The sequence below is a fragment of the Lissotriton helveticus genome, chromosome 3_1 (assembly GCF_964261635.1).
Source record: "Lissotriton helveticus chromosome 3_1, aLisHel1.1, whole genome shotgun sequence".
Lineage (NCBI taxonomy): Eukaryota > Metazoa > Chordata > Amphibia > Caudata > Salamandridae > Lissotriton > Lissotriton helveticus.
The window spans coordinates 422,778,247-422,850,335 of record NC_136061.1 but is presented as its reverse complement, the minus strand read 5'-3'; the positions used below and the strand labels follow the sequence as shown (position 1 = coordinate 422,850,335).

Sequence of the window (72,089 nt, the reverse complement as noted above, 5' to 3'; positions counted from 1 at the left end):
CGCGATGTAGCGTCGTGCGTCGTGAATGCAGGAGTCATAACGTCGCGTGCGCTGTGACATCATGCGACGTATACGCCTGCGATGCTACGCATGCGATGGGTGTTCACCATGAGAGGTAATGGATAGCAGTCCTTGAGGGTTACTATGTTTAAACCCCTATAATCGATACAGCACCGGTGTTTTGCTTCTTGGGCACAAAACATAAAGAGGCTTGAGCAAAAGAATTAGAAGGTGTACTCAGACCATTCTCTAGATTAGTGTTAAGGTATACTCTCGGGCTTACCACTCCAAGGGAGATAAGGAAACGATGTGCCCAAAGGAAGATATTGCCTCAGGAAAGATTTGGATAATGCGAATGAAAGGCCGATGAGGAAGCAACTTCTTAGTAGTTGACTCTTAAAAACATACAGGTAATTGTGACAGGTTTCTGGGAGTTCAGATAACTGTGCCACCAAGAAAGACTTTAGAACTTTCAGTAAATGATGATTGTCTAAGTACGGGAGACACAAAACCCTGTGCCCAAGAACAAAGTTTTTGCAAGCCAGTTCATGTATGTATTATGCTGGGCTAATCAGCTGATGCCCGAAATAAGAGGATATCGAGGAGAGGAAATAAAATGAAAGGGGTGTTTCTCATAATGAGCAGTGATCCAAAATCTAAGTTTCTTCAATGACTAGGCTAGAGGCTACTAGAGTTCGACCAACAGCTTCTACAGCAACTGAAACGTCTTTCTCTCGAACACGAATATGATAATTAGAGACCCACCGAATATCCATATAGACATCGGAGGCTCTGCAATCCACAAGAAAAGGGCAGGGTCTGAAGTTCCCCTTGCGGTAGGACAAATCCAGGTGATTTCAGAAGAGGACCCAGCGGTGTCTGATTAACATTTACGCCTAGTCCCTGCACTTGAAGCAAGCTTTCCAGTTTCTGAACTCCTTATACTGATGAGCAGGACATATGGGACAGGAGTTCAGAAGATTCAATTTCTGGCCATAGTGCAAACAGAGCCCTTGCATTTGTGTAAGGATTTTCTCTTTACCTTTGCGTCCAATGCAGGTTCTGCCATGGCGGCTTCCCTCTCTCCCTGCTCACTGCACATGGGTTATTACACAGTTGCTTCCATCTCAGGTGCTGGGCCGGTGAACCTTATTCACAGTGAGGACATGGCTGTATCCTCGCTGAGAAAACCCTGTTTGACTTATGCACTAGTAGGGTTCCCAACCACTCTATGAATTATGTAGGCACGTTTTTTCTCTATGTCAGCTTAGAAGAATTATTTAAAAATAATTGTGCCTAATTTAGACTTTGGAGTACAGATTATACTCCGTAAGGGTGAAGGAGCAAAATACTTTTCCTACCTGTCCTTTGATTTTAGAGTTGTCCACCGGCTCAGCTGACAACTCTAGTCATTGACAGGAACCAAGATTCCTGTGAATGAGTCAAATAAAAAAGAATTTGTAAAGCACTGCTTATCACCCGTGAGGGTATACAGATGCTCGGGGAGGGACGTCAGTCAAATAGCCTGGTTTTTAGATCTCTCCTGAATCCCTGCAGGGAGGGGGCATATTAGGAGGTGATGGGGAAGGCTGTTCCAGGAGTTAGCGGCCAGGTAGGAGAAGGCAAGGCCGCCGCTCCTGCCTCTGTGGATGCGGGGCGAGTGGGCTAGGGAGAGGAATGGGGAGTGCAGTTGTCTAAAAGTATGACGGCAGCCTGCCAAACTTTTAACACGTTTTTGTTCCTTTTAAAACAAATCCCATAGTGGGGATCCCAAAACTAATGACTCCGACAACATAGGAATTTTCTTTCATGGTGTGAAGGACATTTGAACAATTTTATTGTCCATTACTGCAACATTTTTCATTGCAGTAAGGGAGCATAAAAACTGGCCTTCCGACTGCCCACTCTAAATTGGGCCGGCCGTCAAATGGCCAAACCTCTTACACCCCTTCCTTCGTTGGGCCTTCGTTGGGCCATCAGAGAAGTAAGTCTGCAACAGAGACAGAGGATTCTCCATCACTGACATACTTAAGGCCAGCCCAACTGTAAATAAGGCAGACGGACCTTCAGTTTGTTGGCGAGGCTGACATTAAATCACAGCAAGCATTCTGCCAAGGAAAGTAACCATCATGCCATTGATTTCCACAATATGCCAGGAATTATCATTATACAAAAACAAGTAGCATGCTATGGATGGGACCATCATGCCAGGAATGTTAACATTATGCAATAATTACCACCTTTGTGGCAAAGAGAACTTTATTCAAGGAGTGGATGCCATATATGTCCACAAAATGCCATGGAATAAAACCATTATGCCAGTGCCCGCATTATGGTAGGGAGGGGCAAAACCATCATCATTAAAAACCACAGTATTAAAAGAATTGCCACTGTTAAGTCAGGTTAAGAATTACACCACAGTTGGGTATCATCATGGCATGGATGCCCACAATATGCCAGAATTTGCTGCCATCATGCCAGGACAACTTTAAGTTACGTGTGGGCATCCATTATTACATTAATGTCCAGGTCAGTGTCTGACTCAATATGCTAGGCATTGAGGGGCACCTTCACATGTAGATATCCACACACTCTCACACACAAAAACACATGCACACATTTATACTGATGAACACCAACACATGTGCAAGCAAGGTAGGACTGTCTGTACCAGGCATCTGGCGTTTCCCCAGGATGCTGGAAGGATGCGGGGTGATTTTGTTAGTGGGGTCCGGTTTTGTAGCAGTGCAGCAGTTTTAAAAGCACTGCAAAGCTCCTTGTATATTCAGCAGTTTTTGGGCAACAATAAAAGTGTCACACTAATTCTGGTGATTAATCGTAATCTTGCACAGTGAGCTATTGATTGCCATCAAAGAGCTTCATGAAAGCTGCATGGGTATAAATAAATTCTTATTATTAAAGTCAATGCTAACCACTGTGTTATGTTCTGAATCCTAAATGTGTGCCTCTCCATGTCAATCACTCTTAAAAAGGGCCTACCAGTATGAATGGCATGTGAATACTACACCATGAGGTCCCCTATACCATCTGTAACATTTTCCATACCCTGATGTAAACATGTGTGATTAATTGTCTCTGTGTGTATGTATCTGTGTGTGATGTAAAGTTCTCTGACACCCTACACTGGTATAAGAGGTGCTATTAAACAAATATAATACATGTGAGAGAAGAGCTATGGAGAGATTAGAGACACTGTTGGAGGGTGATAGTGAGGGAATCATTGAGGAGCCCCAACAAAGATTGTGGTATCCTGGTGCTCTGCAAGGTCATCATTTACAATGCTTTAAAAGCTAATAAAATTCAATATATATGTTATAGAATGCACCATTTTCCCCAAATTTGCTTGGGGGAGAACCCCCTCCCCAAAAACCCTCCTTGGTAGTGGTCAGGCTTGCTCGCTGCACTCGCTATGCACTCACAGTATGGTGTCTGGTCGGACAAAATTTGCCAGGACAGCTTTGGGCTCCAAGTCCAACCCTGCGTGTCTGTTTGTAAACCCAGGCCAACTCACACCGATCAATAGTGTCTTTTTTTAGTTACTTGTATACCATATAGGCTCTGAGTCTGACTCTGAGAGATGGGCCATATCGGGTTTCTCTAGCTCGTTCTCTGTTTTTGCTGTATAGCTAACCTGTCACTGCACTCACACGCAAAGTGTGATTGATGGCATCAGGCCTGCGTCATGGCCAATCTCCAGGCATACCTTATGTGGCGATAACCAATGATGTATGCTCCCCTTAAGCTGTCAGTCATACTGCAAGTGTGAGTTTGGGGCCGAGGCCTCTAAAACAAGCATTAGCAAAGGCAATAGGTCTTACCTTTAGAACAAGATGCTGTACAGCATGGCGAGAAAAAAAGGTGCAATGTCTCAGTCGCAGCAGTCACATGATTTGGATTTGGTACGCATGCACATGCTCTATCACACATGCATACCTACAAAATGTCACAGGTGCAATTTTTTTAATTTCAAAGATTCAATATCGATCTGTAAATAAAACAAAATATTTGAAGTAGCAAAAAAGCGCTCTTAAGGCGCACAGGCTGTCAGCAATCTCCTGCAACAAAACTCATACATTATTTATGTTGGGGAAAAAAGATTGCGGTGGGGGTAAGCAATAGGGGCGGCTGGGTGATGCAACCCAACTGGCAGGCGGAAGGTGGAAGGAGAAAAGCTGCACTCAAGGGCAAAGGACACAAGTGAGAAAGCAACACTGGGGTTGGTACAGAAGTACACTGGTGAGATAGAGCAAAAAGGGTCTTGGCCTGATGGGGGTAGAGCGAAGGAGACAACTGGGAAACACATAGGGCCTCATTTATGAGAAGTGACGCATCGATGCATAAAAGCAGCGATGCGTCACTTCTCAGTGCGCCCTCCTTGCGACATGAGTGATGCGTCATATTGATTGAATGATGCAACATGTCGCAAGGAGTTACAGATACGTCAGTATTTCTGACGTATCTGTATGGCGCAAAAGTGACGCATTGCTGGAGTGTGTCACAAAAGTGACGCAACTCCAGCAATGTGTCCTTTCACATGGGGCAAGCCCCATGTGAAAGGGTCTGTGTCAGTCTTACGCCTGTTGTGAGGCAGGCGTAAGATATTGACGCATTTGCATCCTAGAAGTGGCGCAGTGAAATCTCATAGATTTCACTCCGTCACTTCTATGACCCTTTCTTGCATCAGAACGCCCCCCCACATACATTATACCTGGCACAGGTATAATGTGGCGCAGGGGGTTACAAAGTGGTGCATCTACCTAGATGCGTCACTTTGTAAATATGGTGCAACAAGGCACATTTTTTACGCCATTGGTGCGTCACAAAAAGTGACGCACCAGCGGCACAAAAGTGACGTACGGTCTCATAAATAAGGCCAAAACACTCTTGTGGAGTTCTTAAGTAAAAAGAAAAAAGTAGTGCGCTCAAGGTAAGCAATGAAAGGACACAAGAGAGCATGCTCAATGGATGGGACAAACACAAGAAAAGTAAGAAAAGCCCACCCAAGCTAATGAATAAAAAGCAACCAAATGAGAGTGACAATAACGGCAACCAATGTAAAGCAATAGGCAGGCTCTAAGCCCACTTTAAGCAGACAATAAGACGTTCACAAATAGACAGCTTGCACTGATTGGTGAGAGCTAAAACGATCTTCGTGGAGAGCAGGCAGTAGATCAGGGGTACAACAATGCTGCAGCTGCATTCTAAAACACAGACCAAAGATGTCAGCTGTCATATTACATCCTTGAGCTCTGCCACTGCCACCCAGAGGCAGAGAGAGTTAAATTAAGAAGTAGAGTTTGTTTTCCCAGTACACCGGTCTCTGCTCCTTCTCCTACAGGGATAGCACACTCCGGTAGCGTTTGTGTAGAATGGCGAGTTGTGTGCAGTTCGATTCAGAAGCTGGTATCTGCAGCTGTCATTTTCATGACTTCTTAAATCTTGTTCGCTTTACGTCCATGTTGCTTACTTCTGTCAGTAGAGCCAGTAATACTTTTTCGCAGTCAGCTGGAATTTTCATCACTGAACCTCTTTGTTATCATGTCTCTATGTTAAATGTGAGTATGAGCTGTAGTACAAGATCGATATGCTATTAAATTATCCTTCAACAGAATGTTATTGCAGAACCGTCGCAGTCGTAGGTTATTACGGAGTGTAAGAAGGTAATTGATGTATGTAGGTGCTATTTGAAATCTTCCTTGTGAGTGTTGGAAGAAGTGAAAAGTGGTTTGTAGCGTTATTCCAGCAGGGAATGACGTCCTCAAAAGCACTCAAAGAAGCAATTTCCTGTTAAGGTTTAATCTTTCAAATAAAGTTTTATTCAAAGTTTTGACTTATTCATTTCATTCGCAATCGCTGATAATTTTTCATCATTTATGACTTGTAATACATAGCCCAATGCATTTTGGGCAATTTGCCCTTCTTCAGGGGCATTGTTATTCTCTCTCTATCCAGCGTCGCCGTTGGATCCTGCTTCCTCCTTCCTGCTTTATTTGAAAGATTAAACCTTAACAGGAAATTGCTTCTTTGAGTGCTTTTGAGGACGTCATTCCCTGCTGGAATAACGCTACAAACCATTAAATTATCCTTAACAGGACCATACACTAACTTGTAATCAAAATCTTGCATGCACATTGAAAGGCTAGCCACCCTAGCAGATGTATTTATCGAACCTTTGGTGGTCAAAATTTTGACTAATGGTTTATGATCACATCAACGAGTAAAGGGTTTTCCCCAAATAAAATATCTGAAATCTTTTAACACCCAAGTACAGAAAAGTGTCTCTTGACAGTGCAGGAGCTTTTTGTATGGTTTCTATGAAACTTAGTTTAACACTTTCTTCGAAAATAATATGTCCCAGAAAACGGCACTTGGAAAATTCAGATATGAGACACTTCTGCTCCAAAACATTCAAAACCTTTCTCAACCTCTGATTGTGCTCCTCCTTATTTTTTCAAAAATTAAAATATCTTGTAAACATTTTCTCACTCACTTCTTTCCAAAAATGTGAAACATCATCCTTTGAAATAAAGCCGCAGTTGAGGCTAATCTAAAAGGCATTCACTTAAGTTGAAAGAGCCCCTTTGTAAGGTATGAAATCCATGTACTCTTTGCATTCAGAATCCAGGGGAAATCTGATTATATCTGAACAGTAAAAGTGCACAGTTGAAAACCACATAGTATCCTTTACCATTCTTAGCATTTCATTGATATGTGGTGATGTAAACCTATCCACTACAATGTTATTACTCAGGGCGAAAAATGCCAGTCTAATTTTGGTGTTGATACATTGTGCAATTACTAAAAGAGATACCCAATCTGATGACTCCATCGGATGTCTGAATTTACCAATATTTCTAGTTCACTAGGAGTGTCGCCCCGCAATAGCATGGGAAGAGAAAGGTGGGGGCCGTCATCGGCCCCGCCGCAGGTATGGCGGGGCACCGACCCCCCCTCCGCCACGCCTGCTATCCATGGTCGGGCACTCCCCCCGCGTCATCATGACGCGGTGGGCGCGCCTCTCCATCGATTGGGCCATGGGGCTGCCCAGTGACCCGGAAGCGATTGGATCGCTTCCGGGTCAAAGGGGAGCAGGGGACCTGCCTGACCAAACAGGGTGTTTAAAAGGCCGGGGAGCGCGGGAGGTGTTCTGTTGGTCCCGCACTCCCAGGCCTGCCCTCACAGCCTTCTAGGAGGCTGCAATTTATTTATTTCTTGTTTCCTTTTTAGCAGGCCTGTGCTCGTGACAGGGACGCGGAGACCCGACGATTCGTTTCGGGAGCCTCAGAGGAGGAAGACTCGGAGGAAGACGGCCGGCTTCGATCTTTTTTGTATTCCCCATGCAGGTTCCGTTGTGCGGTGCGGGATTAAACAGGAGGAGCCAGCTCAACAATTCAGAGATCATAGCCAGCGTGCTTTTCCTCGTCCATTGGTCGGGCCTCAGGTACTGTCGGGGAATCGGGTGTGCTGCTGGAGGAAGACAGATTGCCGCGGTGATAGTTGCTGGTATTTTGAATTTGTAAGGTACGGCCGGTTAGCTCAACTAGTTAGAGCGTGATACTTAAGATCGCCACGGTCGTGGGTTCGATCCCCGGAATGACAAGTAGCTTTATTATTTGATGAGGGCATCTGCGGCCAGCACATTAATTGATTTGCAATATACTCCCTTGTACTTCATTTGTTGTAGTTAGTATAAACTGTGCCGCTGGAGTGCCGCTTCTAGGCTGCCCAGAACAAATGAGTTTGGAAGCGCTCTATGCCAAGCCTGGGCTCTGTTCTAGTAGTAGGCAAGTACATTGTGCCTAAATTTGGTGTGAAAGGAGGGCCCATTTGTAGTACAGCACCATGGTTGCTACTTAGGTGAAGTAGCTGGTGCAATTGGTTCCCCCTCTTTTTCCATACTGAGTATTTCAAAGTTGGCAAGAACACTGACATCCTGTGATTCTGGGAAAATCAAGTTTATGATTTTAGACAAACCCTTTACATCGTCCTCAGTTACAGGGGGCATATAAGCAGGGGTTTAAAGTGACATCATATAGAAAGATACCTGTGTGTGGCACCTAAGAATTAATTCTATGAATATCGCAACTGTTTGAGTTGAACCCAAGTTCTATTGTGTGTGTGACCTTAACATACGCTTACCTTATTTTTCATCATAGGAGTACTTAAAGGGTGCTCTTCATACTAGACCAGCAAGAGGCAAGGCAAAGGACATCACTCCAAGGGGACACAGACAGGCCTGCACTTCACTGCTTCTGAGGGCCGCTGGGCTGGAGTGCGCTCGCCCAACACCCAGGCTAGCTGGTGTGGCGCGGTCCCAGTTGCGTGGTGCTTACAGCCAGTTTGTGTACACCCAACGTGCGCATGTAAGGACCTGGATAGGTCCCATTTAGGTAACAAAATAACATTGTGCTCTCGGTGTTATTGCTGATTCAGGTGTAAGTTACCTTGCAATTGTTGGCTCAGGAAATATGGCTAGTAAACGGGGTGCAAAGCATTTCTGCATGGAACATATGTTGGAATCAATGATGCGTAGGATGGCGACATGGGATAGGAGATGTGGAAAAGTAGAGCAAATGGAGCATAGCCTGGCGGAGCTCAGACAGAAGGTAGATGGCCAGAGTGGCCCAGCAGGCAGACCCAAGTGAACAATAGTGCCCCCAAAACCCAGAGGGGAATTGGACCCACTCCCCAGGCGGGCTAGAGCGAGGAAGGGGAAGATCACCAAGGCAGCCTTTAGGGGATATTCTTTCAGGGGAGGGCCCCTCAGGAGTTCTGGTGACACCAGCAAGTGCCATACCTATACCTGTGTTACCGGCAAGTGTCCCAGTGATCCCTGCTCCCTCCCCGCCTGTGCCTGCACCAAGTTCGGGGCCTCCAGCATCAACCCCGGAGGTACCAATGATAATTCCTGTGGTGCCCACACCTAGCCCCACACCATCCCTGTCCTGAACCCAGTGGTCCCTACTCCGGTGGTCCCTTACCGTCTTCAGTGGGCGCAAAGGAGGTAGGGGAGGACACATTAGCAGAGGCGCAGAGAATGGTGGCAAAGATTATGGCTGCCCCAAGCGGGGTGCCAGGCCCAGGGCCAAGAACTTCCAGTTTACCTCAATCTGCGCAACAGGAGAGCGGAGCTGTAAAAGACAAGATGGCAGAGCCAGCGGGAGCTGGGAAAATAGGTAAGGAGGTGGCACTGCCATTGCTAGAAGCAGGTGTACTACCCTCTAGGAGGGAGCATTTAGCAAGGCATGTAATACAGGAGTTGAAGGAACTGATATGGTCTGGTGTTTATGTCAATATGTTTTCTTTGCTTGTAGATAATAGGGAAATGGAGTATGCCAGGAAGCAGAAGGATTGGATGCTTTCTAGTGAATGGCGGGTTAAAATGTCCAGATTCAGGGTGGAGGAGACCCTGAACAATCGGATTAAGGCTTTCTCAGTATTTATGGCCATAATAGCTGAATGTTCACCTAATCTGCAAGCTGAAATGGCATGTTACCAGAGCAAGGTTACTATGACTCATGATAAATATTGGGGTGAAGGTTGGAAAGACTATGATATGAATTTCAGGAAGGCTAAGCAATTTGACCCATCACTTACCTGGGACCGGGTTGACTCAATTTCGTGGTTTGATCAGTTTGGCCCAGGACAGCCGGGCAATGCAGTCCAAAACTGGAACAAGGGTCACACTTCTCAAGCACCTCAGCCCTTTCAGCCACCACAAAGTGGGGGCAAAGCCCCGGATTCAGGGAACGGGGGGGGACGAAAAGGAGTATGCTGGGATTTTAATAGACAGACATGCACCAGAACCCAAGGCACTTGTAAATTCAGACACACATGCTCCATATGTAATCACCCCTCTCACCCAGAAATAAAATGCCTCAAGAAAGGGAACTCATTCTCAGGAAATAGAGGGAGGAAGAAACAGGAATAAAGAGAAGGATCGAATGGTAACACATTCACCCATTGACGTTCTGGCTATGACTCCTTGGTTAAACAGATACCCAGACCATGCCACGGCTAGGATGTTACAGGAAGGTTTTTTGTATGGCTTCAGGAATCCGCAAGTTGACTACACGGGGACTCCAGAATGTAAAAATCAGCTGTCAGGAAGGTCGGGGGTAGCAGCAGTTAAAATTGCAAAAGAACTGCGCGTGGGTAGAATAGCGGGTCCTTTTGATCACATCCCTGTGCCCTACTTTGTTTGCTCAGCCCTGGGAGTGGTCCCAAAGAAGGAGGAAGGGGAGTTCAGGTTGATTCATAATCTTTCAGCCCCTAGAGGCAATCATTAAATGACGCCATCAATGAAGAAATCTGTAGCATGAAATATGCCTCTTTCGACCAGGCAGTGGATATGCTATGGGTCCTGGGACCAGGGGGTTTGCTAGCCAAATCAGATGTTGAATCCGCCTTCTTGCTTCTGCCTGTCCATCCTTTAGATCACCACCTTTTAGGCTTTTAATTTCAGGGCAAATTCTACATGGATATGTGCATTCCCATGGGTTGTTCTGTTTCCTGCGCTTACTTTGAAAAATTCAGTTAATTTTTGGAATGGGTTTTGAGACAGGCAACGGGGCACCAATATGTCATGCTTTATCTGGATGACTTTCTCTTTCTGGGGTCGGCGGGCTCCCGGGAATGCGCTTGGGCATTGCAGGAATTTTGCATGCTCTTGCGTGCTTTTGGGGTCCCCTGGCGCCAGGGAAGACGTGGGTCCAGCAACCACAATAGAATTTTTAGGCATTGAGTTGGACTCTGTACAGGGATGTTTTAGATTACCGAAAGAAAAAATATTGAAATTTAGGGCAGCACTCCAGCAATGCTTGGCAAGAGATAATGTAACCTTACATCAGTTGCAACAATCAGTTGGCCAGTTGAACTTTGCACTAAGGGTAATTCCTATGGCACGTCCATTCTCCCGTTCTATCTCGCAGGCCATGACTGGCCTGAAGGAGAAACACCGTCACACAAGACTGTCGTCTGAGGTTCGCCAGGACATGCGGATTTGGATCGCATTTCTGGAGGCGTTCAAAGGCAGGGTAGTGTGGCCCGCTCCCCCCACTACATCTGCGGAGTTAGGTTTATGGACTGACGCCGCAAGCAGTGTGGGATTTGGGGCCATACTCGGGGACGAATGGGTGGCTCAGCATTGGCCGGCTTGGTGGGCTAAGAGTAGTCTGACAGCCAATATAGGTTTCCTGGAACTCTTTCCCATCTGGGCTGCACTGACTGGCCTCATCAACACCACCACCCTGCTGGACAACCTCGCCAACCTCGGACTCAAGCAACTGGTGAACACCCCCACCCACTACGCCGGCCACACGCTGGGCCCCGTCTTCTCCTCCAGCAAGCACATCTCCTTCAGCCACTCCACCGGACTCCATTGGACAGATCACAGCTGCGTCCACTTCAGTTTCAGAAGAACCACGACCCACCACCACCCGCAACAGGTTCCTCGCAGGAGCTGGAGCAAGATCACCGCCGACCAGCTCACCACCTCCCTCAGCCTGAACCCTCCCGCCAGCGCAACGGACCGCAACGAAGCAGCCCGCAACTTCACACAGTGGCTCACCAACTGCGCTGACGACCTCGCACCACCGAGGAACCCTCCCAGCAGACCCGGCAGCAGGAAAGCCTCCTGGTTCACCGACGAACTCAAAACATCCAAGGAAAACTGCCGCACCCTTGAAAAAGCCTGGCACCACGACCAGACCACAGAAAACATGACTGCCCTCAAGAACGCCACCCGCAAACACCACCAGCTGATCCGCACCACCAAAAGGACAACATTCAAAGAACGACTGGACAACAACACCCACAACAGCAAGGAACTCTTCAGCATCGTCAAAGAGTTCTCCAACCCCAACGCCGGCAACAACGACATCACACCCTCGCAAGACCTCTGCGACTCACTGGCCACCTTCTTCCACCGCAAGATCGCCGACATACACAACAGCTTCGGCGCACAGACCACGCACCCAACCACCGAACCAACGCTCCCCACCACCACCCTCTGCAACCGGACCCCGGTCAGCACCGAAGACATCACCTGCACGATGAACACCATCCACTCTGGATCACCAACCGACCCCTGCCCCCACCACGTCTTCAACAAGGCCGACTTCATCATCGCACCCCAACTCCGGGACATCATCAACATCTCCTTCAACACCGCCACCTTCCCGGAGAGCTGGAAGCACGCCGAGCTCAGCGCCCTCCTGAAGAAACCAACAGCGGACCCCACCGACCTCAAGAACTTCCGCCCCATCTCGCTCCTCCCTTTTCCTGCCAAAGTCATCGAGAAGATCGTCAACAGACAGCTCGCCGCCTTCCTCGAGACAAACGGATCCCTCGACCGTTCGCAGTCCGGCTTCCGAGCCAACCACAGCACCGAGACCACCCTCATCGCAGCCACCGACGACATCAGATCCCTGCTCGACAACGGGGAAACAGCGGCCCTCATCCTCCTGGACCTATCTGTGGCGATCGACACTGTCTGCCACCGCACCCTAGTACAGCGCCTCAGCAACATCGGGATCCAAGGGAAGGCTCTGGAGGGGATCATCTCGTTCCTCGCCGGAAGAACCCAGAGAGTCCGCCTCCCCCCATACAGGTCCGAGGCCACCGAGGTCATCTGCGGCGTACCACAAGGATCCTCACGCAGCCCCACCCTCTTCAACGTCTACATGAGCCCCCTCGCAGCCATCGCACGCCAGCACAACCTCAACATCATCTCCTACGCCGACGACGCCCAGCTGATCCTCTCCCTCACCAATGACCCCGCAACCGCCAGAGCCAGCCTTCACGAAGGGATGAAAGACGTCGCCAAGTGGATGAAGAACAGCCACCTGAAACTGAACTCAGACAAGATGGAAGTCCTCATCCTGGGATCATCGCCCTCCGCCTGGGACGACTCCTGGTGGCCACCTGCCCTGGGCGCCACCCCCAAGCCAACGGACCACGCACGAAACCTGGGCTTCATCCTGGACTCCTCCCTCTCGATGACCAGACAAGTCAACGCCGTATCGTCATCGTACTTCAACACCCTGCGCATGCTCCGTAAGATCTTCCGCTAGATCCCCCTGAAACCAGGAAGACAGTCACCCAGGCACTCGTCACCAGCCGACTGGACTACGGGAACACCCTCTACGTGGGAACCACGGCCAAACTACAGAAAAGACTTCAGCGCATACAGAACGCCTCCGCACAACTCATCCTGGACATCCCTCGCCACATCTCGACCCACCTGAGAGACCTGCACTGGCTCCCCGTCAACAAGAGGATCACGTTCAGACTCCTCACCCACGCACACAAGGCTCTCCACGACATGGGCCCGAAGTACTCAACAGCCGCCTCACCTTCTACACACCCACCCGCCAGCTACGATCGGCCAGCCTCGCCCTCGCCGTCGTACCACGCATTTGCAGAGCCACCGCTGGAGGAAGATCCTTCTCCTACCTGGCGGCCAAGACATGGAACTCCCTCCCCATCCACCTACGGCTGACCCAGGACCACCTCTCCTTCAGGAAGCAACTCAAGACCTGGCTTTTCAAGCAGTAACGGACCCCCCCCCCAGCGCCTTGAGACCCTACTGGGTGAGTAGCGCGCTTTACAAATTGATGATTGATTGATTGATCATTTGCGTAACCAATCGGTGATTTTCTGGTCAAACAACATGACAGTGGTGGAATGCATCAATCAACAGGCTGCCCGGTGTAAAATGATCCTCCGCCTGTTGAAAGAGATAGTGCTGTTGTGTATGAAGCTAAACATACAGTTTAAGGCTAAACATGTCCCGGGGGTGTTAAATAATGCAGCTGATGCACTCTCTCACTTCAAGATGCAGGTTTTCAGGGAACACCTACCATCTGCAGAAGCGACGCCAACACACTTCCCGGAAGCATTCTGGCAGATTGGTGCCCCCAGCTATAGAACCTCGTAACAGCTAGCCTAGCGCCCAGGACCAGGAAGGCTTACGAAGGGGCGTTTTGGTCTTACTGCTCTTTTTTGGGGCAGGATTGGGTGGATAGCTAACATAAGTCAGGGGCATTCCTCCAGTATTTAGACACTTTGAATAAAGAAGGGCGTTTGGCGGCGACAGCCAGGCGGCATGTGGCAGCAGTTTCTTTCTTTGCACAGATCAGGGACACCAGGGACCCCACGAATAGTTTCATGGTGAGGAAGGCTCTAAAGGGATGGCAGCGCCTATAGGGGGCCACCCTAGGCACGAGGCAACCAATAGGTTTAGAGCAGCTGGCATTACTGTAAACTGCCCTGGGTGGCATTTGCAGTTCAACAGGAGAGACATTACTGTTTAGAGCTGCCTTTGCACTAGCTTTCTATGGGGCATTTAGAGTAGGGGAACTGGTGGCACGCAACAAAGAAGATCTGCTAGGTGGCCCCCAGCTGGAGCATGCAAGGATACAGGGAGGCACACTGCTAATAACCATTAAAAAATCTAAAACTGATCAAGTAGCCCGTGGTGAAGGGTTGGTACTTCATCGGGCGCAAGGCAACCCATACTGCCCAGTGATGCACTTAAAAGCCTTCCTCTAGCAGAGTAATAGTGCAGTGGGGGGACACTATTAATGCATGCGGACGGTACCCCGCTCACCACGTTCCAATTTAAAAGGGTATTGGCCATGGCAATTGACAGGACTGGTTTGGATCCAAAAGACTTTGGGACACATTTATTCCGAATAGGGGCTGCCACAGAGGCAACAGCGAGAGGGTTGCACAGCGACAGTGTGAAAAGAATTGGAAGATGGTCTTCTAATTGTTACAAGTGCTATGTTCGGCTGCACATGTTGTGAGGGTGGCAAGACAATTGTAGACTGATGCCTGTCCAGTTTGTTTGCTTATATTTCAGTTTCTCGAACCTCTCACGCAGGGCGGGAACTGCCGCTAGCGCATCACCAGCAAGATTCTTCACAACGGCGGCCACACCAACAGGACAAGGGAACACATGTTGTATGGGTCATTGGTCATTCTTATGTGCGGCGTATGAAATCTGTTTTTCTTGCAGATAATTACAGACTGAGAGCTGAGCAGGATGGTTTCAAGGTATCTTTCCACGGTAAAGGGGGTCTCTACCTCAGTCAGTTTAGGGGTTTTATTACAGAACTGTTGAATAAACACAGTCCGCCACCCACAATAGTTATCTTGCATTTGGGCAGGAACGATTTGGTAAACCTGGGGAGAAGGGTCTTGATAGAGGATATAATCTCTGAAGTAAGCTGGTTAGCTAAGGCATGTCAGGGCTGCACCATAGTTTGGTCCCAGATGATACCCAGATTCAAATGGAGGGGGGGAGACTCTGTGAAAGCGTTGAATCACTCGGTAAAGAGGTTCAACAATAAAATAGAAAAATTGTTCAGGCCCCTCAGTTGCAAAACATAGCGCATGGGTGTGTCATGGGGGAATTGTGCTTCTTAAAAGACGGAGTCCATCTGACTAGATAAGGTAATGAAAGCCTATTGGAAAATAAAATTGGCTTGGCTAGGGAGTGTAGGGGCTGGGCATGACCTATCAGTGTAGGAGGATAGGGGGGCCAGATATTTGTGCAATTACGCTGGCCTGTGGCGGTAAGGTCATGATTGGTGAGCAGTCAATTTAAGGTCCTTAGGGGCGGCGCCATTCTTGAATGGCGTCGCCCAGGGGGAGGGACAAGTGGTCTCTCCTAGAACTCCAGGGGCGGCACATCCAGTTGGCTGGATGGGTGCGGGGGAGGGGGGAGTCATGCTTTCTTTAGGCTGGCTGGCCACCCCGCACGGGCACAATGATATCACTAAACAGCCCAGAGTGCAAGGGCCCCCCCTTTTTCATGGAATTCATGGAGCTTACGGGGGGGGGGGGGAAGTACCCTCTCGGTAAACGAGCCCTCTGTGCATGCGCACTCCTACGCGAGGGCGTGGCTAATTGATAAGGATCTGACACCAGTTAGCGACCTTGATGTAGGCCTAAATAGGATACGCAGAAAAGTCATTAATTTATGATTATGATTCAGATATTAGACTCAAATAGGAAATACTTTGTATTAGAAATATGTTAAGGTTAGCCATCTGATATCTGTACATATGATTTGTAATCAAATGTCAAGTATGTTTTCTGCGTAAAGAATTGTGTAAATATTGTTTATTTTGATTTTATGTTTTAATAAATACGGCCTGGGGGTTGTATGACCCCCCGCCTCCAAAGAAATCCTCTCTCATGTCCAAATTAATAAATGTTGGTTAAACACAAGGCGGGGGAGGGGAATTTTCGGTAGTCCCTGGCCATAGAGAAAGGTGGGGGGCCGTCATCGGCCCACCGCGGGTATGGCGGGGCACCGCCCCCCTCCCCCTCGCCTGCTATCCATGGTCGGGCACGCCCCGCCACGTCATCATGACACATTGGGCGCACCTCTCCATCGATTGGGCCATGGGGCTCCCCAGTGACACGGAAGCGATTGGATCGCTTCCGGGTCAAAGGGGAGCAGGGGTCAGGCCGGTTAGAACCGGCCTGACCAAACAGGGGGATTAAAAGGCCGGGGAGCACGGGAGTTGTTCTCTTGGTCCCGCACTCCCAGGCCTGCCCTCTCAGCCTTCTAGGAGGCTGTAATCTTTTTTCCCCACCCACCATCCCCTAAAAGCAGATAATGGTTACTGTATTATAAGGTTGTTAATATGTTTTTTTTCCAGTGTGACAGGTGTGTCGTACAATTCATTTTTGTTCCTTAGAACTTTTTCCCGTTTGTAGGTTATCAATCGTCATATTTATTGCTATTCCTTGGTCAGGCGGTAAGGTCATGATTGGTGAGCAGTCAATTTAAGGTCCTTAGGGGGTGGCACCATTCTTGAATGGGGTCGCCCAGGGGGAGCGACAAGTGGTCTCTCCTAGAACTCCAGGTGCGGTACATCCGGTTGGCTGGATTGGTGTGGGGGAGGAGGGAGTCACGCTTTCTTTAGGCTGGTTGGCCACCCCGCACGGGCACAATGACGTCACTAAACGGCGCAGAGGGCAAGAGCGCCCCTTTTTAATGGAATTCATGGAGCGTACGGGGGGAAGTACCCTCTCTGTAAACGGGCCCTCTGTGCATGCGCACTCCTACGGGAGGGCGTGGCTAATTGATAATGATCTGACACCAGTTGGATACGCAGAAAAGTCATTAATGTATGATTATGATTCAGATATTAGACTCGGATAGGAAATACTTTGTATTAGAAATATGTTAAGGTTAGCCATCTGATATCTGTACATATGAATTGTAATCAAATGTCAAGTATGTTTTCTGGGTAAAGAATTGTGTAAATATTGTTTATTTCAAATTTTATTTTGATTTTATGTTTTAATAGATACGGCCGGGGTGTTGTATGGCCCCCCGCCTCCAAGGAAATCCTCTTATGTCCAATTTAATAAATGTTGGTTAAACACAAGGCAGGGAGGGGGATGTTCAGTAGTCCCTGGCCATACATTCCTAACCTTGTGAGCTTTAGGCTTCACATCCATCTTTCCCACACTTTTACAAAAACTTTGGGGAGCTCTCTCAACATAGGCATACTTAGGGTCTCCCCTTTGTACACAACAAAAACGTGTTCCTTGCTGTCAGGATCTAATACAATATGCAAGTTCCTATGATCTTGCCCACCCAGTATGGATGGCCCCCTCTTCAAAACGTATAACTTACTGATGGTTCGACGATTCTTAAACATAAAAACCAAGGTCTAGAACCAACCTGAAGCGTGTGAGACTAGGATAAGCGACATGTCTACCTGCGCCACTGCAGAATGAGCAGTGTATCATTGTGAGTGTAGCATCAGCAATGTGTCTGTGTGATTGCAGGGTGAGCGATGTGCCTATGTAATTGCATGATGTGTGGACTACACGTGTAGTTGAAGGAACAGCGGGGTTCCTGTGTTATTGTGGGTTGAGTGGAGTGCTGTGTTTGTGAGTGTTACGTGAGTGGTGTGTTTACCTGTGTCAGTGCGGGTTGAGCAGTGTATGAGTGTAAACTAAATCGAATGACTGACTTTGAGATGCAAACACGTTGAAATGCAGGTATGCACACACGCACCTTCCTTCTTGTTTGCAAGCTCTAGCCCATTAAAGCCAGATTGTCAATGCTTTTTATTTGTTTGAGACTTACCAAGGGATCACTCTTTCTGGGGGCCACTACATGTTGCTTATTTGAATCAAGAGACCTACTCATATACAAACATTGCTTCGCTACTACTTTCGATAGATTAAAGAGGTAGGAAACACATATCCTCTTTCTTTTTCTTTATACAAGTATTCCCTTCCTGGTCTTTGTTTATTTTGCCCATGGCCATGTGACCCTTTTCCTTTTTCACTCCTTTCTTGAGATATATTTGATCCTGATTTCGTTACCTCGGGGTACTGAGCACTAATAAGTAGACTGTAATGTTTCTATCCTATCCTTGACATTGTCATGTACTCTCAGAATAATTTTGGCAATCTGTTCATAGCAGTCACGCAAATACGGCATTATTACTTGTCAGAGAATTTAAAGAAACAGCAGGCAAGATCATTCATTGAATTAGAGAAGAAACATTTACGCTTTAGTAGTTAAGAGTAGATAAATAAGTAAGGAGTTTGACCCGGTAAAGACCAAGCAGCATGGGTCTTGTATAGAAGTGGAAACAGGGGTGTTCTTAGCTTGGCCTACGCATTAATAATTCAATTTCATGAGTACAGGTTTCACAGGCCTTTGTACCCGACAACTGATCCAGTCATTCAGTGTATTTTATGAACCATTATGATTTACAGATAATTGAAACAGAGAAGACTGACAGTATTATAGGTCAGAATCCCTCTTTACATGAAATCTTAAAAATACACAAAGACACTAATGTTGTGATGCGATCACCACCTTGAGGACCATATGCTCAAAACATGAATTTGGTACTAGAATAGAGCAATGCATAACCTTATTGAACCCTTTACATGGCAGCAATCCCGTCACCAGGATGGGAAGAAAGAAAGATACCAAGGGCCTTATTTATGAGGAACTGATGCAGGGCAGCACTGCAAGTCTTTTTGCTGCATTGCCCTATGCCAATGTGAAAGGGCAGGAATGCACCGTATATCTGAAATACAGTGCATTCCTGTCCTTTCCCCTTGCGGTGGTCCAAAATTTACTGCCTAGCACCAACGTAGACACCCTTGCACCATGGTGCATGGGTGCTTGTGTTGCAGGCAGGATTGTTTTTGTGCCGAAGAGTTTTCATCTTTCCATGTGTGCTGCAGAATGAGGAGGCATAAGGTTTTGGCCCTGCCCCAGGTTTACCTGACTAAGTAAATCTGGGGCAGCAACAACATCCACCTACTGCAAATCCCATTGAACACCTCCTTGACGCAGGGTAAGGCAGCGCAGTGACTTGCATTGCTTTGTCTTACTCCATATCTGTGAGGCGATGCAAAGCCACGCATGGTGGCTTTGCGTTGCCTCATAGATATGATTGAGAGGCTTGCGCCGCCTGAGCATCAAAAAAAGTGACGCTTCTGTGGTGCAAACGTCTCATAAATAAGCACCATTGTTCAAAAAGTCCCATTCTCTGGGAAAGCTGTATATGAAGTACCCCTCTTGCAGCAATATACCTTCCTCCCTATGAAATGATAAAGTAGATGCGCACACAACCTCTTTTCCTTGCAAAAAATTTTGAATGGTTCCTTTGAGCCATTGGTTCAAATATTCACTTATTTAGGGGAGTAATAAATAAATGTAAATGCACAATTTTATTTTTATTCATAGTTTCTTATACTGACAACATCATGTGTAGGTATGCTGATGATGTCATCCGTTGTTATTAATTACTCCTAATGTAAAGCTCCGTAGTTGTGATTTGGGCATTATATATTGGTGTTTTACATTACCTCCATCTGTAACTGACATTCTGTCCATTAATCCTTTTGCATTGGGGTGTAACACGCACATTTAGCACATGCCTTGACAAGTGGTAAATGTGTACGGGGGGCTGGTGTAAGGCGAAGGTTGGTGGGAGGGAGGGAAATAAGGAGGGTGGACTCCATTTAGATCAAATAACTCATAATCAGGTGGGTGGGTGAATTGGTTTGTGTGTGTAAAAGTACTTTTTAACAGTACTTTTAAAATATTGATTCTAGCATTGTGAGTTGTGTTCCATGAGTACTCTGGCAGGTTTCTTGAACAGTTAATACAATTATTATTTGCAAAATAGAATGTACCTTCCTCCATTTTATCTTCCTTTCTCACGATTTACAAAGTGTTTCCCCGAGCACATTTCACAATTTGGCAGGCACGTTTGTTGGCAATGACTTTTGCAGCCCACAGTTAATTCAATTTGCTTTAAGAGGAGTCTTTGTTCTCAGAAGTCTTTTTAACCACGTTCATTTTTAAATTAAACAGAGTCTTCTATAAATCAACTATATGACATAACTTTTGAATTTTGAGTTGATGATTTACGTATGATGCAGTGAATAGCGAAATGGACATGCTCCGTATTAATTTCAACAAAGATCCATAATACGACAGCTGATGAACAACAAAACAAATTTATAAAGCACACAGCTGCCAAAAGAGGCTGGAATTTGGTTACAGGGCACATATATAGCCTAATGTTCAAGGTTGAATAACACTGTTTCAAGTTGTTGTTTAAACTGTCAGTGGAAGGTCGCTCCAGGCCTTAGAGGCAGCATACGTCAACCAGCACCCCGCTGGTAATGAGCCTGAACCTGGAAGTCTTCAACAACAGAACATCTGCGGATCTTAAAGCTCTACCTGGTTGAGAGTGAGAAAGTCTGTTACTGAGGTATTTTTGAGAAGTTTCATAAAAAGCAGGATGGGCCATTACCAGAGACTTAAACAGGAAAAGTTTCTTCACTGGCAACCAGTGTAACTCCTTAAAATACTACCTAACCATTTGTCGCGAGGGACCAGCCGCGGCTGGTGTATCTTCTTTCAGCACATCTGTTGCCTCTTTCTACACTTCCCTTGTCTGTTTCTGCAACTCTCTTGCTTCTTTCTGCAGCCTTCTTACCTCTTTCTGTACCCTTCTTCCTTCTTTCTGCACCCCTCTTCCCTCTTCCTGCACCCTTCTTCCCTCTTTGTGCACCTCTCTTGCCTCTTTCTGCACCCCTCTTGCCTTTTTCTGCATCTTTGTTGCTTCTTTCTACACTTCTCTTGCTTCTTTCGGCACCTCTACTGCTTTTTTGTGCACCTCTATTGCTTCTTTTTGCACCCCTGTTCCCTCTGTTCCCTCTTTCTGTACCTCCTTTTCCTGTTTATGCAACTTTCTTGCCTTTTGCTGCAGTTTTCTTGCTTCTTTCTGCACTTCTCTTTCCTCTTTCTGCACCCCTCTTACCTAATTCTGCACCTCCGTTGGTTCTTTCTGCACTTCTCTTACTTTTTTTCCGCACCTCTCTTGCTTCTTTCTGCATCCCTCCTTCCTCTTTCTGCACCCCTCTTTCCTCTTTCTGTACCTCTCCTGCCTCTTTTTGCACCTCTTTGTCTGTTTCTGAACTTCTCTTCCTGCACCTCACTTGCCTCTTTCTGTACTTCTCGTGCTTTTTTCTGCACCTCTCTTGTTTCTTTCCGCAACTCTTGTCTCATTCATCACTTATCCTACTTCTTTCTACACCTCTGTTGCTTCTTTCAACACTTCTCTTGCCTCTTTCTGCACCCCCTTGCCTATTTCTGCACCTCACTTGCCTCTTTCTGCACTTCTCTTTTTTCTGCACCTCTCTTGTTTCTATCTGCAACTCTCTTTTCTCTTTCAACACTTATCTTGCTTCTTTCTACACCTCTGTTGGTCTTCCAGCACTTCTCTTGCCTGTTTCTTCACCTCTCTTGCTTCTTTCTGCATCTCTGTTTGTTAGATCTGTGTACTCCTCGGGGTCCGGTTGATGCAATAAGGGGTCCACCCCTTGACATCCCCAAACTCCAACTGAAAGTTACGGAATTGTAGGGCGATCAAGTGAGGGAAAGGAAAGGAGGGGAACAGCAGGGAGGAGAAACTGTAATACAAATGCAACACAGAGTAAATACACATACACAGTGCTACTCTCATATAATCTCTCTAAATGGGCATAGTCAGTCAAATATCTTTATTCGGTTTATGTGCAAACCATAAAAGCAGTCTAAAAACAGAATATGTCAGCAACTGTAAATCCCTAATGTATAAAACCCAATCGAAGCTCATAAATACATATAAAATCAATGGATGAAAATAGTACAAACTAATTTCATTTTAACACAATGATAAAAATATACATGATTATAAAATATTAAGTTATTTTCCTCAGGGTTCTTACAGCTGCAGATAACAAATTAGCAATGTTAAAAGTTTCCCATACATCTGTCAGCATTTGCAAATAGAGAAGGGCAGGTCTCACTTGCATAAAACCTTTGTTAGTTAAAATTGGAAAAATAAAACATTTCCTAATGACAGTAAGGTGCTCACAGAAAAAAAGAGGTGTATGATATCCTGTCCCGAAAAGCTATCGCAGGTACAGGGCCCAAGATCATCTACCTTCTTCCAACCTTTCTGTTCACCAAGAAGAAAATGAAATTGATTAAGTCTGAATCTGATCAATAAGAAATGGTGATTGTTGTTTGTGACATAGCCTAAATATGGTTCCATGGATAGTGTTGTTTTGCATAGCTGGTTGGCCCTTACTGTCACCTTTACCAGCTCTCTCTCTTCTCTATCCGTGGTAGCTAAGCGCAGATATGTTTCCTTGGACCATTTTATATCTCCCTTCTCTAATGTTTCTGGGGAGTTACATAATTCTGGTCTACCCAGGTTAACTGATAGCTTCTGAACGTATTTGAGCCAGGGTATACACAACCCATGATCGAGTGACATGCAATCTTTCAAGATATCATAGTTTAGCACTAAATCAGGGTTTAGCCAAGTAGCTATCCATTTCTGTAGAGGTGCCACGGCAATTGCGTCTTCAACAAAACCAATTCCACACTCCTGATGGACAATGTAACTGGCTGTTGTACTAGGGACAGTTAAAAGGTTCTTTAAAAACCTGTTTTCGACAATCTGTATAGCCTTCGTGTTTTTAATGCCCCACAGATCGGCCCCATACATGGCTAGTGATATACACTTTGCTCTGTATATTTGAATTAGGGCCTTCATTGGCCTGGCTCCTAACTTCCTGGCGGAACCCAACACAGCAGATGTGGCTCTGATCAAAACAGTTTTTTTCGCTGTAATTTGGGTTCCCCATGATCCTTGGTTGTCGAATAATACTCCTAGATATGGGAACGACGAGACCCTGGTTAGTATATGTCCCTCGCAATAAAGGGTTTTGACCTTTAGGGATTTCTGACCAATGGCCATTATATGTGATTTTGAAAAGTTTACACTTAAGTCTAGTGACTTCATAAAGGCCGAAAAAGAATCTAACAATGACTGTAGTCCCACTGCCGTTCTCGCTAAGAGGTACAAAAGGGGGTGGTGATGGACGCAGCATCTGAACCAATCAAACACTCACACCCAGTCAAAAGATCTGGGGTGGCAGAGTGGGCTAAAGAACGGTGATGGATTAAACCCAGATCTTTTGACTGGGTGTGAGTGTTTGATTGGTTCGGATGCTCCGTCCATCACCACCCCCTTTTGTCTCGCTAAGAGGGCGTCGTCGTCCGCATATAAAAGTGCGGGAATCAAGCGATTCCCTGCACAGGGAATATCTTTACAGGAGGCAGTTAGGGTGGTATCTAAGTTGTTGATATATAATGTAAAGAGCAGGGGCGCCAAGATGCACCCCTGCCTGACTCCATTTGAAATGGGTATACCTTCCGTACAATTGCCCTGCTGGTCATACCTCACCGTTGCAGATAAATCCCTATGCAGGTCCGCTAAAAAATAGACGATGTTTTTGTCTACGCCTAGGGTTAGAAGATTGGACCACAGCTTTGACCTGTTTACTCGGACAAAAGCCGAGGACAGGTCCATGAAGGCCAAAAATAATGCTCCCTTCTTTGCCACCGTATATTTGACTATCAATAGTTGCAGGTTTAGGCATTGATCTATTGTGCCCATCCCTTTGCTAAAGCCATACTGGGCTACAGAAAGCGTTCCCGTTTCCTTGAGCCATCCAGTCAATTGGCTTAGAACCACCCTGCCAAGTACTTTTACTGAGGAGTCAATTAAGGATATCGGGCGATAGCAACGCGGGTCACCTCTATTCCCTTCCTTATATATTGGTATGATGACAGATCTTGCCCATGTAGGAGGCAGGCCCAAATGACAAGCGTTGACAAAGACATTATACAATATCTTTGTCCAGGTCTTTACATCTGCTTTAAAAAGGTCTGCCGGGACTCCGTCTGGTCCCGGAGCCTTATTACTCATCATTTGCATTATAGCTTGCGTTACCTCTAGCTCTGCAAATGACAGTGAATATTTCTCCATATTTAGGACTGGACCTACCGGCATCCCTTCCCCATCATAGACATGTTTAAAGTGACTGTACTAGCCTTGTTCCTGGATACCACATTCAAGCTCACTGTTGCTTTTGTCCTGGAAAAAGGCTTATTAACCACAGACCAAAATTTTGCGCTATTTTTAATTACATCGATCGATAAAAGCTCATTCCAGGCCTTCTCCCTAATTTCATTTTTCCGCTTTTTTTGTGCCAATGTGTATGAATTCCTAAGGACAGCTACTTCCGCTTCATCAGGAGGGTTGGATTTCAACGCTACCATCAGCTTCCGATGGGCTATTGAACAATTGTGGTCAAACCATTTCTCCCCATTCCTAGATTGCCCCTTAACTACTTTTTTGAGATCACTATCGATCTGGGTGCAAATTCTACTATGGGCCAAAAGGACTTCTTCACCGACTATACCATCTGTTAAACAGGTAGACATATCTTGCCCAACCTTTGCCAGCAAATTGTCCACAAATTCCTTAGGCACCACCCGGCACCATTTCAAGCGTCGTGCTTGATCGGTGGGTCTTAAATCTAACATTCCAGCTGTCAAATTAGTTTTATCTCTTTTCTTTAGGTCATCTATTAATGTCAGCCTTACAGGGTTATGATCACCATATGAGGACTAGGAAACATTATACTGGCAAACCCTATTTGCCACATTTGGGCTGACGAAGATATAATCAATAGTTGACCCTGAGCCTTTGCCTTTAAAAGTTGGAACATCCCCTCTAAGTTGGGTAGGGTAGATCAGATCGTTTCCAGCCACCAATTCTTCTAAATACGATCCCTGCGGGGAATGCTCAAAATGAATGGTATCTTGGTTAGCTGGTCCTAAACTGTCCCAGACATAACAATTACCGTTGCAACAGTGAACATTAAAATCTCCAAGCACTATAACCGAATAACAATTTGTGCTATCAACATTATACAATTCTAAGAAGTCATATAAACTGACTAGATGTTCATTAAAAAAGGCCTTATCAAAGGAGTTGTAGAAATTAACAATGAGCCAGTTACCAGTGGTTTTGGTTAAGAGTTCCACAGTCAAGCAGTATGGTGTACCTGTCTCCACTTTGGTGTAAGTGCCCTCAAGTTTTAGTGAGATAAGGGTTAAGAGTCCGCCCTTCGCCCTCCCCATAGGAGAAGCGACTGCTGGCGACCAAAAAGCCGCATACCCATCCAAAAGAAAGGTATTTTTTGTGTCCCAAGTTTCCTGGAGCCCGATAATATCACAGTCAGAAAGACAGTCCCTCCACTTGGCGTCATTTGCCTTACTGTTTAACCCGGCAATGTTCCAGCTAAGGAACCTGGTTCCTGGACGAGGGACCTTAGCTACCGCCATACCATCACTACAGCCACCTTGTACATCCTCCAGAATGTCTGTGATGTTGTAATTGCCACCCCCACGTACACTCACTGAGTTTCCTACTTTTCCGGCCTCCGCCCCCACAACTGGTAAACTAGCTTCTACACCAGGTGGAGGATGGACCCGGCCAAGTTCGAGTCAATCATTAGAGTCTAGACCACTCAGGGGTTGATAACGGTTGAATGTGGCAACCCCACAGCCAATAGACCCATCAGTGCTGTTACCTCTGCCCCTAAAGGAATCATGAAGGGGCTGCTGGGTTAAATGCCTGTAAAAATATCCCAGTGGTCGAAGTGTAATACCCTGGTCGTTATGGGGTAGAGAGGTGGCTCTTAACAATGCAGTATTGGCAAGATATGGATTTCAAAAATTAATAATGACACAGTCGCCACTAATATTCTTAGGAGATCTGCCTATCCAGGTGACTCTTCTAGTAGTTAAGATCTGGTGTGATAATGCCACTGGAAACCCACACTCTCGATTAAGCCACAACACAGTTTTGTTCTTCAGGGAATTGTGAGATTCTGGCTTGTTTGAGTGGCCAGTCTCTCTTACAGGTGGAACATTAGTTAGGACTGCCACAAACGGTGCAGATTCCGGTGGTAAATCTGGTTGTGAGTTAACCAGGCAACTATTCTTCACTTCTGCTCGTCCTATCTTTCTCTCTGGGCCTGTGGCTGTTGATGGGTTTTTACGCGCAGTTTCCGGGACTACAGGTACTGCTGGTTCAACTGTACGAGATCCCCCATTGGGAAACTTAAAGGTCTCATTATTATTAACCCCAGGACCCTTTTCAGCAGCTTTATCACTTTCAGTTATATCAATGTGGGGTCCCAGAAGGCCACCTAATCTCACTACTTCCGCAGAAATCAGGTCAAGTTTAGCCATTAGAGGTTTAACTAACTTGGCAATTTTTGCGTCTATAATACCAATCAAGAGATCTAATTGCTCCGTGTCTATTTTAACTGTGGCATTGTTAAATGCTGGCTCGGTAGCACTTCCAACACTAATGGGTGGTGATTCTGCTCTTTTATTGTTATGGCCCCCCCGTTTGATTTGTGTGTTCTTACGCGATCTCAGTACTCTCTGTATTCTCGGGGCCGGGGAGAGCTGAGCTGGAGAATCATGAGAAGCACCCGGTTTGTCCTGATTAAGCACTAGTTCTATGAATGGATGGGATGGATCTTCCATATTTAATAAGTCAGATTGATCAGGATCACAACTATCATCTGATGGGTATACAGACTGTAAAATAGGCGATGTAGGCGGTGAGACAGAGGAGGTCCCCCGACCTAACGATTTACGTCGTTCACTATTGATTTTGTTCACAACTTTCACAAGGTATTTGTCTAACGTGGCTGATACAGGGGGGGGTTTTAACAGCTTTAGCTTTCGACATTATTAGTACTGTCAATTATTTCTAAAAAGTTCGGTTATGGGAACAGAAACCGGCACGAAAACCAAACTACAGTAATAAAGGGATTGTTTCAACTCCTTGTCCTATGACCTTATAATTCACACATTAAAACAAGCATACACGAAGTAATTAAAAAGTCTCACTTTGTCGGGGGTGATGGAGCTCAGCTACAATGTCCACAAACCAAAGTCCATGACCCAGCCCAGCCTCGTCCTGCCCCGTGCTGCCACAGACTGTCCTGCCCTTGTCCCGGGCTTCTTCCGGCGACGCCCGCACGCGTCCCGCGACGCGGGGACTGAGCTGGGATTTTGTAGCGCCTCCAGGTGAGTGATTGGCGGCTGGTGGCTGGTCACGATGCCGCTGGGGAGTCTGGGGGAGGTACCCTCCTCCGCTTGGCGGCCGCTATGCTGGAGTGGCGGCGGCGGGAGGGAGAACCCAGAAGCGAGCAGGAAGCAGATAGCAGGTAACAAGCTGTAATGGCCCCCAAAAGTGCTTAGGCAGCCCCCGCTCCACCGGGACTGAGCTGGGATTTTGTAGCGCCTCCAGGTGCGTGATTGGCGGCTGGCGGCTGGTCACGATGCCGCTGGGGAGTCTGGGGGAGGTAGTCCTCTCCTCCGCTCGGTGGCCGCTATGCTGGAGTGGCGGCAGCGGGAGGGAGATTCCCAGAAGCGAGCAGGAAGCAGATAGCAGGTAACAAGCTGTAATGGCCCCCAAAATTGCTTAGGCAGCCCCCCTAAATGGGCATAGATACCGTATCCACCGTAGCACTATAGCAAGTCAGTATAGCCAATGAGAAAAACTAGTCTCTGGGGGTGGATAAGTCTACAAAACATAACACAATTACATGAGATCACACACATATCCAGTTCATACTCCTGCTTGGTGATTAACCCCCAAAACCGGGATACTTCATACTCACCTTAACTAGAAAAAAATGCTACAATGGAAAAGACAAAATAAAATACCAATGTCTTCTATCATGGGCGTCCAAACGAACGCTCAAGATCCTTGTGCAAGACTGGCAATTTGTGTACCCTCTGTTCAGAAACACTATGAAAGTTTTCCAGAAAAGTACTTTCATAGTGCTCCCAGCACTAGATTACCACAAGTTCTTAGTCTAGAAATAAAGTCTGCCTCCAACTACTGATATACAATACCCTTAGTCCAGCAATACCCTTATGCTTTTTGAATAGAGACTTTGCGGTTAACTCACCGTGGTCTCAAACAAAACAGGCTCCAATGGCAACAGCCGAGCTCCGTGGTAAAACTCTACGCCGCTGAACTCAAAGGCGCAATGCCTGAATGCGCTCACTGCCGTGCGCCACGGTTACTTTACCTCTACTTTTTAGACCTCCAACAGGCCTCCAAACGACCTCGTCCTAATTGCCGTTGAGACGCTTCCCAAAGCGATACTCCAGGTTTGGCCTCTGACGTCCTGTTCAGCCAAGAAAAGATCCTGAATAGTACAGTATTATGCAAGTTCGCTGAATGTGCGTTGCGTCTACTTGTAGATGCTGGCTCCGCCCCTCCTGCTACTGGGAAATGTAGTCTTCCGGCTAGGCAGGTACGGAAACACGCAATTCCTGACAGTAGGCCCCTTTGCCTACACCTCCTAGAACCAGACTTGGAGGGATGTCTGCGGTAAAAGGACCTCACTGCCGCGGGGGCATGTACGTTGGAACACGGCTCCCAAGAATCGTCTTCCGCGGTATACCCCTTCCATGAGATGAGGTACCACAGCTTGCCCTTCCGGTACTGAGAGTCCACAATTCTCTTCACCTCGTACTCCAAACCCCCGTCGCAAGAGATCGCCGACGTGCTCCCAAATCTGGCTTCAGGTGAGTGCAATGGAATACCGGGTGAATTCAGAGACTGCCCAGTAACTTCAGCTTGTAGGCCACAGGCTTGATGTCAAAGCCCAGCTCACCTGAGTTTCTGTTCAGTTCTGATGGAGGTTGAAGACAGTCCGACCCCACCCTGAAACTGCTTGTTCCAGCACACTAGTTTTAGACAGTGCACTAAGAACCAGAAGCTCAAGGGAAGGGGGGGAAGTGGATAAAATAAAAAAAGAGAGACAACACCGTTCTTGCGTTTCCACTGTTGAAGTGCTGCTAAAATCTGCGGCCCTCTCTGAATTCTGTAGAAACTGCTGCCTATTCCTGAATGTGTTCCTGACTATCCCTTTATCTATTAGAAATTCTCTTCTAAAAGTACCTCTTGGATCCTGGTCTCTAGCTTCCAGGTTTGGAATGTGTTACTGTTCTGGGATGTGCTTTCTATTACCGTAAAGCTTCTATAAAATTAAACTAATACCATTATCAGAATTACCAATATCAAACATTCACCTTAATATAACTAAAGCCTAAATTCTTAATAGCAAACTCTCTTTTCACACATTTCCAGAATTTTTATAAAACGAATACTGTACTTTTACATCAAAATACAGCAGGTAATTTGTGCAAGTCCTTGATTTACTGTTTGCCTTGCTGTCAATGGTTTCCACTGTTCGATTCTAATGTAAAACAATGTTTATTTCACAAAGTTCCACAAAGTATTCTTGTAACAAAGGGTTTGAATCACAATGTTCGTGGAAGGTATCTTGTTCCAAATTGTTCCAAATTGTCTATACACGAATCCAGAAATCGCTGTCAAAGTTCTTTCAGGTAATAAAAAGTTTTGCACTTACTTGTTGCTGGACAGGGATACTGATCAGTCTAACCTTGTCCTCTTTCTCTTTTGCAGGTCGATTGTATTGGACAGGGGAGGGGCTGAGGCAAGGAGGAGCCAGAAACCGGAAGAAGGAAGAGCCAGCAGCTGCACCCATTGAAGCCGATGAAGGTCTGTAGAGAGCAGGAGTGCCAGCGCCGAAGGATCTGTTCTCAGGTAAGCGGGAGATAGACGAGCACAAGCACTGGGTGAGGCTCGGGGGCTGCCTTTTATAGACAGGGCTGGGTGTGGTTCGAAGAGCTGGGTGTGGTTCGAAGAGCTGGGTGTGGCTCGAAGAGCTGGGTGTGGTTCTCACATGCTGCACATGTTCTTGAAAGGTGTGCAGAGCTTCAGTTATTATGCAAATAAGTTGAATTAACACATGGCCTAGGGGGGGGGTGCTCTAAAGAAGCCTTGGTAAAAGCAAGGTCCAATGTGCAAACAAGACAGCAATGTCCAAACTTGTGAGTACATTGAGCAACATACACAGAAGCCTAAGGGGGGGGCTGAGATAACAAGAAAGACTTGTAATAGTATGTTTAAAAGAGAGCTATTACAGAGACCACTAGTGCAATGAGAGTGGACATGCTCTTTGCTGTGCACAAACCCTAACACTTGACCTGTTTCACCTTTATGTAAGGACCTATGAACCTGGGGCGGAACACGCTACCTAGGTTGAACTTGACATTCCTTGTTGACAAACATATCCGGTCCCCAACCTGATACTGAGGACCGTCAGTCATTTGTACTCCTTTTGAGCTAATAACAGACGTCGTCTAGCTTCCCTATGGATGGAGCGTAGGGACTTAATGTGCGCCTTCACAGAGGGCTGGTTTTCTAAGTCTGCTGGTAAGGCGATGGGCAAGGTCTTCACACAGTACCTATAGTTCGCCAAGAACGAGGATACCCCAATAGAACAGTGAACAGCGTTGTTGTACGATAGCATCCTGAGCACAACACCAGAGATATTTTTTCAGCTTCTGGTTTACTCTTTCGGTCTGTCCATCTGTTTGTGGGTGAAAGCTGGTTGAGACAGACGACTCGATCTTCAAAGCTCTACACCATGTTCTCCAGAAACTTGCAATGAACTGTGGGCCTCTATCGGACACGATGACCCGGGGCAATTTGTGTAGTGGTATAACGTTTTCCATCAGTAGTTGTGCCGTCTGCCCTGCCGTGGGTAGATTCTTACATGGAATGAAGTGACCTATTTTCGTTAGGCTATCCACTATTACCAAAATAGCAGAAAAACCTTGATCCATTGGTAACCCAGTGATAAAATCAAGACTGATATTCTGCCATGGCTGTTGATGAGTCGGCATGGGCTTGAGCATTCCTTTTTTCCTAGTGTTTTCTCCCTTCCGACTTGCACAGTCTTCACATTGCGCAACCCATGAATGTATGTCCTTGTTTAACGAGTTCCACCAAAAATAACATTGGACCAACTGCACTGTTTTACGTATTCCCAGATGGCCGGCCAGGGGAGAAACATGACACCAGCTGCATGCCTTTTTCCGTAATTCTTCTGTAGAGAGATACAGCTTGTCATTCCGAAATGGCAGACCTTGTTTGATGTGGCGATCCACCTCCTCTGTTGCCCAGGTCTCCTGCTAACTGATTGATTTAGTCCTGATTATTTCTTTTAGGAAGGTATCAGCCCAAGAGGATGCATATGACTTGAGCCGGATCGATTATGGCCGCAGGAGCTTGAGTGAGGGGTTCTACGGCTATTTCCTGCCTGGATAATGAATCAGCTTTGCGATTTTCCTTCCCTGGCCGGAGAGTGATGATCAAATCATATTCTGCAAAGAACAATGTACACATCATCTGCCTCTGTGTGAGATGCTGCGCCGTCTTCATGTATTGCAGGTTTCAGTGATCGGAATATACGGTGATAGGAGAGCGGGCCCCCCATAAGTAATGTCGCCATTCCTGGAACACCTTTTTTGCTGGACAACAGTTCATTCTCTGCAATTTTGTAGTTCCTTTCTGCCGCATTACATTTTTTGGAGAGGTAAGCTACGGGATGTAATTGTCCGGTATCTTTGTCTCTCTTGGAGAGAATGGCCCCAATAGCCTCATCCGAAGCGTTGGCTTCCACTATGAAAGGCACCTCCAACAAGGGATATCTGAGTACTGGAGCAGTAGTGAACGCTTGTTTCAAGCAGGTAAAAGCCTCGAATGCCTCCTTAGTCCATAGGAAAGGAACCCCCTTTTGGAGCAGTCTGGTGATGGGGACTGCTATCTGGTAAAAATTCAGGATGAACCTGCGATAGTAGTTCGCAAACCCCAAAAAGCCTGAACGTCTCTCGTGCTCCTGGGAATAGGCCAATCCTGTACTGTCTTTACCTTGCATTCAGCCATGTTCAAACCTTCAGGACACAGCATAACCCCTAGCAATTCGACTTCTTTCACCCCAAATTCACATTTGCTCAATTTGCAAAACAAATGGTACGCCCTCAGTTTCTCCAACACCAAGATGACATGGTTGTTATGTACCTCCGTTGACACAGAATAAAGCAAAATACCATATATATATTCGACAACAAAACGGTCCACATAGTCTTTCAAAACTTAATTCAAGAAAATACTGAAAAACCACTGGGGCGTTGCACAGCCAGAACGGCATCACAGTATATTGTAACAACCCGTAGCGTGTCTTAAAGGCCGTTTTCCACTCATCCCCCTCTCGGATACGTATCAAATGATATGCCCCTATCAAGTCTAATCTAGTGTAAATCATGGCTTCCCGTACTTGAGCCAACAAGACTGAGATAAGCGGCAAGGGATATCGGTTCTGAACTGTATTCTTGTTTAGCATTCTGTAATCACAACCCGCTCTTAGCTGGCCACTAGCTTTAGCTATAAAGAAAAGAGGAGAGGCTCCTGGAGAACGTGAGGGCCTGATAAAATTGATTTCCAGAAAATGATCCAGATAGTCCCTGAGATGCAAAGTCTCTGGATCTGACAAGGCGTAAACTCTACAAACTGGAATGTTCGCTCCCTCAATCAAATCAATCTGGCAATCATACACACGGTGAGGCGGAAGCTGTTCTGCCTGTACCTTGCTGAATACATCCTGAAACTGAGTGTATACTTCAGGCAACACAACCTCCTTCCTGCTGCCGTAGCCACACAAAAAGGGGAAGCGAGAGCTGTAGCTTGTGAGTTATGGTCCTGCATACAGTGTTCTCCGCATTCTTTGGACAGAAACTGTACGGTCTTGGTTTTCCAGTCTATGGTGGGATTGTGGTGCCAGAACCATGGCATTCCCAGTATCACCTCATACTGCGGAGCATCTATGATATTCAAGGCTATCTCTTCCAGATGCTGTCTTTTCCCATCTTCAATTGACTGCCTGCGGTATTCCATTTGCTCAGTGATGAGACATGATTTTAAGGGTTTACCATCCACAGCCAGAACCTCCTTGGGGGTGTCTCGAGGTACACTACCGACTGCTAACTGTCTTACCAACTCACTATCAATGAAATTCCCCGTTGCTCCGGAATCCAACATGGCTAGTACTTGATGCACTTGTTGTTGGTACTTTAACCCCACAGTGTTTCTGTATCTTCTACCCTGTTGATAGACAATGAGGGGATCTTCCACTCTTTCTCTCCCATTATCGCCGAAGGAGTGAGACCTGAAATCCCAGAATCTGTACCCACCATGGACACTGCTGCCTTCTTGTTCCTGTAGGAATAACCTTGTGACTAGGACCTCGAAGGGCAGTCTTGTACTCGCTTACCACAGTACATACACAGCCCTTGTGCATGACGGCTCTCTCTCTCAACTCGCGAGAGTGGTGCCCTAATGGCCCCTACCTCCATGCGTTCACCTCCTGCTACAGTGGACACTGTCTCTTTCCTGGCATACTTGCCCGACCTATAGAAAGACCTATCACCTTTAAGCATCTCTCCACCTCTCTCCGTCATGCGACCATCTAGTCTCAACGTCAGTCTAATTAAATTAGAGCAGGTAACAGGTTGCGGATCAATCTCAGCTATCACAACCTTTAACTCATCGTGCAAACCCTGATAAAACAGAGACATCCTTTTTTCCTCGGGCCATGCCTCTTCCGCTACCAACCGATTAAATGTAGTGAGGTATGTTACTAGATCCTGTCTCCCTTGTCTTAGTTCTAGCACCTCTCTATCGGCATTAAAGGTAGTGATCCTTCTATCGAACACTGTCTTAAAAGTGGCACAAAAAGCATTCCAATCAGACAACACGGGTCATTGTTCCTAACCAATGGAACCGCCCAATTGGCTGCCTCACCTATTAGATATGAAATTGCAAAAGCCACCCGGGAGTGGTTATTCGGAAAGGACGAGGGTTTACAGGAGAAGTGAAGCATGATTTGGGTTAAAAACACCTGAATCTTTAAGAGGTCACCCGCATACATTTCTGGGCTAGCTAACGGTATAGAAGGAGGAACCGTGACCTGTATTTGAGGGATGCTGGAGGCTGATCCATCAAAAGGATTCCTTGCCAACCTGTCTACCCTTTCATGCAAAGCCGCTGTTTCAAGCCTAGAGGCCGCCAGCTGCTGTTGAACTGTGGCCAATGCTTGAACCAGATCATCCATGGACGCCATGTATTGCCACACCCGGACCGGGAGGAGCAACCTACCTTGGGTGCGTAATTCTGTCAGATCTCTGTACTCCTCGGGGTCCGGGTGATGCAATAAGGGATCCACCCCTTGACATCCCCAAACTCCAACTGAAAGTTACGGAGTTGTAGGGCGATCAAGTGAGGGAAAGGAAAGGATGGTAACAACAGGGAGGAGAACCTGTAATACAAAAGCAACACAAAGTAAATATACATACACAATGCTACTCTCATATAATCTCGCTAAATGGACATAGATAACTTATCCATTGTAGCACTACAGCAAGTCGGTTATAGCCAATGAGAACAACCAGCCTCCGGGGGTGGATAAGTCTACAAAACATAACACAATTACATGATATCACACACATATCCGATTCATACGTATGCTTGGTGATTAACCCCCAAAACCATGATCCCTCATGTCCAAATGAACACTCAAAATTCGTGTGCAAGACTGCTAGTTTGTGTACCCTCCGTTCAGAAACACTATGAAAGTTTTCCAGTAAAGTACTAAACGAGAACTGCTCCCAGCACTAGATTACCACAAGTTCGTAGTCTAGAAATAAGGTCTGCTTCGAACTACTGATCTGCAATAGCATTAGTCCAACAATACCCTTATTCTCTTCGAATGGAGACCTCGCGGTTCACTCACCGTGGTCTCAAACAAAAACAGGCTCCAATGGCAACAGCCGAGCTCTGGGGTAAAACTCACCGCCACCGAACCCAACTCCGCGGTGCCCAAATGCGCTCACTGCCGAGCGCCGCGGTTACTTAACCGCTACTTTTTAGAACTCCAAGAAGCCTCTAAATGGCCTCATCCTAATTGCTGTTGAGACGCTTCCCAAAGCGATATTCCTGGTTTGGGCCCGACATCCTGTCGAGCCAAGAAAAGATCCTGAATAGTACAGTGTTACGCACGTTCGCTGAACGTGCGTCGCATCTACTTGTAGACGCTGGCTCCGCCCCTCCTGCTTCTCGGAAATATAGTCTTTTGGCTAGGCAGGCGCGGAAACATGCAATTCCTGACACTGTTGCCTCTTTCTGCACCTCACTTGCTTTTTTCTGCACCCCTCTTGCCTCTCTCTGGACCCCTATTCCCTCTTTCTATACCTCTCTTGCCTCTTTCTGCACCCCTGTTCCCTCTTTCGGCACCTCTCTTGCCTGTTTCTGCACCTCTGTTGTCTCTTTCAGCACTCCTCCCGCCTCTTTCTGCACCTTTATTACTTATTTCTGCACTTCCTTTGCTTCTTTCTGTACCCATCTTACTTCTTTCTGCACCCCTCTTGCCTCCTTCTGCACCCTTCTTCCCTCTTTGTGCGCCTCTCTTGCCTCTTTCTGCAGTTCCCATGCCTCTTTTTACACCTCTTTTGCTTCTTTCTGCACTTCTCTTGCCTCTTTCTGCACCCCTCTTTCTGCATCTGTTGGTTCTTTCTGCACTGCTCTTGCTTCTTTCTGCAACTCTCTTGTACATTTTTGCACCCCTCTTGCCTCTTCCTGCACCTCTCTTAATTCTTTCTGTACCTCTCTTGCTTCTGTCTGCACCACTGTTCCCTCTTTCTGCAGCACCACCTTTGCCTGTTCCAGCAACTCTCTTGCCTCTTTCTGTAATACTCTTACCTCCTTCTGTACCTCTGTTGCTTCTTTCTGCATTTCTCTTGCCTCTTTCTGCACCCCTCTAGCTTCTTTCTTTACCCCTGTTGCTTCATTCTGCACTTCTCTTGCTTCTTTCTGTACTTGTCTTGCTTCTTTCTGCACCCTTCTTGGCTCTTTCTGCACTCCGCTTTCCTCTTTTGCACCTCTCTTGCCTCTTTCTTCACCTCTCTTGCCTCTTTCTGTACTTCTCTTGCCTCTTTCTGCAACTCTGTTGCTTATTTCTACACCTCTCTTGCTTCTTTCTGTACCTCTCTGGCTTCTTTCTGCACCCCTGTTGCCTCTTTTTCCATTTGTCTTCCCTCTTTCTGCATCACGCTTGCCTATTGCTGTACCCTTTTTTGCCTCTTTCTGCATTTCTCTTGCCTCTTTCTGTACATTTGTTACTCTTTCTGCACCTCTCTTGTTTTTTTCTACACTTCTCTTGCTTCTGTTTGTACTTCTCCCACCTCTTTCTGCACTCAAATGGGAAGTGCAAACTGTCAAGTTTAAAGTTCTGCGTGCTCTTGTGACTGAGGTATATGTCTACTTGTATATGTATTCTCATATGTGTTATGCATCTGAATATGGCAGCTTAAAAAGTGGGTAGCTTCTCCTATAGGTAGTTAAATGTTCTCAGTTCTGCTCTGTCATTCAGTTGCACAGGTTGACATGTCTTATGTATATAGGTGTAATATAGCTACTCAAATATACTATTGAATACCCATGTGCCCTGTATTATGAGCAGTAAGAAATATAGATACCGTTTTGTATACATATTTACAGAGTATGCTGTTTGAAACACAGATATTCAAGTATTTGTATGTTGATTTTTATGTAACATGTCACTAGGTAAAAACAGAGACACGCATGCATACCTTCACAAACTTGGTCAGACTTACAACAGTGATATAGTTAGGATTGCTTTTTATATTTGGTAAGCCAACATTCTGAGCAGTTGATTAATAGTGAACCTTCACGAGAAAAAGTGAGGGTTAAGACATCTTGGGAGAAGGATTAGTAATTAGGCTACTTTGTATTAGTCAGTCAAAATACGCATCTTTCTACACCTCTGTAGATTCTTTTTGCACTTCACTTGCTTCTTTCTGTACCTTTCTTCCTTTTTTTGGACTTCTGTTGCCTTTTTCTGCATTTCTCTTGCTTCTTTCTGCGCCTTTCTTTCTCTTTCTGCAAATGTCCTACCTATGTAGGCATAGTTAAAAATTAGCATTTATAAAACCTTCGAAATTCACTGAAAAAAACAGAGGCTTCAGGTACGTCATAGTTAGGAATTAGCAATAAAACCATCGCAATTAGGAGGAGCCAAGCTGGCGACCAAGATGGCCGCTTAGGCTCCCGGCTCCGTAGACCTCCTCATCCGGCTACAAGATCCTGCTAGATATCTTGTGCCTATGCAACGCTCCCGTATAGACGAATCAAAACTACGCCGCACCGTGAGATCCCGAAAGTTCTATCACCATCGAGAACGGAGAAACGTCGTCCTGAAGTTTGCGGCTTACATCGGCCCTGAAGCCGGGACCTCGAGTGGAAATCTAGCCTGCACCTAATTGAACAACATCGGACACAGAAGTTTTGGAGGGGCCGGTCCACCGGAATGGAAGTGAAGTTTTTTTATCCGATCTTCACATTGAACACTCGAACAGATTGGCGCTGTGCAGGAACGCCCCACAGACACTGCGGACGCAAGTTGGGTATTAACTAACGGAGCCAGTGCCATGCATGGCTTTGAAATAGTCGGAAAGGCGACCCTGCGGCTGCAGCCACATCCTGAAAACGACCCTGACTTATCCTGTACGCGATCGGAGCGGGTGTCCCCATCTTTGATTCTAGTTGGTCGGTCCCTATGGGCCCGAGGGATTGACCATGGTGGAAATGTATGACATGGCGACCAATATCGACCGGCGTAAGATTCGTACCCAACCCTCTAAGGGGTCCATGGAACGTCGTACGGATATCTTGGGACGACATATCCTAACCAAGGGTTTTTCGACATCGGACCAGTCTGTCACCAACGAAGGGGAACAATCAGTATCGGTCAGGAGTGAACTCACGCTCGCAACTCTAATGGCGGCTGTCGGTGGTCTTCACCTTTCCCTGAACCGAAGAGTTCAAGCACTGGAACTTCAATTGGATTCTGTTATTTTTGAGATGGGGTGTGTGAAAGAGACCTGTGGTCACTTTCGCGACAGTGTGAAAGTTACAGCGTCCACAGCAACTGGTTTACTCAACGCCAACAACCCTGTGCAGCGAGAGGGGAGTGAGACTCTGATCCGCAAATCAGCTAACGGCGATGTGTCGGATGTCCCTGTTGTGCTGGCATGTTCAGTATTGCCAATGATGGAGAGAAAATCGCGCCGTAAAACACATCTGAGGGCTTATACAATGACTCAGGACTGGCTTGACAAGATACCCCTCTTGCTCTATTCGAACTCAGTTAAATGTGACTGGCAACAATGTCTGGAGTTCCTGACGGAGCGGATGGGACCCAATAATAATGTGATTCACTGTTCCGTAATGTTTCCGGCTCGCTCCTGTGTTCAACACTCTTCCATAATGGCGACTGTTTGGGTGAAGTACACTCGTGTACCTGATCGAACTGGCCAGGGCTGAGACCGGCTTATTCTTCGGGACTTTTGTTCGAGTTGTGGCTTTGTGGGACTCACTTTATAATGTTGATACTGGGAGGCGATGTAGGCGAGTAATGATTCCCCCGATCTTAGCTCGATTGTGTAACTGTTGAATATCCTTACTTAGGGGGAGGCTTAGAGTTATTGGAAGGGGAGAGGCCGGGAGCCTGTACAAAGACCCTCCTCCATTCCTTTCAAGGGGTTTTAGTTCAGATGGGGCGACAGGCACACTGCTAGTTGGGGTTTGGCGTAAGCTGCATGCAGGGGTGCAGGGTGGGGGGTGGGAGGTTCAAGCGCTTCGCGTTTTCCTTTTAGTTTATTCTATTCTCCTTTTCTTATATTTTTAATTATCTTGATTCCTCCTTTTTCAGTATTATGGTGCTAATGCGAGCATTACTGTTTGATCTGGTGTATCTTCTGCATACAAGGGCTGCAATGTATCCTGTTCATGTTCTAAGTATAAATTGATTTCGTGATCGGCGGGGTCGAGTGCCAGCACCCTACGATAGAGCGAACCCGGTTAATTTCATAATCCTGATGGATTAGGAGTGTTGAGTCCCGGTATCCTGTGTCTTATGCCGCTACTATCCTGACTTTTCTATGATTCGATATTTGTATGTACGTAATCACATTGCACCTGATACGTTTTCATTGTTATTACCTTTTTCAAATCAATAAAAAGATTTATTAAAAAAAAAACCTTTGCAATTCACAAAAAAAACCAGAGGTTTTACAGACATTATAGTTAGGAATTAGCATTTAAAAACCTTAGAAATTCACTGAAAAAAACACAGGTTTCAGGGACATTATAGTTAGGCTGATATTCCACTCATACAAAACCAGAGAAATTCTGCTGTTAGCTAACTATAACTCGCGCCCCCGCAATGCACTGCTAATGATGTCACATATTACATCCCTCATGACATAGTCAGTAACATCATTGAATGCATCACTGATGACATCTAAAATGCCATCACTGATGACATCATCCAGTGACTGAGTGTTTCTAAAAAGTTTATGAATGTTAAAAATATATACGCCAAGGTGTACTGAAGAATGAGTGGGTGTATTAGTGTCTGAATGGATGATTTAGTGGGTGTGTGACTGACTGTATAAGTCAGTGATTAAACGTGTCTTAGTGAATGCATGGGTGAATGGCTCTGTGTGAATGTCTGTATCAGTCTGCCATTTGGTGTGAAAGTGGCTGTATGGGTTCATGAGTAGCTACATGAGTCTCTATATGCTCTATATGCGTTAATGATTGATTGTCTGAGTACCTGTATGGGTAGCTGAGTGTCTGTGAGTGTGGGTGGGGAAGGTGTGACTCCCTGCATGGATGTGTGAGTGGGTGATTCACTGGGTGTATGGGTTCATGAGTACATATGCTAGGGACTGCATGGGTGAGTGAGTGTGCGTATGGCTGGGTTGGTGAGTGAATGGATGTCTCAGTGGTATATGTATGAGTAACTACATATGTGAAAGGCAGTATATGTGAGAGTTGGAGTATATAAGTGACTATATGTGAGAGTGGAGGACTGTGAGAGTGGCTGTATGGATGAGTGTGTGTTTGAGTCAGTAATTGTATAAGAGAGTAAGTATGTTTTAGAATCTGTATGAATAACTGAGGTGGTGTGTGTATAACTGTATTGCTGAGTAAATGGCAGTGTGATTGTTTCTTTGGGTGACTGACTAGGTGTGTGAGTAACTCTATGGGTGAGTGGTGGTGTGTGAGTGTCTGTATGGGTATATGAGCGCATATATCAGTGACTGTATTGATGAGTGACTGCATGAATGAGTGACTGTATGGGTGAGTGAGTGGATATGTGTATAGACGTATGAATTAGTGAGTAGGTATGTACTACCTGGTATTGGTGGGTCTATGTTTTCGAGAATAGTAGTCTGTATTTTAGAGTGAGTGTATCAAAGGTTATATTAGGGTGTGAGGAGGTGCATCGGATATTAAGAGGATGATGTCATCAGTGATGCCATTTGAGATGTCATCAGTGATGTCACTGACCATGTCATGAGTGATGTAATATGTGATGTCATCAGCAGTGCATTGCGGGGGCACGAGTTATAGTTAACTCAGCTAACTATAACAGCCAAATTTCTCTGGTTTTGTACAAGTGAAATGTCAGCCTAACTATAACGTCCCTAAATTTTGTGTTTTTTTCAGAGAATATATATATATATATATATATATATATATATATATATATATATATATTCCAGCTCCGAAGTACCCAATGTACAAAGGAGCACCCGGACCTCAGCTGCACACAAGGAGCCTTGAATGGTAAGCACGCCTCCAGCACAACGATATCCTTTAACTGTTCAAACTGCCCAGGATGCCTGACGCATTTCGAAGTGTCCCCACTTCTCTTCAGAGGCTTTGGCAGTTACGAAGGAGCGCTTGAGGGCAGTTTGAACAGTTAAAGGATATCGTTGTGCTGGAGGCGTGCTTACCATTCAAGGCTCCTTGTGTGCAGCTGAGGTCCGGGTGCTCCTTTGTACGTTGGGTACTTCGGAGCTGGAATATTTACGCGGCGACCCATGCCGCGGAAGGAGCACCACCCTGAAAGAACCGGGGGCCATGCGGTCTTCACTACGGGCCGAGAACATGGGACAGCAGCGTATGGATTTTGCATGAATTCCACACAGCCAGGCCCATCTGTGGGCTTGAAAAGTTACCAACTGAACATTAGCGCGACGTGAGGCACTACAAGTCCCATAAGTCCCATCCAGGGCGTGCATCTAAGCAAGAAGGGGTGTGGTGCCTCAAGCACTCCTTCATAACTGCCAAAGCCTCTGAAGAGAAGTGGGGACACTTCGAAACGCGTCAGGCATCCAGGGCAGTTTGAACAGTTAAAGGATATCGTTGTGCTGGAGGCGTGCTTACCATTCAAGGCCCCTTGTGTGCAGCTGAGGTCCGGGTGCTCCTTTGTACGCTGGGTACTTCGGAGCTGGAATATTTACGCGGCGACCCATGCCGCGGAAGGAGCACCACCCTGAAAGAACCGGGGGCCATGCGGTCTTCACTACGGGCCGAGAACATGGGACAGCAGCGTATGGATTTTGCACGAATTCCACACAGCGAGGCCCATCTGTGGGCTTGAAAAGTTACCAACTGAACATTAGCGCGACGTGAGGCACTACAAGTCCCATAAGTCCCATCCAGGGCGTGCATCTAAGGAAGAAGGGGTATGGTGCCTCAAGCGCTCCTTCATAACTGCCAAAGCCTCTGAAGAGAAGTGGGGACACTTCGAAACGCGTCAGGCATCCAGGGCAGTTTGAACAGTTAAAGGATATCGTTGTGCTGGAGGCGTGCTTACCATTCAAGGCTCCTTGTGTGCAGCTGAGGTCCGGGTGCTCCTTTGTACGTTGGGTACTTCGGAGCTGGAATATTTACGCGGCGACCCATGCCGCGGAAGGAGCACCACCCTGAAAGAACCAGGGGCCATGCGGTCTTCACTACGGGCCGAGAACATGGGACAGCAGCGTATGGATTTTGCACGAATTCCACACAGCGAGGCCCATCTGTGGGCTTGAAAAGTTACCAACTGAACATTAGCGCGACGTGAGGCACTACAAGTTCCATAAGTCCCATCCAGGGCGTGCATCTAAGCAAGAAGGGGTGTGGTGCCTCAAGCGCTCCTTCATAACTGCCAAAGCCTCTGAAGAGAAGTGGGGACACTTCGAAACGCGTCAGGCATCCAGGGCAGTTTGAACAGTTAAAGGATATCGTTGTGCTGGAGGCGTGCTTACCATTCAAGGCTCCTTGTGTGCAGCTGAGGTCCGGGTGCTCCTTTGTACGTTGGGTACTTCGGAGCTGGAATATTTACGCGGCGACCCATGCCGCGGAAGGAGCACCACCCTGAAAGAACCAGGGGCCATGCGGTCTTCACTACGGGCCGAGAACATGGGACAGCAGCGTATGGATTTTGCACGAATTCCACACAGCGAGGCCCATCTGTGGGCTTGAAAAGTTACCAACTGAACATTAGCGCGACGTGAGGCACTACAAGTTCCATAAGTCCCATCCAGGGCGTGCATCTAAGCAAGAAGGGGTGTGGTGCCTCAAGCGCTCCTTCATAACTGCCAAAGCCTCTGAAGAGAAGTGGGGACACTTCGAAACGCGTCAGGCATCCAGGGCAGTTTGAACAGTTAAAGGATATCGTTGTGCTGGAGGCGTGCTTACCATTCAAGGCTCCTTGTGTGCAGCTGAGGTCCGGGTGCTCCTTCGTACGTTGGGTACTTCGGAGCTGGAATATATATATATATATATATATATATATATATATATATATATATATATATATATATTCCAACACTAACAGTCCCAACTTCGGGAAAGAGCCAGATGAGACCACCATCTTGTGCAACAGGTACTTTATTCAAAGAACAGCATGCCAGCAAAAAAATCCTTTGAAGGGCCAAACATCATACCAATTAATAGCCAGACGCGTTTCGAGTGTCTCTCTTCTTCAGTGGCTGACTGGAAGTGCAGGGGGAAACTGTTTTACTGGTGTTTCTTATCATGAACGTCTCCCGCCCGGTTGGGCGTGGCTCCGCGGCCTTCTGGGAGATACCTTACTGCATCAGTGCGCGATCATTCTCATCCGCAGGTCGGGGGAGAGAGCCGACCGCTGGTCTGAAGCGGGTCCGCAGCGGCGTCACGAGATGCTGCACAACGCGGATGAGAATGATCACGCACTGATGCAGTAAGGTGTGCGCTCACCTCAGGAAGCACAGCAAAGAAGCAGGGCACAAGATTGTTTGAAGTTGCACCGATATTGTTGGACATTTGGTGCATGTGGAAACGTACCTACATAGGTTTTCAAGTTGGTGTGGACTACGTCTCCCAGAAGGCCGCGGAGCCACGCCCAACCGGGCGGGAGACGTTCATGATAAGAAACACCAGTAAAACAGTTTCCCCCTGCACTTCCAGTCAGCCACTGAAGAAGAGAGACACTCGAAACGCGTCTGGCTATTAATTGGTATGATGTTTGGCCCTTCAAAGGATTCTTTTGCTGGCATGCTGTTCTTTGAATAAAGTACCTGTTGCACAAGATGGTGGTCTCATCTGGCTCTTTCCCGAAGTTGGGACTGTTAGTGTTGGAATTTTTAACCGGCCTGCCCAGGTCGGGGGAGAGAGCCGACCGCTGGTCTGAAGCGGGTCCGCAGCGGCGTCACGAGATGCTGCACAACGCGGATGAGAATGATCGCGCACTGATGCAGTAAGGTGTGCGCTCACCTCAGGAAGCACAGCAAAGAAGCAGGGCACAAGATTGTTTGAAGTTGCACCGATATTGTTGGACATTTGGTGCATGTGGAAACGTACCTACATAGGTTTTCAAGTTGGTGTGGACTACGTCTCCCAGAAGGCCGCGGAGCCACGCCCAACCGGGCGGGAGACGTTCATGATAAGAAACACCAGTAAAACAGTTTCCCCCTGCACTTCCAGTCAGCCACTGAAGAAGAGAGACACTCGAAACGCGTCTGGCTATTAATTGGTATGATGTTTGGCCCTTCAAAGGATTCTTTTGCTGGCATGCTGTTCTTTGAATAAAGTACCTGTTGCACAAGATGGTGGTCTCATCTGGCTCTTTCCCGAAGTTGGGACTGTTAGTGTTGGAATATATATATATATATATTCACTGAAAAAACCATAGGTTATAGATTATATATAGTTAGGAATTAGCATTTACAAAACCTTGAAAATTCACTGAAAAAAACATAGGTTATAGACCATATATAGTTAGGAATTAGCATTTAAAAAACCTTATTTTACTCACACAAAACCATTGAAATTCCATATATAGTTAGTTGCACTAACTATATATCGCGCACCCGCAATCCACTGCTGATGATGTCACATATTACATCATTCATGACATGGTCAGTGACATCACTGATGACATCACTGATGACATCTCAAATGACATCACTGATGATATCTCATTTGACATCAATGGTCACATCAATGATGATATCATTAATGTGACAATACAATGCATCTCCTCACACTTTAATATAACCTCTGTTACAACCCAGTGTTAAATACAGAGTATAATTTTTGAAACCATTGACACACCAATACTAGTTACTACATACGCACTCACTGATTCCTACGTCTACACACACATTCACTCATTCACCCATACAATCATTCATACATACAATCACTCATCTTTACAACACTATCATATGCACTCATACACCTATACAGACACTCACACTCTGCCACTCATCCATGGAGTTACTCACACACCTAGTCAGTCCTGTAAAGAATCAATCACACTTCCATTTTCTAATCTACACAGTTAAACATAGAGTACCTTACATTTTCAGACATATACTAACACATACTTACTCTCTTATAGAATCACTGATACAAGTACACATTGATCTGCACAGAGTCACACACCTCCCAGCCAGCCATACACACACTCAGTCTCCCATACAAATACTTGTGCAACCAATCAATAACCCATATAGCTACTTATATAGCTACTGATCAACACATGCAGCAGCTTGCACAACAACAGACATACTGATGCACACTTTCAGACAGTTTAGTCACTAACCCGTGCATTTAGTAAGACGCATTTAATCACTCACTCATACAGTCAATCACGCACCTACTAAAACCTTCATTCAGACACTTATACATCCACTCATTCTTCAATATGTAAAACATATTTAAACTTTACAGAAACACATAATCACTAGATGTTGTCATCAGTGATGTCATTTGAGATGTCATCAGTGATGTCATCAGTGATGTCACTGACCATGTCATGAATGATGTAATATGTGACATCATCAGCAGTGGATTGCGGGTGCGCGATATATAGTTAGTGCAACTAACTATATATGGAATTTCAATGGTTTTGTGTGAGTAAAATAAGGTTTTTTAAATGCTAATTCCTAACTATATATGGTCTATAACCTATGGTTTTTTCAGTGAATTTTCAAGGTTTTGTAAATGCTAATTCCTAACTATATATAATCTATAACCTATGGTTTTTTCAGTGAATTTCAATGGTTTTTTAATAGCAAATATCTGTAGCTGTAAAATGTATTCTTCTTTAAATCCCAAAATATATTTTATATGTTTATTAATAACTTTTTTTTTTTTTAATTTTTTTTCTTCGTTCCCACTTCGCGAATCGGGAAGCTTCCCGTTAGCTGACCTTGATGCCGCGAAATAGACCGCGAGCCAGTAAACGTTTCTTTACCGCAACTGCCGCGTTAGAAAACAACATCGTGACGCCTCCCGTCCGCATGACGTTTCGCGTTGTCGCGTGATACGTCATATGACGTACTACGTTAGTGAACTGGTACGCTTACCGAGTCGCAAAGCAAAGGTTTCTGGAAGCAACCCGGAAGGCCCTGCAAAGCGTGTAACATAAACACAGCAGGTCATGTGACTTGGTAATAACATTTTTCATTGGTTCATTTCACTTTTGGTTTCCTAATGATGTAAGACTAGGTCATATAATCTAAAATGAACACTTTTCATTGGTTGAGAACTATTGTTTTTCCCAAATGATGAAAATCCCTCTTTCTTTCCTCACTCTGACTTTCATCATTGTGAGAGAAAGACCCTTTGTTACCAGTGAGCAATGGCTTCTTTAGTAGCTTCAGCTGGTGCTTCCCCACCACCTCCACCACATCCAAGGAAGAGTGGACCGATGTGTGAATGTGTTCACTGTATGCAACAACTTTGACACTTACAGAAGCCTCACCTTCTCCATGCCTCCTACACAGTTCTACATGTACATCATAAATGCAAACAGAACAGAATTAATTATACATGTTAAATGGTTTATTTTTGCTGTTCTCAGAATGTATCAAATTTCACTAAAAACAGTGACTTGAAGGTATTCATCATATAACAGCGGGGAAAAAAAAAACACAATCAAAATGATTGTGTTTAAAAAACCCATACAACATAACAAATCAGAATTCAGAACTCCTTAAAGTTAACTTACTTTCCATGACGGCCAAGGATGTCCTATGAACAGCTTACACTCTGTTGTGCTGTTATTACTTTCAACCCGCCACTTTCTGAAAGAAAACCTCCATCGTTTTCAAAAACATGTTACATACAATAAATGACTTCTTGCTCTCTACCACAAGTTTCCACAAGGCCAAATCTTGTCAAAGCCATTTATAACTCTTGGATTTCTTGTAAGCCAATCCCGTCTTTTCGCATTTCCGCAACTTTCAGAATTAAAATGTTGAAGATCATTTACACAATCCTGGACTAGTAATATCTTCCCCTTCTTGCTCAATCATGTTCTACATTTCCTATCACACTGATACTGCTTATTATGAAGCAGACTTACACTACCTTTATGACTAGTACAATTATTTAATTCTCTACATCACTTTTAATCACAAAGCAATGTAAAACAGTAGACAGCATTGCAGACTTACATTCCCTCTACTCCATGTTTTGATTGGCTGCTTCAATTAGCTTATAAAAAGAAATAGTTTTTCTGAACTCATTCAAAGTGCACGTATTTCTCAATGACGTCCAGTGTTATGGTAAAAAGTTATGTCTCTGTACTACACTTATCCTCAAGGCCAAATAGTGTAGGAGCCATGAGAACTTCTTGAAATTCCTCAGAGCACATCCCGAGATTCTTTCCCTAAAATTTTGGTTTTAAAAACACCAGGTAAGAGTTTTTAAGGTCATATGGCAATTTTTTTTTGAAAATTAAAACAGAATCATTGCACAATGACCAGCCATTTCTACACTTTAAATAAGCTGTATAATGTCCTGATGTTATTGAAGGACCATCATGATATATAATTGCTACAGTTACAAAAGTCCTTCCTGATATTGACAACTGTGAAGCCACAAAATTTTTAATTAAAGTTGTCAATTTTGTTCCATCAGGCCTACATCGTTGGAACATTAAAATGACATACTGGCCATATGTTCGTATAAATAATGTGGACATCATTTCAGATTTACATTGCCTACACTCCATATTGTGATCAGCTGCTTTTACTAGCTTATTAAAAGAGACTGATTTACTGTCTGGCAAAGTTAAATATATAAATCTTTCTGAGTCTATACTAGTAGTACTTGATACCCTACAGTTCTCGCAGTCATGCTGCCATTGATAAGAAAGCCCAAACAGGTGATCTACATCTACACCTTCATCATGCAATACATCAAGCATATACATTAAAAACTCCTGACAATCTTGCTGACTATTTTGAGAGAATTGTGTTTGGCCTGAACATCTGTCTAACAGATTTCGAATTTCAGACACACTTTCTATGTTTGTTCTATCAGTGCTACATTTCTCTAACACAGAATTTAACAAACTGCAAAATCTTTGATCAGAATTGACCACAATCTCTTCTTTTACATTTTCTAGAGAAAACAAAACATTAACCACTACATTAGCATAGCAGTTGACACCAGAACTGTTTTCAAATTGAAAACCAACAACATCTTCAACAGAATCCTTTTTGTTTCTGCTTATAATTTCAGGTTCATCGACTTTTCGTCTTTTTGCTACAACCTCCCCAGTATTGGTCACATTTCTTCGTTTCCGGCCTACCACACGTTTCTCAAACAAAGGATACTGAGGCAAATGTGGCGCATACTCTCTTCTCAACCTATTGTATTCCTTAACACAATCTAGATCCGCACAAATGTTTGTGACATCACACTCAATCAAGTACAATCCCGATAAAGTCCTAACTCGTGACAATGCCACATATGCCATACCCTCCTTGAACACAGAACTGCCAATATTCACCAATGCACAGTCTACACTTAAACCTTGCGATTTATGGATTGTCACCGCATATGCAAAGCAAACAGGAAACTGCAAAAATCTAGCAGAACAACGAGCAATTAGCTGTACTTCCTCAATGCCATCAAATTTAATTTTTAAAAATTCAATTCCATCTCTATTTCTGTATTTCACAAAATCAACAACATTACCCATTGATCCATTTACCAGACCTCTTTCAACATGTAAATTCCTTCTTAAAATTATACGGCAGTTCAAGCACACATTCAGAGTCTTTTCAAAACCCGCAGTTTTAGATATACTCTTCTCTAATGAATCCAATTTTGTTTTCAGATTCTCAGACAAAATAATTGTTGATCCCATATGCTCTACTCTGTCAATAGCTTCCAATTTCACAATCTCTTGCTTTTCTAAATGCAACATTTTGTTGTTGAATTTGGCACATTCTGCAAGAGTTGGCATCAAACATATTCCAGATTTTTTCTCAGTAACTTTCTGAAAAATATTCTCAGGCACAACATCTTCGTCTGGATATAAATTTGTCAGTAATCGTGCATGTAAAGCTTCTTTCCCATGCTCGGTCACTTTTCCAATTCTAACATCTTGTAGAATAGTCTTGTAAACTTCATCCTTTGCCTGACGCATATTTTCATGCAGTTCAGCATAATTGAAGTTTAACCATATATTGACGTTGCCAATACTCCCTAAGCACTTCCTGGTATCTTCATGCGTGAGCATTTTGAACACAGGTTGCCCTTTCACTGGTGTCAGCTGCAGAAGATCTCCGAAAACAATGATGTGTTTGCCACCAAATAACACATCATACTCCGTTTTGAGAACTTCTTGCATTCTCAAATGCACAAAGGCAAGCATGACATTGGAAACCATGCTTACTTCGTCAATGATAAGAAGTTTCATTTTCCTCAAGACTCTTGAAACTTCAAAACAAGCATCTCCAGATAGCTTGTGATATTCTAATTTGTTGTCATGCTCCACTGGCAGCATCAGTAAACGATGTAAAGTAATCCCTTTAATGTTATGTGCTGCCAGTCCAGTTGGAGCGGTGACAACACAAGACAGCGATGACTCTGTCCTTTCCTGCAAATAACATGAAATTGCTTTAATAAGGAAACTTTTTCCAGTTCCCGCTTCTCCACTCACGTACAGTCGGACAGGCTTCAACGACGTACATGAGCACTCTTTCTTGTCATGACTTAATCCATGATCAATTTGCATGGTAAGTTCGTCATATATTTTCCTCTGCTCAACGTTGAGTTGTCTTTCCAACTCTTCTAAGTTAACCGCATCCTCCTGAGCATGTGCCATGGCTCTTTCCACTTCATTCATAGCAGTGGCAGCTTCATTTTCGATAAGAGGTCCTCCTAGTGGATCCTGACTCAATGAAGCAGAACTCTGACTGTCCTGAGAACTGTCTCTGGCAATCTCGGCTGCAATCGTTGCTTCCTGCTCAATTTCCACATTCAACATTTCTACATATTTGGGAAAAGCAGGACATTCTATGGTCTCCTTGGCAGCATTGAATGAGTCTTCGTAACAAAGGAAATCTCCAAGCAGTTCCTCTTCTGCACGCCAAGGCTTAAAAAGTTGCAAAAGTGCTAAATAGAAAAACTCCTTTTTTTCAGGAGATTCGCCACTCAATTTTCGATGGTTTATCAAGTGGCATTTTCTTTGCTTGACCAGACATCCCTCACTTCCTATTACAGCATACACTCCTTTCTCAGTATCTTCTTTGATGTTCCTCTTGAATATGTAATTTTGCAGAACCTCATACAGACAAACATTCTCGAGGTGACTGCTTCGATTTGGATAATATGTATCCAACATGTTGCTCTTCAAAATGTCGGTACTGTTTGGCTCCTTTTCCGCCAAATACTCAATTTCCCGCACAGGTTTCAGAACTCGATTACGCGTTGCAGCAAGACCAACACTCGCCCAAACGATACTCCTGGACTTGGCATAGAGACTTGCTGAAGACAACCGGTCAGAACATTCGTAAGCTCCGATTTCTCGATGCGACAACATCTTCAGACTGAAACTGTACAACTTCTTGCTGAGGCTCTTTTCATGGGAAATGTCCTCCCACATATCCTTCAATTCTGTCTTCTCTTTTTTGGTGATGTAAGATGTCACATACCGAGCCACAGCCATACAGTTATCAGCCACAAACTGTATATCCATGTTAGCATTCCACATGGACAAAATCACCGGGTTGTAGTCGTTGATGTACTTAGACTCTTCGTTCCTCTTCAAATTGTATGTGTTTTTAGGTGATTTCTTCATCACATTGTGTCGCAGCGAAGACATCAAACTGTTCACTCTTCCTTTAGAAATCACCGATCGTGGAAAGCCGAAACGACATTTGGTGTAGAACTTGTCTTTGTTCCGGAATTTACGACGACAGTACTTTCCACATCGATGGCTTTGGAAACGTAGAACTTTTTCTCTTAGGCTTTTTTTCTCCTTTGCGTTTGGAACAGCACACGTAGAATACTGTTCTATGAAACTCATCACTGAGTCGTCTGCATCCGTTCCAAATTTAGGTGCATCCTTGATCCACAGCAACATATGTATATGAGGAGCACCTCTTGCTTGGTACTCCTTCCTCCAGAAGAAATCCAACACCTCTCCAAGAGGTGGATTCTTCTTATTCATGATGAAAGACATCATACCTTCAAATCTATGATTGAAGTACCTACATACATTGACTGGATCCAAAGAGCACAGTTCTCCGGGTGTCTTGAATTCGATGTTTTCTACGTTAGCATTTGCCTCTCGTAGAAATTCAAGTAAGTCTTCCCAGCCATACTCAGCACAGCTCAAAGTGAGGAACCATGTGGGAGTTCCTAAGTTCCTCAGCATACATTTTAAATCACCATGACGACGGTACCAGTACTCATTAGTACCACGCTGACACGCCATGAGATTAATCAGGTGAGAATCCAAAATACTGTCTTGGACATTGACTTTATCCATAAAGTCACTTGCCGAGATGTTTTGCATGTGTATACCACTTTTCAAGATGTGGTTCACTGCATATGACAGTCCAGACAGATCGCTTTCAAACAGGAGATGAAACAAATAAGGAATGCATTGTCGAAACCTAGGATCTCCTGCATACAATCGCAAAGTCCGGTATTCAGAAGCAGGAATTTGATGAGGGCGCTCATCATATCTTCCTCCCTGACCTGTTGGAAAAAGCTGTGGGAAACACCGAGCTTCCAAACTTTCCTCCCAAACACTAATGGGACTCCCTTTCGCTTGTTTCATTTGAAACAACTCAATAGCATTCCCCATGACTTCCTTGGAATGCAAAGGATGAACACTATAATGTTCATATATTTCTTCACTAGTACAGGGTTCTACTTTCTCAATTTGACCAGCACACAAATCGCTATCCTCTTCCTCACTTACTTCCTCTTCTGCAACATATACATTTTTATAGTATTTATTATTTTTTTTCAAATACAATGTTGCCCTTTTGACTTTCCTAACATCTACTAAATCTTGCCATATTTTCTTATTCTTTGTCGGAACCCCATTAACTAAGATAACAAGAGGTTCCTCTTCCACTTTTTCTACTCCAATTGTGTTAATGTTTTTCTTCAAATCTAGAGGCAAATAAACAACTCTTCCCTTTAATCCTCTCTGTAAATCTGATGGAGGCAATTTCCCTGTCTTTGGCTCCATTCTTACAATAGCCTGAAAGGGATGGATACTTTGAATCAAAATAGATTCATAAGTATTTAAATCCTTCAATTCAGAAGGAATCTCAACCAATTCCAGATTATTATGAACTGCTCTAGCAGGCATCTGGTTTTGATTTAATTTGTTACAACAATAAGTACACACACGTTGATCCAATCCCAAATCAAAACAATTTTCTACCATCAAGTATGTTGTAAAATCCTTCCATTCACTATTATTTTCCCTTTCACTTTTTCCATATAAATCCACTAACTTAGTCTGATTCTTATAATAAGTGCGTCGACAACACACACAAGTGAAATTTGGCCTCTCACTTGATTTCACCTCAAACGTCGCAATTTCCCTCTGGAAATTATCTGTACTGGAAACCTGTACACTATCTTCCACATTACTCTCTTCTTCTTGGTCAATTTCAACATTCTCCTCTTTACTTCCAAAGTAACAAAACTCAATTTCTTCACATATATTCTTCACATCTATTTCAGAACCATGCAAAAGAGCAGCGCATAATTGTTTAAGCATAATTGCTGGACTCTTAGCATAATACAACATTCTAACTAATTTCCTCACATTATTATGATGCACTGCTAGCATCCTGAAATGATGAAAAACACTCTGACATACTCTCCTGGAAAGACAAGCCAGTGAATGACCATGCAAACCTATCACTTCTCTCACTCTGCAAGGATCTAATTCTTGCAACAACTTCATTTTCTGCTTCAAACTTTTCTTATTAAATGACCGTATAAAATCACAAAGCAAATTGATGGAATCCTGTCGTACACTGCAAATACTACTACACTTCCAGGTGTACACAGGACCCTTAGGACGTCTCCCTAAAACCTTATTACCTAACACCTCTTCTATCTCTGTTCTCACAACTTTTTCTTTTTCAACTGGACAACCATCTTTCACTTCATAAGCTCGACCACTGGTGTCAACTGCATGCACCAAATCATTATCCTGGAAATAACTCTCCTCATTAAAAAATGCCTCAGAGCTTGAACTATGCATCCATTCTCCAGAAAAAACTTCACAAAAATTACTACGATTAACTATTCTCTTCCATCTACTATTTCTTTTGAAATCATAAATTACCTTGTTTAGCTTCCTAATTCTATTGATTGTCAAAATAAATAACTTACGTTTAATTTCAAATGCCTGATCAATAACTTTCTCAACTATTTTTTTTCTCTTATAAAAAAACACTTTCTGTTGACCTTTCTTAATATTTTTTAACAAATTCCCAATTATCCTGTTGCGGAACATTCGTTTACGAATATCCCTAAACTGTTGTTTCCTTCTACTTTCATGCATAGAGTTATCTCTTACTCTAGCAGTAACATTTCTCATTGGCCTTTCCTTACCATTTGAATTGTTTCTCCTTTTCTGGACTGAAACATTTTCTGTAGTAATATTTTTTTTACTACACATATTTCTTATGACTGTTTTTGGACTCTTACCCGGTGCTTTCTTGGTGACTTGACAAATCTTTTTGTTAGAGGACTGCTGCATTATTCCATGGTCCTGCTGTCTTTGACGTTTTGCAGCCTTTCTCACTCTTTCTTTTCTAGGCATCCTAAAATCTTGAAATAATCTGCAGTTGAATCTGTGGTAAAATATAATAAAAAATGTTATTAACCACTATTACCCAACAGTAAATTAATAACAGTCATCAAAAACTTAACACACTACTTAAGTATATAATATACTGAAGCCTATCTCCAATTTTTCACTGAACAGGACTCATCTCTTCTTAACCTTGGATAAACCTCACCTACTCTGTGTCCCCTGCACATAATTAAATGTAAAGGGGCAGATTTATATTAACTAGCACATCCCCAGGGATGCACCAGTTAACGTGCACCGCTGCTCTGCCACCCACGGTGTGCCGCATTTACAATCAGATAGGACAAAGCTACATCAAAACCCTGCGCCTGCTTGAAGCAGGCATAGATCTTGACGCAGGTAGGCTGAAAGCTAAAGCAACAACTAAGTGTCGTGTGCAGAAGTTACAAAAAAGGAAAAATGGCGTTTAAACCAGTAATGAGACCATGCTAACGTAACACAGAGTAAAAATATCCAGGATCTACATCAGTTTGGGGTTCACGAACCTGGCAGGTACAAGGCACTGAGGCTTTCCACCGTGCATGTCTCATCCCAAATCATATGTTGTTTGTGAATGAAACAATTTCCCAGACCAAATGCTTTGGATTGGCTACTTCTAAAAAATTAAACACCCCTACTATCCCGGAGTTAGAGGAATATGATGGTTGGAGTAATTTTACTCGTTGTCCATTAAAGATTTACAGGCCCTACTCCGTAATTCTTCCTTTAACATTTCCAGTATAAATCCAAAAGGTTGACTGCTTTGGCAACGTGCCTTATCCACGGTTTAATAACGCTGCCTTTTGCTTTATATAAGTTTTCAAATTGTATGAAATATATACCAATAGGTCGTTATTAACCTTTAGGTAGTGGTTTTCTTCATGAGGTCTGGTCGCTTCCATACACATACAGATTTTCAAAGATGATCAAGAACTTTATCTGAATGGAGAGGAATGCACTGAGACGCCAGATCATTCACTAATGTGTAGGCACATACAGTTACACGGTTCATGCAACAAACACCGACCAAATATGGCTTGCGTGTTGCAAGGCACACCAGTTCCTGCTATCATCCCCACGTTCAAGTTCTTGGAAAATGGTAGTTATTTGATGCTCAATAATGAAGATTGTTCTGGGTTAATTAAAAGTATTCATTTTATCGTAACAGTAAATGAACGGGTTATTTGCTGCAGAAATGTTCTATTTCCTCCCACACATGAACATAGGGAGTTTTCAATCTGGCCACAAATACCAACCTTGGGAGCACATTTCAACGGCATGGCAAGAATAAGAGCTCTTTTGTCTCAGAGAGAGGTGGCCTTGAGTTCGGCCCGTGAAACTTTCGTGCTTCACATAGCGAACACCCGTACAGAGGTGCAGACCCTTTTAAATACAGATTCGCCTTTCCATTTCAGCAAGATGGTTCGGACTATCTCTAACGCGTCCTCCACAAAGGGCCTGGCGCACTTTTTTAAAGTTGTTACCAGTGGTCTCGTGACTTCATTTGAGAAAATCTTTGGAGTCATCCCTGCTTTCTTTCATTCTATTTTTTCCACTCTGCTTCGTGGATTCCCATTTTTACTTGCATTACCAGCGGACGCTCTTGTGCTTTTTTACATTTTTAAATATGGATGTCCCTCCTGTGCAAGCTCCCGCCCTGCAGCTGCTGACACTGTTCCGCAATCGCATGCTAGAATATTATGGCACAATGCCGTTGGCGATATTAAGCACGGCATATGGATTATCTTTTCGATTCTCCTACTTCACTTGTGTCCAGCCTGTATTTCACTGCCTGACCTGTGATTTCGATTGGGCCATTGATTTGTGTCTCTGCGGACCGGTTTCTCCTGACGTCGACTTTAATCAGCTGATGACTCCTATCATTACTCACGAGTTGGTTTGTCCTGGCGAAAGGATTATGGCTGTGGCATTGATGCATGGACTAATTGGTCCCTGGAATTTACTGGCGGCAACACAGTCTTTCTTGGAACAGACCTTTCTTGAAAACCCACCGAGCTGTCCTCTGATGTTGATAGAGGATCCGGTGCTGGGAGAGCACTTATGTTCTTTTCCGCTTTTAAATTGGATGGCTGAACTCTTTTCGGATGAAGACGGTGACTTCCTATTGGAGGCTGTTGCAGCTTATTTTGCATACACAGTTATGTCATAGACCTTTTTCATGTTTGATATGCTGAGTACTAGCATTTCATTGACAATTCATTGACTTATTTGTCAAGTTTTTATTATTTAGCTTGCCTATTGGCTTAAGACTCGATAAAGTACTTGGCTGTTTTATTTTTCTTTAGCATTAAATTTTCCTAGTTTTTAATGTTTTACCTTGCGGACCGTCCACATATAAAGTTGCAATCTGCTCTCATGAGATGGCACTTCTATTATCTTATTCAGTTCGTTTCCGGATCATGGGGAGGTGTCATCTAGGTCCTGGATATCTTTACACCGTGTTAAGTTAGCATGGACTCATTACCGGTTTAAACGCCATTTTTTCCTTTTTTGCAACTTCTGCACACGACACTTAGTTGTTGCTTTAGCTTTCAACCTAATAGTTCATCGTGATTTACATGAGAATAATATGTTATTGCTCTACTATCTGCTTTACTTCTTAAACTATATCTGTACAGCGAGTGCTGAAGTTTCAAGAACAACACGATACAGAATTGTTATGAGGTCTGATCTCCACGACTTCATACTCATAACATAAGTGCAGCTTCTCCCAATTCTGGGCATGAGGCGGGTTTTATATTGCTTTGCCGAACACACATACACAACACTTGATGCGGTTCACATGAAGAGAGAGCTGGTGTATGCTGATGTGATTCCTTCAAATCTAAGACACTAAAGTATCGGCACGCCCTAAACCAACACAAAGAGACCTTCTTAGCAAATAATATATTATGTGTATTAGGGAGGGTGAGATATAAGCAGCCGCGGGCCGTGGAGGGAGTTACGGTGGGGCAGGGAGGCGGGGAGGGGGAGGGGCAGGGTGGAGCCCTCTCCACCCTGCCCCTCCCCCTCCCCGCCTCCCTGCCCCACCGTAACTCCCTCCACGGCCCGCGGCTGCTGATAAGTGTTGCTAACTCTTATTCATTTACAGCATGTTAACATACTGTCACCATTCGCTTTTTATGTACTACTGACTATGCTGGTAATTTTGCTACTGATAATATGTGTACTTGTATAATCTAAGATACTACGCCTGAGAAGACGGCATTAGTAAATAAACATTTCAAATACACATGTGTTCTTCTTAACTCCATGTTCTGGTTTCTAAGAAATATATAACGACCGACTGTTCATGAGTTCCACGTATCCTGAGGTACTATAAGTTCATATTCTGGATTGTCTAAACATTGAGAGTTTGTTATATCCAATGTGACACTGTACCTAGCTTGCTAAGGGGTTTTGATTACTAAGGTGAGTTTTGGGACACCCTAATTCGCCGAGGTTCCAATCCTCTGTCCACAGTTCTGTGTGAGAACAGAAACCCTGCGACAGGGGCACCCCTCAGCCTTACTGGAGCTTCATCACACTTGCGATACAACTCCAGCAATGCGCCAACTTTACGGCACAAATACGTCACGCATCTGTGCTGTTTTTGCCCCATGATGCGCCGCATTGTAAATGCAGCACACCATAGGTGACGGAACAGCGGCACAGAATGACTAACACATCCCTGGTGATGCGCCAGTCATCATAAATCTATCCCTATGCTTCTTATCTTGTTAGAGATGAACCGCCATATGTATCATCAAAGTTTTTTGAATTTCCTAAATAGCGAACTTTAAGGAATAAATAGCGATTCTTTACCATTCCTAGTTTGCGATGACCTATTTGCTAATTACAAATTACCCATTCATTTCCATGCAGCAGGAGGCCCATAGGAATGAAGGTGCAATTTGCGATTAGCAATTACCTCATCGCAAATTACGAATTTTTCCGACGGTGCAGGGGTGTCTCAAGAACACCCTGCTGCACCCCTGAAAAAGAAATTTGGGGTCATATGGCGCACATAAATTTTGAAAACATTCCTTTACCTCAAAAACGATTTTCAACTCATAATTTGAAAACACTGCACATGGGGAAATGACTTAAAATGTCCTTAAGACACATAAAAGCATTTTTTGATTGCCTTTGCAGCATGTTTCAGTCACCTTTAACATGCCTATGTAACGGAAACATTCAAAATCTAAATTTGCCATGCACAGGTGGGAGCATATTTACAAGCAATTTGCTCCACAGACAAACTTCTTACATTGAAATGGGAAAAATAACATCAGAGACTCTCAATTACCTTATAAAGAAGCAGACACCATTATGTCCTTCTCATCAATATTAAAACCATTGCTTTTTCTCAAAAACGATTTACAAGTCATAATTTGAAAACACTCCACAGCTCCTATGCACATAAAAGCCCTGTCAGTACTAATACTTCACATTTTCTCCAATTACAATTTCTCAAAGAAACAAAATCTATTTGTGAAACACTTGAGACAAAGCAACATTTGAAAAACACAACTTTCTTCATAATTTTCTCCTTAAAGCACACTATTTTCTATCTAAATTAAAGAAATCTTTTCTCACCTTAGCAAATACTTTGAGTTTCAAAACAGTCTCAGAAACACACCAATTTGTCTTCAGCAGAGCAAAAGGTATGCACTCCAGAGTCTGCAGCTATCAAAAGCACAGAAATGCTGTAATTCCTCACACATATCTCTCATGTCACCCAATCAAAACTCTTCCCTCACTTTTTTTCAAAGCAAAACCCTTCCCCCCTCTGCCCCCTCTCTGCTTTTTCTGCATAGCAACCACCTCTTGCAAGACCTCTCACACAACAATGTTGCAATTGAACTCTGAACTCTCAGTGCACCTGCATATCCAGAGCATTCTTTCATTTAATGATTTTTTCTTCGCCTCTCAAAATACATCTTTCAACGAACTCATCCATGCACACTAACTTTCTGTTTTCAGCAATCAAAATCCACCAATCACTCTTACTGCTTCATTAACACAGAAACTCCTCAGTTTTTTTCATTTTACACTCTCATTTTTTCAACTGCCATTTCATTGCCACACTTCATCTGACTGCAGCAGAACCTTCTCTCACCATGTTTTCTGTCTGGATTGTTGGACATAGTTACATCTATTGGGCTCAAAGGTACGCTGAAAACAGGAATTTACCTAACCTCAATTTACAAGATGTGGAAATTAAGTGGTTTGGCCACAGATGATTAAAATGTCACCAATTGATACCATTGGTGAAAACCTTTATGCATTTGCCAAAACCTGACCTGTTAATTGTGCACTGTGGAGGTAATGATTTGGGCACTTTGACTGGGGTAGGTCTGGAAATGCTTTTAAAGGACACCTTTGAGCAATTGATGGCACTTTTTCCTCAGACTGCCTTGGTATATTCAAATATATGCCAAAGACAGAAATGGAGGTGGTCGAACCAATTTTGTCCACAAATTGAGAAATCGAGGAAGCATGTAAACAAATCTGTTTCAGCTTACATGAGAGACCATGGAATGGGCTCCCTGTACAACAATAACTTGCGTTACTACATGCAAGATATCTACAGAGGAGATGGAGTTCACTTCTCAGATGAGGGCAACAGAGTTTTCACTCTGAATTTAAGACTGTGCATTGGTACCTACTTATAAGTACCTAAATGTACCATAAACCCAAAAGCTCTTCTCAGAGCTACCCTACATCTGATCACTCACAATTATTATTTTACTCTAACTTTTTTCACTAATTTTCAAGAAAGTACGCTCCCCAGAACGCTTCCCGGTTCGCGAACCGGGCGCACTCCACGCAAAAAAACTAAAAAAACGGTATATTTTTTTTTTGCCCTGCGAGACCCTTTCAAAGCCTCCACATCAAACCTAGGGGGTCAGGGACGATCTACTATGCCCCCTTATGGTCATTTGCCCCTTCGCTTTGGCCTCCTCTTGTCTCTCGATCCTACCGAGAGACAAGATGGCGGCCGCTACGGACTGTTTGGAATGTTTACAGACGCCGAAAAACCAATCAGCTTCGCAAACCTCCGTAACGCGAAAAGTACGCGAAGCGGAGCGCTGTTACAGATATATATCTTTTTTTGAATGTTAATTTCTCAAAATCCACTGGAGCACATATATTGAGACCTAGCAAAGGCACATCGGGCTACCAGTCCCTACAATTTTGCCAAGTTTCGTGCAAATCCATTCAGCCGTTCGATTATTATTATTTTATTTTTTTTTGCCCCGCGGGGCCCTTTTAAAACCTCCACATCAAACCTAGGGGGTCAGCGACAATGTACTATGCCCCCTTATGGTCATTTGCCCCTTCGCTTTGGCCTCCTCTTGTCTCTCGATCCTACCGAGAGACAAGATGGCGGCCGCTACGGACTGTTTGGAATGTTGACAGACGCCGGAGAACCAATCAGCTTCGCTTCACAAAGCTCCGTTGCGCGAAAAGTACGCGTCCTGGAGCGCTGCCCGGTCCGCTGTTACAGATATATATCTTTTTTTAAACGTTAATTTCTCAAAATCCACTGGAGCACATATATTGAGACCTACAAAAGGCACATCGGGCTACCAGTCCCTACAATTTTGCCAAGTTTCGTGCAAATCCATTCAGCCGTTCGGGCTAAAAGTGAGGCCAACCGCCCTATGGAAATTAACATGGGAAAAACGCGTTTTGGGACCCCCCTTTTTTCTCGGCCCCCCCTTGACGAACCCCCACAAAATTTTCAGGGGCTGTTCAGAAACAAAATGTGCCATTTTCCTGAAAATTTCAGCCAATTCCGTCCACAAACGCCAAAGTTATTAGACATAGAATTTTCAAAAATCCCATAGAGAAAAAATCCTAACTATATATACCTACTGGCGACCGCCAGTAGGTAATATATATATATATATATATATATATATATATATATATTTATATATATATATATATATATATATATATATTCAATGAAGCAAATGCAGATTGCTCTTCCACAAGGGGAGCTGCATGTTAGCGGCTCCCAATGTGGAAAAGCAATGCCCGCTCCTGCAGGATGCTGGGAGCCAGCGGGACCCTAGGGGCATTGGGGCTCCCCACACGGTCCCCAACGGAAAGGGCCTGCCCTGGGGGATGGGGTCTCCGGGGCTAGAATTGGCCCAAGAGGGGGGCCACGCGGCCCCCGCCCCATAATTAAAAATTAAATTAAAAAATAAATAAAGGTCGGCACCGGGGGTTTGGGTCCCCGGGGCCAATAGTGGCCTCAGGAGGGGGGCCACGCAGCCCCCCTTCATAAAAAAACCTAATAAAATGTGTCTATGCCCCGGGGGATGGGGTCCCGGGGCCGGAATTGGCCACGGGAGGGTGGCCCACGCGGCCTCCTTCCCGTTCATCTTTTTTTATTTTTTTAAAAAGGGGTCAGGCCCTGGGAGATGGTGTCCCCAGGGCCCAGGAAAAGAAAAAAGAAGGAGGGCCACACAGCCCACCTTCTAAAAATAAAAAAAAGACAGTGATCGTGCCGGAGGCCCCGACCACTCCCAGCAACACTTTGCAAACGCACCACAGAGAGGTGTAAAAAGGGGTGTGGCCTGGACCACCTCTCTGCAACGCAGCCCTGTAGCTCTTATTGGAGGTACCTGGTGGGCTAGTTGGTCCCCAGGAGCCCTCAGGATTGAAGGGGAATTAATTCCCTAACTTAAAATGCACCACAGGGTGTGTTTGCACATATGTCACCTCAGGCCCTGCCCCCTCTCTTCACCACTGTGTAAATGTGCCCCATTATGCCTTTTTAAATTGGGGGATTACTTCCCCTTCAATACTGAGGGGACGCTGGGGCCAACTAGACCAGGTACCTCCAGTAAGCGCTGCTGCGCTGCGTTGCAGAGAGGTGGTCCAGGCCACGCCCCTTTTTATACCTCTCTGCAACACAGCTCTGTTGTGCTTACTGGAGGTACCTGGTGGGCTAGTTGGACCCCAGTGACCCTCAGGATTCAAGGGGACTTAACCCCCCAACTTACAACGCGCCAGGGGGCATGTTTGCAGAGTGGTGGAGAAAGGGGGCATGGCTTTTGTCTACCTCTCACCAATCCCACTGCGTGGGGCTTACTGGAGGTACAAGGTAGGCTAGTTGGCCCCTAAAGGACCCCTAGCAGTGAAGGGGACTTCATTCCCCATCCAAGTGTGTGCCAGAGAGTGCGTTTGTAGAGTGGTGGGCGAAGTGGGCGTGGCCTGGTACGAGCACTTACCAATGCTGCTGTGTGGGACTGACTGGAGGTAATAGTTTGGGAAGTTGTCCCTAAGGATGTCCTTTAGGCCAACTACCCCTCTTGGTACCTCCAGTAAGTCCCACACAGTGGCATTGCTAAGACGTCTTCTTAGACCATGGCCCCCTTTCTCTACCACTCCTCAAACGTGCCTCGTGGCAGACTACGGGATGGGGGATGAAGTCCAATTTAGTCCTGAGGGAGTTTGGGGCCGAGAATCCCTCCTGGTACCTCCTGTAAGTCCTACACAGTGGAATTCCTGAGCGTTGGTTGGACGCCCAGCACCCTTTCTCCACCACTCTGCAAACACGACTACTAGTTAAAGTAGCATATTTCTGCACCTCTGACTTAGAGGTATTTTTAATGCCCCTGCCCTATTATATACTGGGGCCTTAGAGAGGAGGTCATGCTAATCACAGGGATACCCCAACGCCTAGTGTTCCCTAGTGTATGTAGGTGTTTTCACTGTATTCTAAGTATCTTTTAGCATAGCACTGGCTCTAGGCCTGGTTAGTCAGAGTCAGTTACCACCAGTACCTGCCTGAAAGTGTTGTGGGCACAGGATGATTTTGCAACAAGGCCTCTTTCTGCTCCTCTGTTCGTTCTTTCTGCACGTCTTGCTTCTTCCTGCTCTTTTCTTCATCTTTGTGGACTTCTGTTGCTTCTGTTGCTTCTTTCTGAATTTCTTTTGCTTCTTTCTGTGCGTTTTTTATTCTTTCTTCACATGTCCTACCTCTGTAGGCATAGTTAGAAACTAACATTTAAAAAACCTTTGAAATTCACTTAAAAAAACATAGGTTTCAGGCATGTTATAGTTAGAAATCAGCATTTAAAAAACCTTAGAAATTTACTGAAAAAACCATAGGTTTTAGGAAAAGTTATAGTTAGCTGGACATTTCACTCATACAAAACCATAGAAATTCCCCCGTTATAGTTAGTTCAGCTACCTATAACTCGCGCCCGCGCAATGCACTGCTGATGACATCACATATTACATCACTCATGACATGGTCAGTGACATCACTGATGACATCACTAATGACATCAACCATGTGATAATTTGATGCATCTTCTCACACCCTAATATAACCATTCATACACCCACTCTAAATTACAGACTGCCATTCTCAAAACCATAGACACGCCAACACCAATAACTACGTACCCACTCACTGATTCTTAGGTTTACATACACATCCACTCACTCACCCGTACACTCACTCATACTTATGGTCACTCAGTACAGGATTATCATATGCACTCATACACCTATATAGACACTCACACACCACCACTTATCCATAGAGGTGGTCACACACCTAATCAGTCAAGTAAATAATTAATCACACTGCCATTTACTCACCTATACAGTTATACACGCACCAGCTCACTTACTCATACAAATACTAGCACATTCTTACACTCTGATACAATCACCGATACAAGCACACACTCATCCATACAGCCACTCCCACAACCACACACTCTCACTTACAGCCATTTATATACTCCAACACACATATATACTGCCTTTCACATATGTAGTTACTCACACATGTACCACTGAGATATACATTCATGCACTAACACACCCATACAAACACTCACCCACTCATACAGTCCATCACAGATGCAATCTTGAAACCTTGTACCCAGTGAATCACCCACTCACACATCTATGCACAGAGTCACACACACCCCACCCACACAAACACTCAGGCACCCATACAGATACTCAGACAACCAATCAATAACCCATATAAACAGTCATGTAGCTATTCACAAACCCATGCAGCCGTTTACACACCAACAGACAGACGGAAACAGACATTCACACAATTTAGTCACTGACCCATGCATTCAGTAAGATACGTTTAATCACTAACTTATAGAGTCAGTCACGCACCTAGTAAATCACCCATTCAGACTCTTATAAACCCACTCATTCTTCAATTTGCCTTTCCCTATATATATTAAAGATATTTAAACTTTACAGAAACACACAGTCACTGGATGATGTCATCAGTGATGTCATTTGAGATGTCATCAGTGATGTCATTTGAGATGTCATCAGTGATGTCATCAGTGATGTCACTGACCATGTCATGAGTGATGATATGTGACGTCATCAGCAGTGCATTGCGGGGGCGTGAGTTATAGTTAGCTGAACTAACTATAACGGGAAAATCTCTATGGTTTTGTACGAGTGAAATGTCCAACTAATTATAATTTCCCTAAAACCTATGTTTTTTTCAGTAAATATATATATATATATATATATATATATATATATATATATATATATATATATATATATATATCATAGTTCCTGGCACTGGTGATCTTCACATTGATGCAGTCCTGGGCTCTCCTGACCATCTGATGACTCTGGATGTCTGAATCTGAGAGATTGAGGCAGGTGCTTGAAATGTGAGTAATCCCTCGTAATGGAATTTTCAGGACAGTGAGCAGTCACCATGTCTCCTTACTGGTCACAACTTGCAATGGATCGGCATCGGATGGAGCATCAGATTTACATTTTCGCCTTTGCATGACAAAGACACGGTTCCCTTTCTGAAACATAATGTCCTGAGCACATCAGCGCTTGTCAGCATAAGTCTTCATTCTGGACTAAAATTAATCATTGAGTGGAATATCTAAGCATGAATTGTTCTTCAAGTAATCCACTGGGACAGGTTTGTACCCATGGCTCGCCCGAACATCAGGGTAGTCGGGCTGTTGCTGGTTGTAGATATGTAAGCACAAAGGGTAGAATCAAGAACTGACTTGAGCTCAAATCCCTATAGCACAGTGCACCGGACAGTCTTCTTAAGAATGCTCATAAAACGCTCAACAATGCCATTAGCCTGTGGCCATAGAGGTGTGCTTTCATGATGCCTCAGTGAAAAAAAGTCTTTGATTTTCCGACCACTGAATTGCGGGCCATTGTCAGATTTTAGAATGGACGGAACACCAAAAGTTGCAAATATGCCTTCTAGTCTTTCAACTACTTGATTATGAACGATTGACGAAAGGTCTTCCACTAGAGGAAGCCGAGAGTATGCATTTATGATTACCATGAGGTTATGGCCATTTTCAAGGGGTCCAAAGAAGTCAACCGCAATTTTCTTCCAGATGTGTTTTGGAAGATCCGATATGTTTAAACGATGCTGTGTTGTTTTGGGAGACAAACAGTTACACAATGACAAGCCCAGAGCTCTCTCTCAACTCATTCATCAAGATGAGGAACCAAACACGATTGCAGGGAGCGAACTTTGTGGCTAACAATTCCACGATGTCCCTCATGTTCCACTTCAATGACTTGTTCTCTTAGACTTTCAGGAATAACAAATCTCAATCCTTGCAAAATTATCCCTTCTTGTGTAACTGACAGTTCCTCATGCACATTTTCGAATTTCTGATGTTCACTGTAGAGGTCGAGCATGTGTTCTTGAGGACTGATGCATAATAATATCTATGCGGATGAGCATATTCCAATCTGCATTGCTCCATGGACACAGCTGCAGGAGTACTTAATCTCACAACGAAGTTAACATAGGCCTCGGCCATTTTAGAAGGGGTACCCTGACACTGCACGGGCACTCGAGAAAAATAGTCGGCAGGGTTTTGATCTTTTCTCTGCCGGTATACAATTGTGTAGTCATACTCTTGCAGTTACAGCCCCTGTCTCTCAATACAAGGAGGCATCTTGGCCTTTGGATGCCGAAGATAGTAAGCACTGCTAGGTGATTAGTAACAAGCTTAAAATGTTTCCCATACAGAAACACATGAAAATGTTTGCAAGATCACACAACAGCCAGGCTTTCTTTTTCAGGTTGCAAGAAAGCTCATTCAGTGTGTGACATACTTCGGCTAGCATAAGCGACATTACGCCTTGGTGGATTTGCATGTCCAGTATGTTGGGCAAGAATCACGCCCAAACCCACTGTGCTAGCATCTACAGACAGTCTCTGTCTGCAATTTCGGATCAAAGTACGCGATTTCAGTAGCATTTTAAATTGCATGTTTAATCTTCTTGAAACTAGATCACACTCCCATGACCACTGAAATGAAACATTACGTTAAATGAACTCTCTCAATGGGGCACTCACAGTGGCAAAGTCATAGATGTGCCTGGAACAGAAGCTGGCCATACCAAGAAAAGAATGCAGCATGGTTAAATCTTGTGGAGAGAAGGTAGATGACATAGCCTGAACCTTGGTTCCCCACGTCTGAGAAAATGTTCCCAAAGAAGTTTGGTTCTATTTTGTGAAATTCACACTTTTCAGCATTCAACGTGAGACCTGCTTCAGTAAGCAGGTGGCACACTTGTGTACGGACTCTATCATGTTGTGTTCGTGAGGTTAACAACGTTTAGGACAAAACTTTTTTCCCGCATGGAATCACAACGCGGTCATTACAACGACCGCGTTGTGATTCCGCATACCATTACTCCACAAGTCGACTTGCGGGGGGGAGGGGGGGTGTGGTTGGATTTAAAATCCAACACCTTCCCTAGTGTCCGCACAGACTGGAGTTGGAATAGTAAGTTATACTATTCCAACCTCCAGTGCCCCCCCTCCGCAAGCCGTTGTTCGACTTGCGGAGTAATAGTATGCGGAATCACAACACGGTCGTTGTAATGGCCGCATTGTGATTCTATGCGGGGAAAAAAGACCGCTATATAATGCCGCGGATGATATCTTTGAGAACTTCGGTAGCTGAAGACACTCCGAAACTCAATTGTTAGTATCTGAACAAACCAACATGAGTTGAAAAGGCAGCAACGTACCTGTAATTTTCTTTCAATTCGGTCTGATAATATCCTTTGTTCAGATCAAGGCGCAAAAAGTCTTTGGCACCGTTCAACTGGGTAATCATATAGGCGATGTTTTAGCAAAGTCTCAATTTCTTTTTCAACAACCTCTAGTAGATGAAAGGCAGTTTGAGGATGTTATTGAGCAACAGGACAAACGTCCTCAATGTGGAACTGCATCTTCATTGCCTTGAGCTTTCCTATTCCATGAAACAAGGATGGAAGCTGATTCACTATGTTGTGGTGAGCATTGATATTGTAATTCACATAAATTAACCCCATGTCAGCAGCAGTGGTGAAACTAAGTAGACAGGCAGTTGATGAAGTGCCCTGAAGGACATGAACTGGGACTTGACAACAAAATAGAAGGGGGTTCCCCTGTGGGTAACAATAGACCGGCAGGAGTGGGGAAAATAGTACCAAAACAAAAACTGAAACCCTGCCGTCTCAACTGGGACTTGCACCGTTGTCTTTTTATGGTTCATAGTCGCCATGAATACACATTGACTTTTCAATGGTTTTGAGGCTGCCCACATGTATACTTTGGTTTTCAATACTTTGAGAGGGGCATCAGAGACAGTTCATTGTACTTCTCTGCTGTCAAGATCTTTAACGACGCATCACTGTCCATCATGAACGGTATATGGCACCCATTGACCTTCAGTTTGTTTATGGGACAGTGTCCAAAGGAATTTCGGGATTTCACTTAGTGATTCTTTTTCTACTTGTACTCTTCCTTGCAGGAAGCCAAACATACATGCGCACATATTTCAGTATTCATAACTGACATCACATATTCATCTTCTTCACTGTCATTTGACAGTGACGCTGAAGAAACACTCGACAAAGAATTAGATGATAAACGGCATTTTTCAGTTTCTTTTTTTTTTCCAGTTCAAAAACCTTTATTTCGGTCTTTAAGACCATAAAAGTATGTATACAATACAATCAAAATCATGACAATGTATGATTAAAACACATCGAACGAAGATATAAGAATCAATGTGCAATATCTTTGGGTGCAGGAGAAATTTGGCTGCACAGGCCAGTGGGCAAGGAATTACAGAATCCCTTATATTATAATAAGAATCCTAAAACTAAAAGAAACCACTTCCATGAAATATCTGCCTGTTAAGTCAAATTTTCACAGATTGTAAAGACTCAATTCACCCATAAAATCTCATATGCAGACATACTGGTTTCATTTGCTTCCATGTGCTTTATTAATGTTACCTATTAGCATATGCCATTGCTTTGTGGTTCTTCCACAGTAAAATAAAAGATACTCCATTGTTTCCTGATTTTCTCTGCAGTCATCTTTCTTTGTCGTACCTAGGGATACTGCTTTAGAATGCCAAAAAACAGATGTGTCTTAGAGAAACTAGCAAAAGCAGGAAGGCATGTCAGCACAACGATCTAACAAGTAAACTCAAACTAACACCAAGGCAGGAGAAGTGGGTGCAATATGGTATGTGGTTGGGTAGTCAGTAGTGCTGGGTAAGGATCCTGCACTGGTAAGACTGTTTTATTGTACTCTAGGCAGGAAATCCGAACTACTCTCTAATAGAGTAAGTAAAACCGAACTCAGTGTTAAGAACAGGGCCTCTACATCTTTATATTCACGAAAATAATTGCCATGTTTGAATTATAGGGAGGATTTTAAATATTAACTCATCCTTGGATAATAACGGGAACGGGAGAGATCAACTGTTGGCAAATAATACAAGAGAGTTTCGGAACTGATCATGAGGTACGGCATAACTAATAAAAAAAATTGAGTGCACAGGTTTTAGACTAACAAAGAAGTACCCATTATAAGTATACCCCTCTTTCCTGTTTTTCGCATATAGAATCCAACTAAATTGAATAAATAGACTGCCCTTTGGGAGTAGGAGGCTATAATTTGATAAAACAGAAGGTGTCTACATTCACAGCCTATTGGAAAACAAGAGGTACGAAATAATTAGTGTATTTGCAATTTAAAGAGGAAATACTATTGCTAAAAATGCCCTAAAATTTGACATATCTGCCCTCACAGATAGAAAGTAACGGAAAACATTTGGCAGAGGAAATGTAATATAAGAACATCTATTAGTGAACATGAGATAGAAGAGTACATGGCATTAGGTAAAATAAGAGTTGCCCAATTAATTGAATATAATCCCTGTTACTATCTCTCTGCTGGGGAGGGGACTACCTTGATATCAGTAAAACTTACCATCAAGTTCCTGCTCACACAATTTCTGGGTAACATATAAATTGTGTTGAAAGCCCATATATGAGAAATGATGTATTAAGTACTAGAACAAGGAGACTATGGGTCAAATCAAAAAATTTGACTATGATCAAAACGTAGTAACCCATGTAATAGCAATCTATTAAATTGAAAAAGTGGATGCATATTGGCATGTGTATTAATGATATCAGAAGTACTGTAAGGAATTATTTAGGCCATGTAAGATCCAATGTCACAAAACCCCAAACATCTTGTAAAGAACTTGAGTGGTATAATGTAGATATAACAAATGATCTTTATAATACTTAAACCAGTATGTTTATCTGCAGGATCCACATGAATTTGGCAACCATCCAGTGCCATTGTATTAGGAGAGACACATCATTTCTGTCTTGAAAAAGATGGTCAAAAATTCAAATTAACCATCGAAACGCGTCGACGCAAGAATTTACATAATCAAGGGACAGAGCTATTTCCATAGACATCATAAGTAAACGTGTCCTGGATTAGTCTCTTGCATTGGTCTTCCCAGATATGTATTGTTATGACAAATAGGACTGTCTGTGTTTTTTGTTCTCTCCTTTGTCCTTCCTATCTTTAGGATCAATTGTTTTTAAATGTTTTTATGAAGAGATAATCTTGTTGAATATTTGAATGTAATTATGATGTATTGTTTTTAAGGTGATGTTTTGTATAAAGAAACTGTCCCCTGTTTTTCTTTAAAAAATTGAAAATAAAAGTAAAACATTTTTGAAATAATTTTTTCATTTGATTATTGACACTCACTTCTAATATATGGGTTAGAGCATAGTCATTTATGCATTTTTTTCATTTGTTGTGGTATTTAAATTTACCACGGGATCTCTTTTCCTCTACTACGTATTAGTACCCCATTCACCTGGTGTACAAAGGGGTCTCTCTCAAAAAATTTTGTACACACCTATTGCACAGTCCTTGCGGATTGGAGAGTTCTAAAAGAGGGTCAGAGAGAAAAAGTAATCATTCTCTGTCTCCTACTACCAAGAATTATCATAACCTTTGGGTATAGTTAATATAACTATCCAACAATGGACAATTTTAAAACCTTTGGATTTAATGAAGAGCATTTAAGTAGGCTGTTAAATCAAAACCCATGAGCAGGGGGTACAACAATGACTAGCAAAAGCAGTCATGATGATTTGATGAAAATCCTTAACCTAAAGAAAAAACTAATAAGGACACAACTCCATGCTGAATTTCTAACGGGTTACTTAAGAGCAGGTGTAATACCCTTAGGATTAAGGATTAGAAATGAACCCGGCCTTTTCACTGATTACAAAAAGTTTTTAGAGACCTGGACATATATTGCCAACCGCTGTAGTAGAGACTGGCTTATTCTTATAATCGAAACAGCACAAGAAGTAGTAATACTAGAGCAGAAACAATTGGAAGAATTAGAAACTGCACTTTGTCAAAATCCAGCAATAGAGGATGCAAAAAAGAAATTATCGGAGATAGTAACAGAAATAGAAGGGTATGAGGAATATCTAACAAATAAAAAATCACTGAAACTAAGAAAAGATATAGAGAAATTCAGCGCAGAATCTGTCTATCCTTTTCTCCAGAAAGACTACTACGCCCATAAAAGAGAAACCAGATGGGAAAAACCTCAATACCCAAGACAAATTTACTCGAGAGGAGGAAACAAGAGAATTACTTTCTCTGAAACCTCTGGATCAAGTGAAGATGAAGATCATGACAATGGTCAGGCAGGGAGATCTGGTTCCAATTTCCAACAAGAACCTCAAACTTTTTTAGGAGGTCGCCCCTACAGGGGACAGAAAGGGTACCGTAATTACCCCAGGGAAGAACCAACCAGGAACCATCAACCTCCAAACCAGGGAACACCGAATTACCTGAAAACCAGAAATGCAAGGTATTGGAGGTAATTCCCCATAATCAATTTGTCTGAGAGGATTCTAACTAGAGAGGAAAATTAGGTCTTGAGATATGGTTTTAGCTTTGCACCCACAGCCCCTCCAAATAAATTTGAACTTGAAAAAGATATAAAAGGGTTCTTTAGAAAAATCAGATTGAATAGGTTTTTTGCAGATAAGGAATATCAACCCCCGCCAAGCACAACAGGCTTTAAACCCAAATCAACCTTTACCCCTAACTTAAGTCAGGTTGAAAAAAATGTCGAATTGTTTGAGAGAATTATAGAAATTGAAATCAAGGCAAACCTTGGTTCTCAACAAGGACAAACTAATAATCTCTCAAAAAGCCATAGAACAGCTTTGAAAGGGTTGCAAGAATGTGAACAAATAATAATAAAACCAGCGGACAAGGGGGAAGGAGTTGTAGTCTTTGATAGCAATGAGTATGATGACAGAATGAGAACTCTTTTAAATGTAAAGGAACATTACATCTCGGTTCCTTTCAGCTCTATTGAGAAATTAAAAAGAGAAGTGGCTCAATTTTTAAATTTTGGTAGGGAAAATGATATGATCAGCCAGGATGAGTATAGGTTTTTATTTAATACCAATCCCATAATCCCGGCAATATATGGATTGCCCAAAATCCACAAAAATGAACAAAATTCCCCCATGCGACCAATTGTGAGTAGTCTAGGGTCTTTGTTAGAACCCTTAAGTAAATACGCAGATTTCTTCCTAAGGCCCATTGTGCAAAAACAAAAATCTTATCTAAAAGACACAGCCCACACCATCTCGATATTTGAGGGACAGAGCTTCGATAGAGTGACCCAGACGTTGGTCACCCTTGATATCGAAGCTCTATATACGAACATCCCTCAGGATGATACAATTAATGCTATGTCCTGCATTTT

At 44.1% G+C, this 72,089-nt stretch overlaps 1 long non-coding RNA gene across 1 annotated transcript; it reads left to right on the top strand.

Moving 5' to 3' along the window:
- Nucleotides 1-20,743: 20,743 nt before the first annotated feature.
- On the top strand, nt 20,744-69,934 carry LOC144824571 (uncharacterized). Its single transcript, XR_013609017.1, has 3 exons — nt 20,744-20,804; nt 29,967-30,107; nt 69,592-69,934. It is a non-coding gene; the product is annotated as an uncharacterized LOC144824571 (long non-coding RNA).
- The last annotated feature ends 2,155 nt before the right edge of the window (nt 69,935-72,089 follow it).